This window comes from Phascolarctos cinereus, unplaced genomic scaffold (assembly GCF_003287225.1).
Source record: "Phascolarctos cinereus isolate Bilbo 61053 unplaced genomic scaffold, phaCin_HiC Scaffold_726;HRSCAF=1367, whole genome shotgun sequence".
NCBI classification, from domain to species: Eukaryota; Metazoa; Chordata; class Mammalia; order Diprotodontia; family Phascolarctidae; genus Phascolarctos; species Phascolarctos cinereus.
Genome location: NW_027556098.1, coordinates 169,983,269 through 170,055,357, shown reverse-complemented (window position 1 = coordinate 170,055,357; position 72,089 = coordinate 169,983,269).

Below are 72,089 nucleotides of genomic sequence, written 5' to 3'. Positions count from 1 at the left end.
CCATCAACCCAAAATACGTATTTTTTCCTGCCTAAACAATTAAGTAGTGATTGAATGAAAGCTTCAATTTATGAGATGCACACCAATTTCTTTGATAGTAACATGCTTATTTTTATTTTGAAAATTTGATGAAATATTTTACTAAAGTAATGATGGTGCTAGAAGCAGTACCATGAAGCACACAAAGACAGAGAATAGGTAGGTGAGTGGGGACAATAGGTTTAGTGATCTGACTGGTGGAAGGACAAACATGCCCATAGGTAATCTTTTAAAAAACCTATTACCACCCGTTCAGGATATAGAACTAAGTGGTGATTGGTAATAAGTCGACCTGAGATTCTGATAGAAAAGAACAGGAGGTTTTACTTGGCTGATACTTACTATGCCCTCTGCTGTTTAGTTTACTCACTACAAATAAAAGAGCATTGTTGTGCAGCCATGTCCACCTCTTTGTCATGCCATTTGGGGTTTTCTTGGAAAAGATACTGTAGTGGATTGCCATTTCCTTCCCCAGGTCATTTTACAGATGAGGAAACTGAGGCAAACAGGGTTAAGTGACTTGCCCAGGGTCACACAGCTAGGAAGTGACTGAGGCCAGATTTGAACTCAGGTCTTCCTGACTTTAGGCCTGATGCTCCATCTGCTGAGCCACCTAGCTGCCATAAAAGACCATAGTTAAAATATAAGCAGTCCCTAGCAAATGGCCAATGCATTACAGGTGGCCACTACCCTGTTTCCCCTTCATCCTGCTCTCAGAGTCTGATTGTCATTGCCTTGGGAGCCATTGTTGGGGGGAAAGGATCCAAACCAAAACATAAAGCTTTTAGAGAATTTATGGGTTCACAATTGGAAGACAGGAAGAAGCTGGGAAAAACAGGAATAATTTAAGGTTCTTAACCCAGGAGAGACTCCAGGCATGGTGGATCCAGCTTTGGTGGTCCTTCTACACACTAGAAAGGACAGCTAGATGATGCAGTAGATAACATGTTTGGATTAGGAGTCAGGAAGTCTTCTGAGTTCCAATCCCACCTCAGATATTTATTAGTTTGTATGACCCTGGGAAGTCACTTAACTTCTGTCTGCCTCAGTTTCCTCAACTGTAAAAAGGGGATGATAATAATAATATCTACCCTCAGGATTGTTGTGAGAATCAAATGCAATGATGTCTGTAAAAGGGTTTGCAAATCTTCAAGTACTATAAATGCTAACTACTACTATTATTACAACCACTGCTGCTGCTATTGCTGCTGCTGCTACTACCACTACTACTACAGACTGCCTCAAAAAAAATTTTTTTGTCACATGTCAGAAATGCTTCTTATTAGAGACTCATTTAAAAATGCAGATGCATTTGGTATCAGTCAGACTGATCCTATTTAAATATAAGGAGGAATAAGATTGTGGGAGTTGCCCCAGACAATCAAATGGTGCCTTCGGAAGACAAAGAGTCTCATTTTGATCTGACCCTTCTCCATGAAAAGCACTTTGATCCAGTCCTTGCTGCGGTGGACCCTAATCCTGCTTTCTGAACTGCCCATCTTGAATCTTTCTCAGCTTTGTAAACTTCAGGCCCTCATTTTCCATCCTTTGTTGCTTGATCTGTTGGATTCCTGAGAAACAATTTGGCTTACTAACTTTGCTCGATGTGTGACCTGTACTTTTGTCTGTTATTTAGCCGTTGTCATGCCAGCTGAGGAGCAAGAGACACTGCTTACCCTGGGTGGTATCACATTCTGCCTATAGCCTGCTCTTGTTCCTGATTGGGCCCCAGCTGTGGTAACCTTCCCTCAATAGCATCTAACTTCCTTGGTGTAGGACATCTGGAAGAGTTAAGAAGCTATTTGCTATGAACACATTTGTGTGAATTCCTCAATAGGATTGTTTTTCTACTAAAACCTAGCTGAGACAGCTGCACTCTGAGAATGGAGGTTTTGGTTTGGGTGAGGAATGTCGTTAGCTTGTGAACCTGAAGCAATTTGGGAGAAATAGCATCCAGGGTAAAGTATGTCAGTGTGGATCTTAGGACAGCATTCCTAAGGACACTTGGGTGTCACAAAGGATGAGTAGCAGATCGTAGGCTATACTGAGAAGAGGAGTAAAGAAAGGGAGGTGGAAGGGTGCCAATAAAAAATTCTCCTATTTCAAAAATTTGTTTAAGGTCATCCCATCATTCAAGAATGGTGAGGAAACTCTTCCTGCTTTTCCTTTTCTCTCTTATACTGTCACAGTCAACTATTCCCGGGAAACTAAATTCTAACTGATATTATTAGTTTGAGAAGTCAACTGCATTTTACCTTAATCTGAGCTTTGCAGGCTGTCCTATAATGATAAGTACCCTGGATGGATAAATAGATAACTAGATAGATAGATAGATAAATGGATAGATAGACAGACAGACAGACAGACTGCCAGGTAGCAGAGTGGTGGAGCCAAAGACATAGAGGCAAGAAAGCTTGAGTTCAAGTACTACCTCAGATGTCTAGTAATTGTGTGATCCTGGGCAAATCCCTTAAACTCTCTCAGCCTCACTTTCCTCTTATGTCAAATGAGGGTAGCACTTTCCTTGAAGAGTTGCTGTGAAGATCAAACCAGGTAATATTTGTAAAACACTTTTCAAACCTTAAAGCACTACATAAATGCTAGTTATTATTATTATTATTTAGATAGAACATTAAGTGCTAATAATGTGTCAGACAAATATTGTATAGCATTATATCTATGAGAAATGTATTCAAAATTACAATCAATTGATCAGTAAGCTTTTAGAGCATGACTCACTTGTAAATTGTAGACTGTCTCTATACATGTAAAATACATACGTTTGGGTATTTGTACAGATTAAAATCTATATTTTATGGATTTATACATATGTGCATACACATACAGATACACATATTTGAATGACAACGGAACCTCATAGGTCTTTACTAAAAAAAAAAATCCATGTTTTATACAAACTAAGTAAGTGAACAAAATATTGGAGTTTTGTTTTCAAAGACTTTGGTTAAAAGTCACTCATTACAATGTTTTTGGAATAACATTATGTTTTAGGAAGCTAGTTCCCAAGAGAGAGGACTCTGGTCTCATACTTAGAAGTATTTGGGAAAAAAAACATAGTAATGACCATTTTTCATGTGAGGTGTAGTCAGTAGGGACACGCAGCTAATATTGGGGTGGAATGTAATAATCCCTTTGGGATGAATATTGGATATGAAATGTTATTGACCTTGGAATAAGTGAATGAAGAATCCATGGATTCTAATTTGATGGGGCCAAAGCCCAATCCTCCCCTTTTTGGCTCTGTAGACTTTCACATGATAGGAGAATAAATTCAAGTAAACATGCACTGGGATGTCATTGTGCCTTTTGGTGAAGTTGAGTCAACTCAAGTCAACAAGCAATTATTAAAAATTTTCTATGTGGCAAGTGGCATCTAGGTGGCACAGTGGATACAGTGCTGGTCCTGGAGTCAGGAAGACTCGTCTTCCTGAGTTCAAATCCAGCCTCAAACATTTACTAGTTCTGTTACCCTGGGCAAGTCACTTAATCCTGATTGCTTCAGTTTCTTCATCTGTATAATGAACTGGAGAAGGAAATGACAAACCATTCCAGTATCTGCCAAGAAAACCCCAAACGGGGTCACAAAAAGTTGGGCACAACTGAAAAACAACAACAACCTGTTGCTTATAGTTTTCTTGGGGCAACTATGTGACTCAGTTGATAGGGTGCCAAGGCTGGAGTCAGAAAGACCTGTCTTCCTAAGTTCAAATCTTGCCTTAGACATTTACTATTTGCATGACCCTGGGCAAGTCACTTAATTCTTAACCGCTTAACATGAACTGGAGAAGATAATGGCAAACCTCTCCAGTTTCTTTGCCAAGAAAACCTCAAATGGGGTCATGAAGAGTTGGACAAGAAAGAAACACCTGAATAACAACAATGTACTGAGTGCTATGCTAAGCACTGGAGATAAAAAACGTCAACTAGTCTTTATTTAACAAAATAATAGCTGGCATTAATGAGTTTTTAAGGTTTGTGCAGTGATTTGTACATGTTAAATCTTTTGATCCTCCCAACAACCTTATGAAGTAAGCATAATCATTAGCCCCATTTCACAGAGACACAGAAAGGGTACATGATTTGTTCAGGGTCACACAGCTAGTGAATGTCTGAGGTCAAATTGGAACTTGGGTCTTTCTGACTCCGCTGAACCAAAACACAGATGAAAATGAAGGTCTGTGCCTGTCTTCAAAGAACTCCTAATGGAGTAAGAAAATACATAAAAGGAAGCTGAAAACAGGTATACAGCCTAAATGAATTTCTTCTGAGTTTAGGTAATTTTTCTTTTCCCACTACCTATCTTATCCGTTTGACTTCTTATAGCTATGGGGCACATTCTCCTTTCCAGCTGATGAACTAACTCAGGTGAGAGAAATGGGATGAAGGTAGGGACCTTCAGCACAGAGGAGGACTTGAGGAGCAGTCGTGATATGAATTCATGTTAGCTACTGACTTAAGCTTCTGATGTCAGGCCTTATTCTTTCCCTTTTTAAGGCTTAGCTCTTAGAAAGTCCAAAGATTTGGGAATCGAGTGGTTCACAAGGCTTCGTTATCAGTGTCTGTGAAAGAATTTTGGCTATCAAGTAACTTTATAAGTGTCATATCTGGCTGACAAGTGCCCGTGATTGGGCAAAACAGCTGGCATGGGAGAAAGACAATTTTCTCCTAGGGTTAAAGAGTCTGATTCCAAATTGAGAGCCAATCATGTGTAACCCAAAAAGCCAGGCTCAGTTCATACCTTTAGCACACCAAAATCCCAGGGGCTGAGATAAATCAGAAAACTAGTTCCTGGTGCAGAGATCCAGGTTGTGAGGTTAGTACTGAGATGTAGGACATGTTAGAAGAGTTCACCATTTAACCTGTCTCCCAAGGTTTCAGATTTCTGTGACAGCTATTCATGTTTCCTGCTCTTGTCCATCACTGAAGGAGGTTCTGGTATGGTTTAGGTTTGGGTCCTCTGTGCCTTTCCCTAACTCCGTTATGTCATATTAGACTCTGACATTAATTTTGTTCTGGGTAAAAACAAGGTACTATACCATTTTGCATATTAATGTTTTAATTTAAAAGACTCTTAACAAGTTATTCTTTTGCATTTCCAATATAAACCTAACCCCAAAATTATAAAGAACAGTTACAATGGACATTCATGTTTTGGGGGTTCAACATACCATTAACATTGAATCTTGTATAGACAACAACAGGAAAACAACAATACAAACTTCATTAATATTGAATACCACATCTCAATCACAAATGAATTGTAATTCAATAACAAGCAATTTTTTTCATCTAGCACAATTAAAACTTACAGTTTTTTTCATCAGAAAAATCAGCTGTTTAGTTCTAAAAATGTACGGTGACATGAGCAAGGACATTTTCTTTTTGTTCCTTTTGCTTCTTAGAAGCTTTAATCCTCTGGCTTTTATCTCTCAGGCAGTAACCTCTTCTGAGGGGTTAAGTATTCATTAAGATAAAATGGAGCAGAAGATTGAACACATTGCAAAGGAACACCATCCATAAACTAATTTAGACTTCAGTCACACAAAGGCCCAAACCATCTTCATTCACATGGGACCCGGCAAGAATAGATTTCAGGGTTATAATCAAGACTGAATTTGGAAGCTCAATTCTCCACTCAGTCCACTTTTCCCATATTGGTTTTATATCATGGCTGACAGCACATCTTCTAAGAAAAATTTCCTTTTTAAAAAGAAAGAAAATTAGAAGACTTTAATATTCCATTTCTTAAACATTTTGTATGAGGTGTCTATGGTAGGGAGACTGGCAAAAGTTCTTGGGGTTTGGCACTAGTGGGGCCTTTGTTTCCCAATTTCTGGTAAAATGTTTATTTGGCTCTTCGTAGAAGTCCAGTCTAGATTCTGCTAATGCTGCGCTGGATCCTAAGGGAGTTTAGAAATGTTCTTTAGAGGCATTTTGCCAGGTCTTGGTTGACTACACCATTTGGCAAGGGGCTGCAAAAATTTGGCAGCTATCTGCGTTCTAAATGCCATTCCTGCTTGTTTACCCTTAGACCAATGTTCCTTAAATTGCTTTCCAGTGTCTACATCATTCCTTGGAACCCAACCAAAACTGGTGAAGCTCTTTTAATTTTTGATTTAGAAATTATCCTTTTATATAGCACACCAATAAAGTCTGAGATAAATAAAAATCTGAGGTCTAGTGAAGCCCTAGGTAATCAAATGATTGATCACCAATTTAGAGCTAGAAGAAGATGGTCCTTGAAGGTCATCACGTTCATTTCCCTCATTTTATAGCTGAGGAAACTGAGCTACCCAGAGGTTAAGTGAATTGTCAAGGGTTACATTTTTTAAAGTGGCTTTGGTGGCATTCAAACCCAGGTCTTCCTGACTTGAGGTTTAGTACTGTATTTACTACATAACAACTCCAAAGTGTCACATTTCATTAGAGAACCAATTTCCTACTTTCTCTTCCCTACTACTCCCTTATTTCTAGCCTGAATATCAACATCTTGATTTTTTCATTCCTGTAAAAGACAATCTTTCACCCCATCCAGTTCAGGCCTACTTTTTCTTTGGGCTTATTCAACAGAAATGTCACTCCTTTTAAGAGTTAATTCTTTTGTTTGTGCCCTTGACCCTGTGCTTTACCATCTCTTCCAGAATCGTGCTCCAATTATCTTTCATTTCTCCACCATCTTTCAAAATGTCCCTTTCTGTTAGAGCCTTTCCTTTCTCTATGAACAGGCTTAGTTCTTTTCTATCCTAAAAAAATAATCTTCCTTTACCCACTAGCTGGTCGAACTCTTACTATTCTCTCTTTCTGTTTCTCTTTATCACCAGACTATTTGAAAAAGATAAACTACACTGGTTGTGTCTAGTTCTTTACCACTCACTCACTTCTTAACTCAGTTTAATTGGGGCTTCTGTTTTTACCACTTCACCAATACCACTCTTTTATTTTAAAATATTGCCAATGATCTTTTAATCAATTAATTCAATTGCTTTTGTGACCTTTCTATAGTTTTTGTCTCCTTGACTTTCCTATTTTTGTCAATGTTACCACCAACCTTTCGATTATCTACCCCAAATTGTTTTGGATATGTTCTTGATTCCTTAACCTTCTTAATACCTCACGTGATGGGTATTGGGACTGGACCTTTCATTTTATTGATACAGGGCATTCAGATAGGGAAACTTCCTCTACCAAAGCAGGTGGACACATTCTCTGCAGCACATAGTCTTTCCCACCCCACCTTTATAAGTATACTTTATTTATTTAACCTTCTTTTAAAAAAAAAGTTTTGAATTTCAATTTTTCTCCTCCCCTTCAGTCCTTTCTCTACCCATTGAGAAGACAAGTGATATTATATTAATTATACATGTGAAGTCCTGAAAAACACATTTCTATATTAGCCATATGTAACATATAGTGTTAAAGAATTGTGCAGAGCCCTGAGAGGTTCAGAGATGTGCCTATGGTAACATATCCCTTATATTTTATCACTAAGTCCTTTCATTTCTACTCCTATAATATCTTCTGTATCTGTTTCTTCACTCCCCTCCCAATGCCTTCATCACAGTTTGGGTTTTATTTGCCTAGATTATTTAAAACAGCTTCCTAACTGGATTCCACACCTCTAGCCTTCCCCCACTTCATTCCATTCTCTATATAATTCTAGGTCAGTTTCCCCAAAGCAAAGTGTGATCACATTACTCCCTTACTCCAAATCCTTCAATGATTCCAAATTATCTAAAAGATTGTCAAAGTTCTTTCACCTTTCATTCAATTCCATGATCTAACCCCCAACCTAATTTTCCAGTTCCATCTCTTGTCATTCCCCTTCTCATGTTGGATGTATCAGCTCAGTTAGACTATCTACTGCTTCATGTGTCCTCCATGACTTTTTCACCTCTCTGCTTTGGTTCACAGCATCTCTTCTCTTTGGAATGTCCATCTCACAAGCTGTGCTTGTACAATTATTACCCATATTTCATGACCTAGCTAAAATACCATTTATTCCATAAAGGAACTGATTTCTCCCTCCTCAGAAGAACCATATTACTTTTGTTAGTGCACTTTTCCATTCTACCTGCTGTTATAGCTATATGTATACATGCCTTATATCCCCCAAGCAATTATAAACACAACATCACATTCTCTTTGCCATAGGTATAGAAGATTATACATTGTAAATATGCCAAAAAAAAGCACTTGTTAAATGAATGATTGAACAAAATGCATAAATATTCCATCGGTTCCAGAGTCCCTGCTTCTGGGGAAAAAAAATAAAACTTTAGACAGTTCAACTGCCTTCTGTCCAAACTCTTTTATTATATCTTATTTGAGGATGATAAAGGAAGCACTGCCATTATTACAAGTCTCTTTCCCATTTTAACTGTGTCAGCATGCATTCCACCCCAAAAATGTTTAAATGAAAAAGGCAGTGTCCTAATATTGAATTTGAATGGAAATGATGATCATCAGTTCTAAGAAAAGAGCATTCTAAAGGTATGCTGTCAGGCCTCAAGGCCTATCCTTTGATCTTCTTTAAAAATGTTATCAAATGGAGAAAATCCTTTCCTTAGGTTTAAAAAAAATAATATTATAATACTTCCTTAAGAATCCTTTGCTCTTGAACAGTATGTTTCAGGAAAGATATCAAAGGCTTTAAAATGAACTAATGAATGTCTTATTTGCTTGAAAAAAGGTAAGATTCTTATATTTTAAAAATGATTTCCATCTTTTCCCTGAAATGATATTCTAACTTGAATATGAGCACATATTTTATTTCTAAATACACATTAAAGTAATTTTCTTTTTTCCCCTGTCTCTCTCTACCACCCTCTCCCTGAAACCAACCCTCCTAAACCCCAATCAATTCATCAAAGAAAGAACAAAGAACATCATGGTCTAAAAAAAATGAACAGAAATATTTTTTCTTACTACCCAGCTACAATACTGAAAGTGACTATGACTTGTTATTGACAAATATTCAGTTCTAGCTAAGGTGAATTTGTCCTTATCACATCAGAGATAACTATTCAGGGTCTTTCAGTGGTTCAAAGAACTCTAAATTAGGTAGCATTCTACTGATTTTCAGCTTCAAAATGCCAAACAAGAATCACAATTACGAACAGTGCCTGGATCATACAAGTGTGCTGCTGTTATAGCTATATGTATACATGCCTTATATCCCCCAAGCAATTATAAGCACAACATCACATTCTCTTTGCCATAGGTATAGAAGATTATACATTGTAAGTATGCAAAAAAAAAAGCACTTGTCTATAGATAGCAAAAAATTCTTCCTGCAGGACATGGTGGGATATGCTTGTTCTTTGATGATGAGATAGATCTCCCATCAGTAGTTTGGACAGCCTGATGCCTAAATGGAATCAGAAAGTGAAACAGTTAATACCTTATTTTGTGTTCTAGCCGTAGAATGAAAACCTAAGCTAGAATTAATTCCTTGGTTAAGTATTTAGGAGTATTGTTAACAGTGACTTTGTTAAGCAGAGCTAAACTTATTCAGGATTCCACCGATTTCCTAGGTTGAGGGGCACAGTACCTCCAATCCGGTTGCCCACAAGCCAGTTTGAAAAATCTCAAAATATATTGTGAAATAAAAATAACATACTGTGAGACTTCTACTCAACCCTCTTCCCTCACCTCTCAGGTGTGGGGTTAGAGATAAATAAGAGAGAAGAGAATAAGAACCCAAATCACTAGATAAACACTATCTGGGAAGCTACAGGATATTGAAAACATTTTTCTTTCTTTGCCTGTTATATCCCCACTCTTTAGGATGGCTATCACATTTCCTAAGATATCTTGGGGTGAGATGTATCTTTGTGGCTAGACCATGAATCCAAAACTTCGGAGGAAATTCAGAAAGGCATAAGTATGCTCTATCTGCCTTCCATATACATGCTTTTGGGTGTGAATATTTTTGAGTTGCATTAGAGGTAAATTCCTATGGAAAGAAGTTATCTGGTAGAATGTTACATTTATTCTTGGGCTAAAATTTTCCCCAAAGTAAATAGGATATATTTTATTCTGATACATTTGATAAGTAAGAGGCAGCATTGCACAATGAACAGTGAGCTAGCTCCAGAGTAAGGAGGACAAGAGTTCAAGTCTAGCCTTGGACACATACTAGCTTTATAACTCTCTGGGCAAGTCATTTAATGTCTCTCTAGGATTATAAATTGCATATCAAATGTCAATCTTTATTTGTAGAAGGAATTTCTTCTACAGTTACCTCTACCATTTAAATCACAGGGCCCATTAAAAAAAGTTGAAGGCATATATACTTTGTTTGGAGGGAGGAGGTTGCTGTGTGTATGGAGAATATGTGTGATTTGCTCTTTGCAACATGGCAAGATATGCTCTTGTCAAGATTAAAAGAACCTGATTTGTAAGACACAGATTATGTTGGAGAACCTAAACCAAGTGTTTTGGTTGTAATTCTGGTGGAGATTGCAGACAAAATACAGACAAATAACAAACCAGGTCAAGCATTTAGTGAGTACCTGCCATGCTCCAGGCACTATTAAACATTGTGAATGCAAAGAAAGGCAAAAAGTAGTCACTGCTCTCAAGGAGCTCACGATTTAATGGAAGAGATGGCAATCAAATATCAAGGCACAAACATGTATGAATAAATTATAGGAAATCTCAGAGTGAAGACTCTAGCTTTGGGAGAGATCAAGAGAGGCTTCTTGCAGAAGATGATTTTAGTTGAGACCTGAAAGAAGAACAGGAAGCCAGAAGATAGGGATGAAGAAGAAGAGGAAACCTTCCATGGGGGAAGGCCAATGAAAATGCAAGAAGGAAAATGGAATGTCTTCTGTGAAAAACAAGGAGTTCATTGTTACTGGATCTCAAGAGTATGTGGAGGGGAATAAGATATAAGACTAGAAAGATAGGAAAGAGCCAAGTTTTGAAGAACTTTAAAATGCAAACAAAATAATCCTGCTGGTAATAAGGATTAATATTAATAAAATCAGTAACTGGGGTTTATTGAATGGGTAAGAATGGTGAAATTGTCAGACCTGTGCTTGTTAATAGGCAATCTTGTTCACACTGGTATATTGTTCACATTGATAATTTTCTTCCCCAGTAGTCAAGTGGAGATTTTGAATGACCTAGTCACACCCTCTTATTTGGTCCCCCATGCTTTGCTATTATGACTAGTTAAGGTCACAGAACCATTTTATGGGCATAGAATGCAGCAAAGCTAACTGATTTAAAGGGACATCAAATCCAAGAAAGGGGCACAGTAGTATTCCATCACAATCATATACCACAAGTTGTTCAGCTGTTCACTAATTGAGGGATAGCCTTGCAATTTCCAATTCTTTGCCCCCACAAAGAGAAGTGCTATAAACATTTTAGAACATGTAGGTTCTTTTTCATTTTTTCTAATCATCTTTGGAAATAAACCTAGTAGTGGTATTGCTGGGTCAAAGGACATAGGTAGTTTGATAACTCTTTGGGCACAGTTCCAGATTGCTCTCTAAAATGGTTAGATCAGTTCACAATTCCACCAACGATGAATTACTGTCCCAATTTTTCCACATGCCCTTCAAAATGTTTTGATTTCCCCTTCAATCATTTTAGCCTGTCACTTCAGTGATATTCTTAATGTTTTCCTTGCCTCTGTTTTTTTTCCCCTTCAGTCCGTCCTACACATGCCACTAGATTAATAATCCTAAAACATTACACTAATGTATTCCTCTTCAGAAACCTGTAGTGGCTCCCCATTGCCTCTAAGTTGATGGCTCAAATTCCTTAATCTTGCATTCAATGACCTTCACGGTCTTGCATCAACTTCCAACCTTGCTTTATTTTCACCATATCCCAACTTGTACCTTATGTTCCATTTAGCTTGGTCTATTTTCCAGTACCTGAACTTGCCTTACCTCTTCTGCCTCTGTTTTCTATAATTCCCCATAGCCCAGTCAAATTCTGCACTAAAAGTCCCTTTTCTCCCATGAAAATTTCCAAAACACTTCATAGTGAGTGGAAGCTAGTTGGCTTAATGAATATAGCATTGGGCCTGGGGTCAGGAAGACCCAAGTCCAAATCCAGCCTCAGACACTTAATAGCTGTGTGACTCTGGGCATGTTATCTAACCACTGCATGTTTCCGTTTCTCAACTGTCAAACAGGGAGAACAATGGGCACTTATATCCCAGGTCGTTGTGAGGATCAAATGAGATGGTAAATCACTTATCACCTTGCACACATTAGATGCTGTATAAATGCTAGCTAGTTGTTATTAGAGTAACTACTGGTACAGTGGATAGAGTTCTAGGCCTGGAGTCAGGAAGTCAAATCTAGCCTCAAATACTATACTATATGTGTGGTCCTGAGTGAGTCATTTAACCACAATTTCCTTAGTTTCCTCAAGTATAAATGAGGAAATATTGGTACAAAGTGATTAGCACAGTGCCTGGCAAAGAGTGAGTATCATATAAATGCTTCCCCCCTTTCTTTTCCTTTCCTGTAGTGATTTAGAGAATGATTACGCATTTTCTCACGACTTGAATTTTTATAGAGGTTGCTGTTTAACTTTTATTATTAGTTCACTGTCCATTAATTTATATATATATATATATATATATATATATATATATATATATATATATATATATATATATATTTTCTCTCTTTAAGTTGCTTAAGGACAAGATTGTATCATTCATTTTCGTATCCCAAAAGCACCTTGCCCATGGTAGGGGTTCCCTACATATTTATTGACTTGAATTGATATTAGAATAATAGTCTTTGGAGAAGGAATTCACATTTTCCCTTACTACTCGCCATCCAGGGCTACTGGCGAAACATTTCAGAAGAATATGTACCTTCTTAACAGATCAATTTCAAGACATTCTGGAAGTTCAAACATTATTTCAGACTTCATTACAGAAGGAACAACATATGTGGTATGAAAGCATTGGCTAGCCTCAAATACCTGAAGAATTATAGACCCATCCCTTCTGTCTGTAACAAACAGTTGACAGCCATCAATGCAGCAAAAATTAAGTTACATATTTCAGTTAATAATATTGTGATTTAAAGGAAAAGGAGTGGAGGCCAAGATTGTAACAAAATATTGAATGATTCAGGTATTTTCAGTGACCTTCAAGAATCACAGCTCTGCTACATGGCCTGATGATGATGTTTCATGTTCTTGGATCATCAAGGTACTCAAAATGAAGATATTGCAATTCTTGCTAGCTTTATGTTAACATGGTGTCCCCTAGACTATACAACACAAAAGCAGATTTCTCCCTGATTCAGCCAAACCGTATAATAAGAATCTAACTTGCTGTTTGTTCGTTTTTTTTATCCTTTTAGCAAGAAGCTAATAGAATCCAAATATGGTTATTCCATTGGGAAGAAAAGGGATCTCCCATTTCTTTTAAACATATGACATAAAGTTCATGTATGCAAAAAGCAGAGCTTAGCTGCAAAACATATTTAAAATGGTTTACAATTTCAGCATCCCAATTAGCATGGAATTTGGACTAAGTGCATTGGCAGGCTGTGTGACTGAAGAACAAATCTCTATTACATGTCAGTCCTTAATGGTCCTTAGTCTAGTTTGTGGAGCACGAGAGAAATTGTGTGAGTGGTCCCAATAGTATGTTGCCAACTATAACACATGTGTGCGTGCATGTGTGTGTGCATGTGTGTGTGTGTGTGTATGTATGTGTATAAGTATCAGAGTTCTGGTACTAGAGTCTTTTAAATGTCTCTGATCCCAAGTATTGCCACTGATCATTTGAAAGCAAATGTATCTTATCTGAACCTTAGAAAAGTATGGGTATGAAGAAAAGATTTGAAGTGGGGTGAACAAGTGAGGCAATGCTATTGGTCTACACAGCTTAACCATTCAAATAGATAGATAAAACATTTGTCAAAAACTTACTATGTGCCAGGAACTGTGCAATTTAGAAATAAAATTAAGTCACGCATTGTAATATGTGGTCCTAGTTTGGGATAACTAATGGAATAGATACCTTGTCCAGAATAAAGCCACTTAAGTCCAGAAAGAGGTCACTTGGACCCAGCAAAGATATTTAACTCACTACTTTGTGAAAAAAACAAACAAACAAGTAACCATCATTGAGAAAATTCCCAAATTGACATACACTAGACCATTTAAAATGAGCTAAAGTTCCTCTTAAAAGTACCAGAAGTACAACAGTGGCTGATAACTTCATTTGTGACCCAATTTTATCTATGAATATTACCCAACATGATATGACTCCCTAAAGGTCAAAAAAGAAGAATCATGATCATAATACTTCCTGAGTTTCCTGAGACAGGATCCACATCTTCACAACGTTTTAGTGAAATCCCCAGAAGTTTGTCGACCATAATAACTCTTTAATCATCATCCCAGAATGTCAAGAAAGCCATTAGAAATGAGACCACAGAAAAGGATTATTTGCACAACTCCATGGAGGCTATTAGACAGTGATTACTTCTTCCAATATTGACTTTGAAGAACAAATGTGTTTCTTAAAAATAGTGATGTTTTCTCTGAGGGAGAAGGTCCAAGTAATTTTCTCAAGGCCAAGCAAGCAACCAAGAGTGGTGTTCACTAGTTTGCTTTGGAACTCGACATCCTACACCTTACCTTCATGAGTAGAAAATACTGCCTTGATTACTATGCTATAAAATATTAACACTTTCTCTTGTTTGAGAACTTAAGAAATGAAAAAGAAATGCTTTCATTTGTTCATCTATTAAATATTCAATTAACAAACTTTTATTTAGTACCTACTGTATACAGAGCCCAGGGTCATAGTTGCTAGGGGAGATGCAAGTCGCTTGTCTTTGTGGAACTACTGACATATAACATGATGGAAAATTAAAAAAAATAAAATATTATAAGTATATTAAAGTGGTATAAAAGAAAATCCTATGTGGGGTGTAAGGGAGGGGTTGTTTTAAATTGAAACGATTTTGACAGGCTTTAGGGAGCAATTGGTATTTGATTTGGGTTTTAAAGAATGAATTGCAATTCCTCCAATGAAGTGAAGAAAATTGGAGGAAAGGAGTACAGTTTGCAATAGAAAGGAATAAGGTAAATAAAGTGGTAGAAGATTGTAGAAGGCCTTCAATGCCAGGCAAAGGAATCTGAATTTTATTCATGAGATAACAGTGAGCTTACGAGAAGGGGGATGGCATGACCAGATCTATACATTCTTGCAGTAGTGAAGGATGAAGATGTGAGTTTGAGGGGTAGGAGAGAATCAGGTTGTGGAATAGATGCAGAAAGACTTGTAAGGAGACTACTGTAATAGTACAGGATTGAAACTGAGAACACACCCTTGGGTTGTGACAATAAATGTAAAGAGGAGGGAAGATGTTGGAAAGAAGCTGTGTTTGTGGAATCTCCAGTGATTCTGTGGACATTCAGCGAACTACTGATATTATGCAATGAACTCTGAGTTACCTACACTTAATTACCTATTGTGTTCATTTTGTGCCTTTTCCATTCCTACTCTTGTGCCATTGAACTTAGATGGAAAAGCCATATATCTGTGCTTACAGGACACTACAAATTTATGTTATCTAATTCTGCCTTTCAGTCTTTCCTAATTGACTGTCAGGGGGTTCTAACCTTTCTTCATGAGTAAGGACCCCTTTGGCAGTCTAGAGAAGTCTATGGATACCTTCTTAAGATAACGTTTCTTGATTCACAAAATGTATATAATTATAAATGAAAAGATTACAATTATATTGAAATATAAAATAAAAGTTCAAATATTTTTAAAATATGCAAATTTGTGCTTCACCATATATTATATACTTTATGATAAATGCTATCCAAGTTATAAACTATTTTAAAACACAAATTCATGGACTCTAGGTTAAGAACTCTTACTTTGTGACATGTCCCATAGCCTTTATTCCAAACCTCTTTTCAATGCTCCTATTCTGCTCTTTAACCACACCCATTCTGTAGAGAACTACACCTCATAAAGGCCATTTAAGGTGAGTAACATATTCTCTTCTATTCTATTCCTTAGACAATCTTGACATTTTATCTTCTTTCTTTCTTCTTAGCTCCAGTTTTTGACAGAGAGCTGGCCCTTCTGACCAAGGCCAACCCACTGTTTTGTGCTCTTGATCCTATCCCTTCCCTGTCTTCCAGCAACTTGTTCCCTGAATCAACTCTTCAGTCTTTCCCTTTCTAGTGACTTATGTATTGTTACCTATAAATAGAACCAGGTCATCCTCATCCTAAAAAAACAAAAAAGACCTTCTCTTGAACTTTCCATCCTCTCAAGTAGTTGTGTTATAATCGTTCTTCTATCCCATAATTGAACACCTAGAAAAAAATTCCTTCATGTGACTTCCCACTCACGAAAATTATGAAATCTATGATGCAACCATAGAAAGACAGATCCCTTGCTCTCAAGAAACTTATGCTTTTAGAATTGAACACAGATAAAGGTTGTTTTTGTTGTTGTCATCCATTTTTGAAGAGGACCAATGACATCATGGATGAGCACTTGTGTGTGAATTGGATCTAAGTGAGGCAGAGTTAGACAAAGTTATCAGAGTCACTCTTTTTTTCCTGAGTCATTGAAATCCAGTGGCAGGACAAAATTCAAGATGACTGGCAATGGCCCAAGGTGGCATGGATGACAATGGTGTCTTCAATGACTGACCAAGCTCTAAGCATTTTACAATGCCTAGTGATAGCTGTTTTCCTGGCCATTGGAAGAAATTGTTCTCATCCACCCAATCTGCCAGGGAAAGTCTTCACATGGTTGGGGCAAACATCTCCCTAACTCATTGATAGGCTTGAGGCCTGTCAGTTAGCCTCAAACTGATTTAGTTCATCTGCTGAGATGGCTTATTGGGTTGACACCACTGTACATGCTATAGCTTCTTGGAGCCACAGGTGAGAGAGTTGGGTGAATCAGGTTGTCACCAAAGGTGGATGAGCAGCTCTGAAATGTCTCAGCAAGCCCTCATACCAGAGATACTAGTCTTCTTGAGCACCCCATACACCCCACAAAGATAAATAAATACTACTCGAAACATAATAAGTGCTTAGGGATAAATGTATAGAGTGCTAAGAATATCCGTCTTCAAAAATGATTCTCAATACGTATCTCAGTGCAAAGAATAATTGAGTTCTGGATTATCCATTCCACTGCAGAGAAAGGAGGGAGACAGGTGTTTAAGTTGTCTAAGCATTTTATTTTACATTTTTTCCTCTACTTTTCAACCTAATACTACTTGAATCCCAAGTTCTCCTAAGATATGATATCTTTTCGCCACATAGAGCTGACAATGATTAAATGTCTAAGACTTTAGGACAGCTCATAATGATGTAGGTCCCTCTGTAGCTCTCTGAATTAATCTGAAGCAACATGAGATTTTAGACTTTTATAATAACCTTTAAAATCCCTTCATCCTCTCTCACTCTTACCTAGAGTTTGGGGGTGAAATTATTTTTGTCCTTTTAGGTAATGTTCCAAAATAGAAATGATGATTAAAGAAGAAAATATCTGGGCCATGAGAAGAGGCATTTGAGGTTAACAATGTTAGTTAGTACAGTATTTTCAATTAATTTTTAATTGATTCACAGACTAAAAAGTCAGAAGATGGATATATTTTCTAACTATGAAAATAAATAATAAAATAAAGGCAGACTGAAATACATTAGAAACTCTCTTCTTTGATGAGAAGGGACCCTGTAAGGCCACATTTTAAATAATTTAAGACATTTCATATATATCTATATAGATTAGGGTCTCATATATATATGTATATATATATATACATATATATATATCAGGATATAGATGGGTAGATAGATAGATAGATAGATAGATAGATAGATAGATAGATCAGGGTCTTGGAAAAAATTTATATATATACAAATTTTTATAAAATTTTATAAAAAAATTTATATATACACAAATTTTTATAAAATTTATTTAAAAATTTATATATATACAAATTTTTATAAAATTTTATTAAAAATTTATATATATACAAATTTTTATAAAATTTATTTAAAAATTTATATATATACAAATTTTTATAAAATTTTATTAAAAATTTATATATATACATATATATGTATATGTGTGTGTGTGTGTGTGTGTGCATATATGTATAATTTTTTCTAAGACCCTGATCTAGGAGATCTCAACTTTAGTCTTAACTTCCTGTGAATTCCAAAGAAATATTTGCTTATCCAAATTATAGCTTATCCCGAGTAAATCTTGGTTCTTCCCTTTAATTTATCAGTCAATACATGTTTATTAAGCAACTGTGGGAATACAGAGACAAAAATAAATCAATCCCTATCCTCAAGCGGGGGGGGCAGCTAGGTAGCACAGTGGATAGAGTGCTGGGACTGCAGTCAAGAAGATACCTCTTTCTGAGTTCAAATCTGGCTTCACACACTTACTAGCTGTGTGAGACTGGGCAAATAACTTAACCTTGATTACCGCACTTACTAGCTCTGTGAGCCCGGGCAAGTCACTTAAGCTCCCCCACTCCCACTCTTCTTTTCTCAGTTTCTCATCTGAAATATTACCTGGAGAAGGAAATGGCAAATCATTTTAGTAATCTTTGCCAAGAAAACCCCAAATGTGGTCACAAAAAGTTGGACGTTACTGAAAAAACTCAACAGCAACACTCTCAAGCAGCCTACATTTTATTTGGGAGGGGGGAACAATTTATATACATGTAAGGAAATTAAAAAAAAACACATACAAAACAAATATAGTTTCGAGGATGTAGGCACTTTCATCTAAAAGAATTAGGAAGAGGATCATCTAAGCAGTAGCACCTTAGCTGACCTTTCAAGGAAGCTAAAAGGTAGTGATAAGGAAGGAGAGCAACCTAAGCAGAGGGACCAGCCTGGGCAAAAACACAAAGATGGAAATGAAATATTGGTACAAGTAGAAACAGGTAAGCCAGTTTTGCTGGAGCATAGAGTAAATGGAGATCATTCTAGACTGGTAGTTAGGAATCTGATTGTAAAAGATTGTGTCTTTGTATTTTACCCTAAAATCAGTCAAGAACCCCTGAAATTTCTTAAGCACAGGAGTGACACGAGGAGAGCTATGCTCTGGGAAAGTCACTTAGGCAGCCATGTGGAGGATGGATTGGAGAGAAGAGAGTAGTAGGACTGATTAATTGGCTATTGTGATATGCCAGGCAAGAGGTGGTGAGTACATAAACCAGGGTGGTGGAGAGGAGACAGATGTGAGAGATGTTTTGGAGGTAGAATCTACAAGACTTGCTGACCAACTGGGTATGGAGGCAAGGTAGAGCTAAGATTAAGAATCAACCCTGACTAGGAAGTTAAGTCTACTCTGACTAGGAAGTTAAGGATAGTGGTGCCCTTGAGAGAAATCGGGGATTAAGAAGAGGGATTGCTTTGGGGAGAGAAGATAAGGGATTCTATTCTATTCTAATTTATAAATGAATGAAAAAAAACCTTTATTAAACACTATGTGCCAAATACTCTCCTAAGCGCTAAAAAAAAAAATCCAGTCAATAAACATTTATTGAACACCTACTATTTTGCAGGTACTGTCTACTCGGAGCACTAGCAATACACAGAAAGGCAAAATACAATCTCAGCCCTCAAAGAGCTCACAATCTATTTAAGGGAAGAAAAGAGGAGCAGCTAGGTGGCACAATGGATAGAGTGCTGTGCCTAGAGTCAGGAAGATCCCATCTTTGTGAGGTCAAATCTGGCCTCAGACACTTAGTAGCTATGTGACCCTAGGCAAATAACTTTAACCCTTTTTGCCTCAGTTTCCTTATCTGTAAAATGATCTGAAGAAGGAAATGTCAAACCACTCCATTATCTTTGCCAAGAAAACCCAAAATGGGGTCACAAAGAGTCAGACGTGACTGAAAATGACTGAATAACACCAACACACAAGAAAAAAGAAAATGAGAAGGGTAGGGTGGTGGAAGGAAGAGTACCTCTCTGGGGTGGGAAATGAAGAAATGATTGCCCTGGGTGCCCTCCTTAAATGGAAGATCTGGGAAGAGATCTGCAGTTAGAGGGAGAGAGATACTCCATAGGAATGGGTACTGAGGAGGTGTGAATTACAGAGTTGATGTGATCTTGCAGGGTGATGAGATTCTAAAGATCATGATGAAGTCTAAAAGAGTGGAGTAGAATGGGAAAGGATGACATGGCAGCTCTGAGCCCATCCTTAAAGGTGAGATAGTTCCTGATTTCAAAGAACTTTCATACTAATAGGGAGAGACAATATATAAAGTGAAGTGATAGCCAAGACAGTGTTTTGTGCTAGAAAGTAGAGATGATGAGTGAAATAATAGGGCAGCCCATTGACCTGGCATTTTCAGAAATAATGGTAGTTTTGATTTGATCTTCATCAGAAACCATCAACAAGTTGGTAGCTTTACTAAGAGAGGTAGCTAGGTGGCACAGGGGATAGGAGATGGTAGGTAGACTGCTGGGCCTGGAGTTAGGAAGAACTGAGTTCAAATCCAGCCTCCAGATTCTTACTAGCTATGCGGCCCTGGGCAAGTCACTTAACCTCTATTTGCCTCAGTGTGTTGTTGTTGAATTGTTTCAGTTGTGTCTATCTCTTCCTAACCCCATTTGGGGTTTTCTTGGCAAAGTTTTCTTGGAACGGTTTGCTATTTTCTTTTCCAGCTCATTTTACAGATGAAGAAACTGAGGGTTAAGTGACTTGCCCAGGGTCACATAGATGGTAAGTATCTGAGGCTGCATTTGAACTCAGGAAGATGAGTCTCCCTGACTACAGGCCTGACATTTTATCCCCTGCACCACTTTGCTGCCCTTGTCTTAGTTTCCTTGATTGTAAAATGGGGATAGTAACAATACCTACCTCACAGGGTTCTTGTGTTGTCATTTATAAAGCCCTTATGGAGCTCAGCAAATGCCTGGCATACAGTAGGTGCTGTATAAATGCTTATTCCCTTCCCCTCCCTTAATATTACACTAACCACTTAGGAGGTCTAACTCCTAATATGAGCATGCACTAAGACTCTGTTTTCCCCGGGGTCATAGGAAACATAACAAGCCTGTCATACACCAGGGAACATAGGCACTTGCCTGGGAAAGCTCACATGCAGTTCTCCCGGTGACAGAAGGAATAGATTGCCTCCATCTGCAGCGGTAGTGTCCTTTGTGAGGACATGGACCTACTGAACTTGGGGGAGAACAGCTTAGAATAACCCTGATATTCTGAGTAACTACATTGTAAGCTGAGCCGAAGCCAAGAGATCTGTCACAGCTATGAGTGGGAGTCATCTGGTCCTTAAGTACCAGCTTGTAGTCATCAGGTGTTGTTCTGTCTTAATGATGACCGTGTTGCTGCTATTCCAATAGTATGCACATGAGTCGGTGAGCTCATCAGTTCAGGGGTTCTTTCCAATGCCACAGATTGCAGCTCCTCCATGCCGGCACATCCTGTGTAATTCTTGTCTCTGTTCTTTCATAAGCTCATCCCACTTCACCCAATATGCTGGAGGCCTTCCTTGATTTCTCCTAACATCAGGAGGGGAACAATGGAGCATTCTGGCAGTCTCTCTTGTTTGTTCTTTGAAATTCCTTATTGGTTCTATGTTTCAGTTGTTGCTGTTCAGCTGTGTCTGTCTCTTCCTGACCCCATTTGGGGTTTTCTTGGCAAAGATACTGGGGCCATTTGCCATTTCCTTCTCCAGTTCATTTTACATAAGTGACCCTGGGCATGTCTACTTAACCCTGTTTGCCTCAGTTTCCTCATCTGTAAAATGATCTGGAGAAGGAAATGGCAAACTGCTTCAGTACCTTTGCCAAGAAAATTCCAAATGGGGTCACAAAAGAGTTGCACATGGCTGAAAAATAATTGAACAACATCGCATAAATATACTTGATTTACCATAGCTGAATACTAAGCATCCAAAAAGCAAAATGTTTGGTTAGCAGATTGAAGTCTTAGTTTATACATGCTCTCTTCTCCCTTTTTCTTTGTCCTAAAAAAGTAAGATGGGTTTTCTTTTTTTTCCATGTACTCGACAGAACCACCATAAAGCAAGGCTCATTGGAAGGAGCTTTATTAGCAAGACAGTGCTGGGACTCATCAATATGTGTTTATTTCAAGGGAAAACAGAAACTCATGTAAATTAACACACCACTGTTGACTTTGAAAATAGCATGCCATTAATTCAGAGAATATATACTTAACCTTTAACAACTTAGTAGTTTCAGAAAAGTGAAGAATGATGCTCGCTAAAATGTGTCATTATTTCTGGTAGGTATGTTTTTCAGAAACACTCAAGAAGGGCAGGTTGAAACGAGCCTGCCCATATGCCCGAGCCTAAAGGGATGTTTGGATATATTCTGAATTCAACAGGTTTCTACATGTCACCTGAAAAGCATTTGTTTGTGCAGATTTTAAAAGGCCCAGTGTGATCTCTGCCCTCCCACCTTCTTTTTTTTTTCTTTTTAGCTGAAATCAATTTTGGGAGGACTTTTATTCTGTTTTCCCTCTTCTTTGGGTTTAGACTTTATTTCAAATGGTTCTTGGCTATGTGAGAAACTATTACAATTTTGGCTTACTCTCAAACATATGAGCCCCAGGTTGGAAATAACTCCCTTGTTTCAGAAAAGTAGAAGCTATTGTTTCTAAATGACCCCTTTTTACTGAGAGAACAGAATGTAAAGAATGAGTTTCTTTCTCCTTTCATTGGTGAGTTATATGGAGACAAAACCCTGAATTCAGCATTTTCTGAATATGATTTTCAAAGAATGACACATAACATTTTAAGGGCAACTAGAGGTTTAACCTTTAGAACAAATAAAACAACATACGCAATAAGCATGTAATTTCAGATGTGAACGGCTTGGTTTCTGGCAACCCTACCAACCATTGGCTACTAGAGTTTGTGCAATTCTTCTGGCAATAAGATTTCTCTTTAAGCTGGGTTGGCTATGGTTAAAGGCTATGATCCAGTCACTCTGGAAATTTCTGGGGCATCTTCCATTACATTTTTAGAGATAGGATATTATAATTTCCTATAGTTTTATATGGTACACAATAGCCTTAGGGTACTGAGAGGTTAAGGTCTTAGGAGCAATCGAGAAGTTTCTAGCTAAGACAGGCATTTTTAGGAGGAAGGATCAGTTATAGTTTCAGAAATGGAAGGAAACCCACAGGTCATGTAGTCTAACTTCCTCAATTTAAAAAAAATGATAGATATTGTTTTTATATTACCTTTATTTTAATACATATCTAGTTCCCACCTCTGCTATCTATGCAGCTGTCCCTTGTCCAGAAGAAAAAAAAAACAGTTCACGAAAACCAATGAATAAGTAAAACAAGTGTGTTATATGTGATGTTCCACATCCATAGTCTGTAACCCAGGGGTGGGGAACCTGGGGACTTAATGCCACATGTGGCCCTCTAGGTCCTCAAGGGGGGCCCTTTGACTGAATCAAACTTCACAGAACAAAGCTCCTTAGCAAAAGGATTTGTTCTGTAAAACACCTAGGGACCTAGAAGGCTACATGTGGCCTGGAGGCACAGGTTCTCAACCATTCTGTGATAATGCCAGTGTCTAAGAACAAGGATAGCAGTAATAAGCTTTCCATATTATAGCAACAGAGGGAAACTACATGTTTGTGAAGTGCTTTGTTACAGGGCTTTCTTTTGTTTCACTGTTACATCACTTCTCAAGTGTTGCAAGAAACATTCACCAGTGTTGCTATTGACCATTTAGGAGAGGGTTGAATATATCCCTCCATTAGGTCCCAGAAAGACAATGTATGTCTAAACTATAAGCTTGTTTCTAAGTTGTATCAATAGTATTTGATGACAGAAGGTCTAGACCAGTGACTGTATTGGAGGCCTTCATTCACTTTCCTCCTCCTCAGTCCTCTTGTATAATTCTCTTCTGTTCTGATGTTTGCTAACACCTCTACCAGAAGCTAGACAGAGGTGAAAAGAGGTGAAATATTTAAGCAAAAGATTTGGTGCAGTAGGAGTTTGAAATGATTAGATGAAATGGGATTTTTAAAAGTATTATTATATTGTGGCAAAGGGTTGAAAATTGAGGGGATGTCCATCATTTGGGGAATGGCTGACCAAATTGTATATGATTGTGATGGAATGCTATCGAACTATAAGAAACAATGAGCAGGTTGCTCTCAGAAAAACGTGTACTTACTTGAACTGATGCAAAGTGAAATGAGCAGAACCACTAGAACAGTATATATGATAACAGCAATATTATTTGATAATAAACTGTGACTGACTCAGTTTTTCTCGACAATATAATGACCCAAGATAGCTCTGAAGGAGTTATAATGAAAAGTGCTATCCATCTCCAGAGAAAGAATTGATAGACTCTGAATGCAAATCAAAGCATACTTTTTCTTTTGTTTTTTTAATTCTGTTTTCTTTTATAACATGACTAACATGGAAATATGTTTTACTTGATTGCACATGTATAACCTATATCATATTGTTTGCCTTCTCAATGAAGGGGGGAGGGAGGTAAAAAAGAATTTGTAACACAAAATTTTTTTAAAAAGAATAATAAAATTGTTTTCACATGTAATTGGGGGAAAATAAAAAATCAAATCCCTAAAAGAACAAAATCATTATTACACCTGGATTTAATTATCTTTACCACTACTACACATATTTGAATTAATAAGAATGAGAATAAGAATAGCTAATGTTTATAAAACACCTAGAGTTCTGGACTTGGAGTCAGGAAGACCTGAGCTCAAATCCAGCCTCAGAAACTTTTTAGCTCCATGACTTTGGGCAAGTCACTTGCCCTCTATATGCCACTGGAGAAGGAAATAGCAAACCATTTTGTTTTCTGTGCCAAGAAAAACCCATGGACAGTATGGTCCATGGGGTCATGAATAATCTGACGTGACAATGTGCCAGACACAGTGCTAAGCTCTTTTAGCAAATATTGACTTATTTGAATTGATGATATTTGCTTATTTTTTCCTAGTTTCACCCTGATGCTATTGAAAAAGTGCTGGATTCAGAGTCAGGGCTTGGGTTCCAATCCTGTCACTTAGTACTTAGTTGACCATGGGTCCATTATGTAAGGTGTCTGAGTCTCATTTTCATCATCTCTGAAATGAAGGACTTGAGCTAGATGATTTCTAGCTCTAAATCTATGATCTATGACAAATCCAAGGTTATAATCCTTTTGACAACTGAACATTTTATTTCCATAAGATACAGTTAGATTGACCTTTTCTTCTTGTGAACCATATTGCCCCAGAAGGCTAATTGGAAGGCCCTAATTCTTAGATTCTTAATTCAAAAAATATCTCACATTGTTAGATGTTTAAATAATGAATTTTGCCCAGGGCTTGCTGATTATCTTCAGTGTCCAATGATGATACGTATTTCCCTATTTTCTTCATCTTCCAAGATGCACATTTGAACTCCTGCATCAATATCAATGGCTACATGCAAGGCCGATATGATTTTTAAGTGGTATGATCTGAAGGATGCTAGAAGGATTCCTAATAAATAATATGTCCTTTGCTTCCTTAAGGTTAAGGCATTATTGGAAAGATGCTAGATTAGCTCATTATTGCCAATGTCACTAGTGACCAAAAGGATCCTGAGACAGTTGGGCATGAGATGGTGTCCTTGCAGCACTGAAGGCCAGAATTTACATGAGGCCTGTCTTATTCCAGGTGCATCATTGTATTTGACAAATTCCACATTCAGTGGTGTATAGTAATTGTGCAAGATGATAGGAGAGATATGTTTTAATAAGGTATAGTCTTTACCCTCATAGAGTTTACAATCTAGGGAACATTATATGTTCATGGATCATTAGGAAACACCACCCTACATGAGGAAGCATAAGAAATGAGCAGACAAAGTGATGTAAAAGATGTTTGTGTAGGGAAAAATGTTTTTGCCTAATAAGGGGAGGTCAGGAAAGGCTTTTTGGATAAGGGAGCCTATAAAATGGGAGTTGAGCTTGAAAATGAAGCAGTGGGATATCAAGGATGGGGTGCCAGACTTGGTGTCAGAAGACACTTCAGTTCAATTTATGTCTCTGACTCTGATTAGTTGTGTGACCATAGACAAGCTGTTTAATCTCTGTGCATCTTACTTATCTCATCCACAGGATAATGATAATCAAAATACCTGTAGTTCTTACCTCATAGGATTATTGTGGGAAGATAATGTATGTAAAGTGCTTTGCAAATCTATAAGAGTTATATTACCATCAGATGTTATCATTAGGGGGTTTTTAAATGATAGGGAGGAATGCCCCAGGTGAACTGTGGGATGGAGGATGTTTCAGGCATACGAACAGTATGAGGAAAGATGTGGAGTCAGGAAAATCTATTTGAGGAGCAGTTTGGCTTCACAAGAGACTGTGTGGAGAGGAATTATGTATGATTAGATAGGAGGGCCTTGGTGGACACAGTCTTTGGAGGCCTTAGACTGTCAAGAGCCAACGTGAAAGTTTTCATTGCCTGGATGTGGGATATGTCCAAAGGTAGTGGGGGCAGCAACAGCACTTTACAATTTTGCTTAGGGCAAGCTCTAATAACATACACATGGATTGTAGCAAGATAAGCACAGTAAGATCTCAGAGAGGGGACAATGTTGAGCAGAGCAATGATAGCAAAGATGAGCCAAACCCAAGTGGGTCAGTGACTTTTTCCTTCATCATCAAGCTTTCAGCCTGGCACTGCCTCCCACCTCATTTCCAGGACTGACCTTTCCTTCTGCCACTGGCCCAATGGCAACTGATGAGATACTTTGGTCAGATGTCTGAAATGTGTATTCATGGCATATCTTTGGCTCAACAGTCATGTTGTTGAGTTTAATTCATATATGAACAGAGTCAAATGTAGTACAAATGAAAATGATATGTGCCCATTTATTTATTTTGAAGGCAATGGGGGTTATGTGACTTTCCCAGGGTCACACAGCTATCTAGTAAGTGTCTGTGGCCAGATTTGAATTCAGGTTCTCCTGACTCCAGGGCCAGTGCTTTAACCACTGAGCCACCTAGCTGCCCCCGATATGTGCCCATTTATTACATAATATGCTAGTAAGTTGTCAGGGTAGAAGCACTCTGAGGACTGACAATGTCAGACTATATCTGTTCAAGGGACAGACAAGGTAAATTTAGAGAAGCATCAGAAGGTGATAAAGTAGCGGTTAATTTTTTCTAAGTTAAGCAATTCAAGAAGACCATCTTCTATTACATAAAGTTGTTGTCATACATACAAATATACATACATACATCCATTTATATGTATTAGGACTGCACAACATGTGGTCCAAGGACTGCTTGTGGCCCACCAAAGGATTCTGGCGCCCACAAAAAAGGTAGAGGATGTAAAGGAAAGTGAAGATATAACAAGTGCTTTGCAGGTACCTTGCTTAACCTGCCTTCCACCAGTCACTATCGTGCCTATCATGTAACTTAGTGGGTGGATTGTCACTGCGCACGCTCTCCTGTTTGTCATGTGACACATGGCAACCAACCATCATCAGTCTGACAGGAATGATTTCATAATAAATAAAAATCTTAAAATATGGTTTATTTATAAAATAGTTTAATTATTAATTGTATCTTTACTTGGAAAGTGAACTGCTAAAAACCTACCTACAGCCCAGGGAAGTTTAGCATTTTAATTTTAGCCCCTATGTACTGCCAAATTTTGCAGGTGTGATATATATTTTACAGGAGGCATTACTTCATCAAAGTGGGTATTACACACACACACACACATATACATATATATATATATATATATATATGTATATGTGTGTGTGTATATGTGTGTGTCAGTTGTTTTCAGTTGTATCTAACTTTTCATGATCCAATTTGAGGTTTTCATGGCAAAGATATTGAAGTGATTTGTCATTTCTTTCTCCAGCTTATTTTACAAATGAGGAAACTGAGGCAAAAAGGTTTAAGTGACTTGTCCAGGGTCTTATATCAAGTAAGTGTCTGAGGTCAGATTTGAACTCAGGAAGATGAGTCTTCCTGATTGCAGACCCAGCAGTCTACCCAATGTGCCTCCTAGGTGATATATAAAATATGCATATATGTAGGGGAGAATCATCACCTCAGTTCCACCAAACTTCTTTTTATCTTTGTTTGATGGAGTCAACAGGATGGTATGAGAAGAGTTAGGCTGATACTCATAGATGTTATTTAAATTGAAAGAAATTTCTAGTACTTTCAGAGAGTTAACTGAAGCCAAGCACTTCGAACTAACAGCAGGAAAAAAATCAGCCTAAAGGATATGCTCAGTCCTTTTCCTGAGTGTTTTTGCTGGTTTTACTGTTGCCTACCACTACATCACCTCACACTCCCTATCCTTCCCTATATGTCTGACTGTGTGTGTATATATATATATGTATATATGCATGCATTATATATACATACACACATATGCATATGCACAAATTGAGGAAGTCCCACCTTCTGTAGAATGTTACTGAAGTAACAATTAAGTATGTTTGTAATCTAATATCACACGTTATTAAAAATGAAAGCAACATATTCCAGTAAATACATTCTAGTATTCTATTTAGCACCCTTTACGTATCTGGGGCCCCAGGAAGCTATGCCAGGTTTGAAGTACTTTGTGGGTTTAGTACCTACTTAAATTTGTAGTTATTATTGCACAGCTGTTTCAGTCATGTCTGACTTTCATGACCCCATTTGGGATTTTCTTGGCAAAGATGCTGGAATGGTTTGTCATTTCCTTCTCAAGCTCATTTTATAAATGGGGAACTTAGTCAAACAGGATTAAATGACTTGACCAGAGTCACATAGCTAGTAAGTGTCTGAGGCCAGATTTGAACTCAGGAAAATGGGTCTTCCTAACTCCCATCCTGGTGCTCTATCCACAGCACCATCTAGCCATAAGCATTTATCCACTGAGGTATTTATCCATACCTCAAAAGAGCTCCACCAATGTATTTACTATTACTAAGCCAAGAGAAAGGATAGTATTTCAAAGCAAGGGAAATTTAATCAAATATCATAGTTAACTGGCAAGGAAAAAAAAACCTTTCCCGTTATTTCTAAGGTAGTCTCCCACAGATTAGTATGCTGCCAGTGACTGATGCATACATATAGAGAGCATGCATGATCCAGTAGCACATTGAGGGTTACATATGTGAGGAAACTTGACCACAGAATGCATGAAGGGTCACACAAATGGAACCTGTGTAGCCTGCACCCATACATGGAAAACATATACATAAGGAAACATGTGGCTAGGGTAGATACATAGCTGAGTTAATTTGCATCTATGCTGCTGCAGAGCTGATATTATCCTGGATATTATCATGATCACATCAAATATTGTGATTTTGCTCCCTGAGGCTTGTCATGTGTCTACTAGATAGTGTACTTTTTCTCTCTGGTAGGTAACCTATTGTCTCTGTTGAGTACCTCCATTTATTTCTAGCTACACTATTTACTGCTACCAATCTTCAGGCTATCTTGTTCTCTACTACCATATGCTGGGTTCAGATTCTTGTTGTTACAATCCTTTGCAAGGGAAGGATAGGGAGTGTGAGGCGATGTAGTGGTAGGCAACAGTAAAACCAGCAAAAACACTCAGGAAAAGGACTGAGCATATCCTTTAGGCTGATTTTTTTCCTGCTGTTAGTTCGAAGTGCTTGGCTTCAGTTAACTCTCTGAAAGTACTAGAAATTTCTTTCAATTTAAATAACATCTATGAGTATCAGCCTAACTCTTCTCATACCATCCTGTTGACTCCATCAAACAAAGATAAAAAGAAGTTTGGTGGAACTGAGGTGCTGATTCTCCCCTAAGCTCCCATAATACTGAAGATGACCATCCAAATTTAATCTTGGGAAACAGAAAAGCTACAAGAAGTCAAAGGGTTATTAGCCCCTATCTTAGATCCTTTCTTCCAATTTCATCATTTTATCATACATACCTGCTAGCAATCAACCTTTCTCGTGTCCTCATCCTAGAATAGAGAAAATAACTGTTCTTTGACAGATATAAGTTGCCTTTTATCATCATCAAAAAGTATTTATTAGGTGGATCTAAAGATTTCTCAGAAGTGTCACCCATCTCCCTTCACAGATCTGGAAAGGGAAATGCCAAAAATTAAAAAAAAAAATTAAATGAGTGGAAAAGCTATGAGAACAGAATACATACAGGTGGTGAAGATCTAGAATTAAAGATTGAAATTTGGGACTCCCTAGAGCAGCACTCTCATGGTAAAATACATTGTTGACCTTCCACTTTCCTTTCTGGTCATTCTCAACTTCTGCTGGACACATCCATGTTTGAATTGCTTAGGGCCTTTAAATTATCTCCTAGTTGTCAAGTGTCTCCCAATGAAGAATCCCAAATAGGCCTAGATTTTTGAGTTCCAGGTGCATACATTAAGCCAAGACATCATTTCCCCCTTTTTGTTATGTCTATTATCTATATGCATTAGAATTAGGAGCCAGTTCAAATATCTCCTTTGACATGTATTAGCTGTGTGATCATTTGTTAGAGAAAGCCATTCTATTTCTCTGGGGCTCAGTTTCCTCATCTATAAGGTGAGGAGGGTGGGCTAGATGTCCCTTAAGGTCACCTGTAGCTCTAGATCTTTAATACTATTCTACTCCTTCCCCTAAATTCATTAGGTATATAAATGACAAAAATCTGAGTATGAGAGCAATAAAATGCATCTTGAAACAGATAAAACGGTCAATATGGTTTGCCCTAGCCAGTCTTCATTGGCAATGAAGATTTGCTAAGTACCTATTATGTGCCAAGCACTGGGCATACAAAGAAATGCAAAACAACTTCAAGGAATTCACAATCTAAGACTATATTAATTATGCAGGCAATTGTCAAGAAATGCACAGGCCTGGTATGTATATTCTGTGCAGAATGTGGAGTATATTAGAAGGAGTAGAACATGCTATAATAGTTATGCTAAGAGATACAGATATGGCTCCAAAAGCCAACAAGGATTAGGGTATGATTCCATTCCCAGGACTCTCAGTTTCGTTCAACTCTGCCTATAGGAAGGGTTGCCCTCTAGTGGACATTTCATCCTTGAAAAGACAAATGACATGGGGTGGAGGGAGAGTTGTTTTCTTCCTCTTGTTTCTGACGCTTGGAGGTGGTTGCCTGTTCTGTCAAACGATCCTCACAAGACAAGTAGAAGGTAGTTTCTATGAGGACCTTCTTTTCCCTTCCAATTCACATTGCAGAGTAAAATAGACCCTGCTTTTCCTTCAGTTTGTACCTTATGGGCATAGTAAATAGTTTTATTTCTATGTCATATTCTGCTTGTTAAATGTACATTCTATGCATTATATATAAAAAGGCCTGTAATGGTAACAGCTTTTCTGAATAAATATATTGCAGTAGGTTTTGAATAAAAGTAGGCCATTTCCTATCCCAACCCCCCCCCCCCTTTAAGTAAGTGCTAGATACAAATTTGAATATTATTTTATAGAATACTACTAGTCTTCATTTTATTGCTTTTTTATTTAGATTAATAAGAATATGACAAATGCAACTGTGAATATAGTGAATGATGAAAGGAGCTGTTCTCTGGCAAGTGATCCCCAAGCAAGATTCCACAAACAGTAAGAGATTCATTCCCATAGTCCAGCTCTTTGCCATCCCTGGGTTTCTGAGTTCACCCTTTAAGTAGCTAATATGACACTCATGCAAATCATGCTACACATTTGACATAACCAAGAGGAAATAGATACATAAAAAATGAATTCTGGCACAACCGGGGTCACTGGTGTATCATGTTCCTGAGGTTTTGGTTGCCTGGAGTTCTTCTAGAATATTCCAAACTACCTGGCTTCTGTTCACCACCTTTTTACCACTTTGATTTTGATGTGCTCATATATAACAGAGGAGTTATTTTCAATAGGAATGTGGTGACATAAGTATATATGTGAACTTCACGCTGTATTCTGTTAACCATAATCAGTTAGCAAGTATTCTTTGCTGAATGGATAGAAAATTTTTTCTGTATTATGCAGGTACCAAAATTGTACATGATATAGTTATATATTTTATTACAAATTTTATTATATGAGTATATATATAATATATATGTATGTATATAATATGTATATGTATATGTATATATGTATGTGTGTGTGTGTGTGTGTGTGTGTGTGTGTGTGTGTGTGTGTGTGTGTATATAGCACAGAAAAAGATGGAAATGCCTCTAAGTGGCTAGTCCTTTAAAGCAGAAAAAACCCACATATAAATATTCCAAAGACTGATGGTCCAAAAAGGATAATAGGTCCAGAGTTAGTAGGGACCTCAGAAACCATCCAGTCCCATCCCTTCATTTTGTATATAGGGAGACTGGGGCCCAGGAAAGTTAAGCAAATTGCCCAAGGTCACACAGGAATTAAGTTTCAGAGGTAAGATGGCAACCTAATTCCTCTAAACTAGGGCCAGTGTCCATCTCACTGTACTGAATTGCTTCATAATCTATTATTTAGTTGGCAGCAATCTCTTCTCTGCTCCTGGATTCAGGCAACAAAGCAGTCTATCAACTCTTGCAAGGTTGAGAAAATTGGCCTTTCCCAGATTCCTAGCCCAAATCAGTCACAGACCTAAGTCCTACAATAGAGCCATGGAAGAGGGTAGGCAATAGAGATTCCTAAGCCATGTTGGGGGATACATGGAACTCTTTTAGAACTAGACTTAATTTCCTGCAAGGTTTTGGTGAAGTTTATCCTTTTACCTCAAATGAAGTCATATGGTTCTGCTTCTCCTAAAGATAGAAAGAGAGAGGTTCCCCAAATTCTCTCCATCTATTTATAAATTGTTTAGAACCTTCTATCCACAGTTTTCTATGTGTCTCATCTCATACAGAGATTTGAGGCTTGAATATATCTTCCTGTCTGTCTGTCTGTCTGTCTGTCTGTCTATCTGACAACTGGAATTAAGTGACTTGCCCAGTTCACACAGCTAGTAAGTGTCTAAGGCCAAATTTGAACTCAGGTCCTCTGGACTCCAGGACTGATGCTGTATCCACTGTGCCACCTAGCTGCCCCTGAGGCTTGAATCTATTGATTGGCTGGAAAGAACACTGGAAAGGTTTAGGAGATGTAAATTTATTTCAGTCCTCTCACTGTACAGAGGAGGAAACTACATCCCAGAGAGGTTAAGTGATTTGCCCAAGGTCATATAGACTTGGGATTTGCACTGAGGCCTCTTGAATCCAGATCCTAGGCTCTTTCACTGTGTCTTGCTGCTTCCATGTATATAGCATTTTAAGATTTTTAAAAGAACCTTACATTTATTAGACTTGAACCTCACAACAAAACTGTAAGGTAGTTGCCACAGGAATTACTATCTAAATATGCCCATTTTCAGAGATGAGGAAACTGAGACTCAGAGAAATTAAGTGATTTGCCCCAAGTCATATAACTAGGAAGAATCAGAGATGTGATAAGAACATTGAATCCAGCACCCTATGACATTGCCATGTTCATTTTTATTCTACTGGGCTGATTTGTATATCATCATTGGCGGCACTATAGCTACACAGGACCTAGAACACCAAGCCAGACCACACTTCATATCACTGTTACCTATCGCAGTTCCTACCGTCTTGCCTTCTGTGTACACCTCAGCCTACCTCCACCTCTCACATTAGGAAAATTAATCAAATCACTACTATTATTACTCCTGACACACTAATCAACTGCCCTCTGGATCAACTTATCAGTTCTGAGAATTAGTCAGTCAATCTGTAAATAAATATATGTTGTTGTTGAGTCATTTTTCAGTCCTGTCGGACTCTTTGTGTTCCCATTTGGGGCTTTCTTGGCAAAGATACTGGAGTGGTTTGCCATTTCCTTCTCCACCTCATTTTACATATGAGGAAACTCAGGCAAACAAGGTTAAGTGACTTGCCCAGGGTCACATAGCTAGTAAGTGTCTGAGGCCTGATTTGAACTCATGAAGATGAGTTTTCCTGACTCCAAGTCCAGCACTAATATCCATTCTAACATTTAGCTATCACTCCAATAAACATACATTAAATGACTACAAGGTGCCATGGGGACACAGAGAAAGGCAAAAGACATTCCCTGCCCAAAAAAGTCTATGACTTTTCAAGACTGCCCATTCTACTTTTTGGTCAGCTTTAAGTGCTAGGAAGGTTTTCATTTCTTTTTTTGTGTGCATGTTTTTGTTTGTTTGTTTTTGTTTTTGTTTTCCAAATTCTAAATTTACCTCACCCACTAAGGTATTTTCACCCACTGCTCATGGTCTAATCCTCTAAGGACAAACAAATGAGGTTAATCCCTCCTCCACATGACAACTATTAAAAATGATTGAAGACAATTGGTAGAGACAACAAGCCAACAAATACACACATATGTGTACACATATATGTATGGGGTATAAGATGCAAGAACACTGGAGTAGTAGGAGAGTGCTGCTAGGTTTGTGAAAGACTTTGAATACCAAACAAAAGATTTTGTATTTGATCCTGGGGGTGATACAGAGTCACTAGAGTTTATGGAGTATATGAGTTTCATTTTGAGGGGCTGCTAGGTGGCACAGGGGATAGAGTGCCAGCCCTGAAGTCAGGAGGACCTGAGTTCAAATCTGACCTCGGATCAAACACTTGACACTTACTAGCTGTGTGACCCTGCGCAAGTCATTTAACCCCAATTGCCTAAAAAAACCCATTTTGGCAGCTGAATGGAGGACAGACTGGAGTGGAGAGAGACAGGCAGGCAGAGCAACAAATAGGCCATTGCAATTTGCAATAGTCCAGGCAAGAGGTGATGAGGGCATGTACCAGTGTGAGGGCAGTATCATGGAAGAAAAGAGGGCATACATGAGAGATGATGCAAAGATAAAATCAATGGGCTATGACAACAGAATGGATATGGAGAGTGAGAAAGTGAGGAGTCAAGGATGACAGCCTGAGGGATTGAGAGGATGGTGTTCCTCTCTACAGTAATAGTGGAGTGTGGGGTTTGAGGGAGGAACTTTGGTGCAGAAATGACAAGTTTAGTTTTGGACATATTAAGTTTAAGATGTTTAGTAGATAACTAGTTTAGGATGTCTAAAAGACTTCTGAGGTCTGCAGAGAGGTTGAGGCTGGATAGGTAGATTTGGGATTATCAGGAAAGAGATGATAAGTGAATCCACAGAAGCTGATGAAATTATCAAGTGCAGTAATACAGAAGAAGAAGAAAAGATAGTCCAGAGCCCTGTGGGACACCCATGATTAGTGGGGACATGACTTGGGTGAGGATCTAGCAAAGGAGACTGAGAAAGAGCAGTTGGATAAGTTGGAAAAGAACCAGGTGTCCTGAAAACCTACAAGGAAGAAAGTATCAAGAAGGAAAGGTGATTGACAGTGTCAAAGGCAGTAAACAGCTCAAGAAGAAAACATTTTAAGAAAAGGCCATTGAATTTGGCAATTAGGAGTTGGAGAGGAGAGAAGGATGATAAGCCAAGTACTGAACTCAGTGAGGAGGGAAGGGATATGTAGATGAGAACTACCAGGGTTTTGATGGGATGGAAGATGTGGATTGTATGGACCACAAAGGAGAAGAATTTACTGATTGATGTAGGTTGGAGGAGAATCTGAACGTGGCAATGGAGAGCAAGGAGTATTCCAATTCCCCTGACTCAACCAGTGAGCTAAGGGGAAACCTGTTCTGCAAAGGATGATTAGGGAGATTATATCATTGGAAGGGAAGAATCTAGGATTTAGTGATTGTCAGAAGAAGGTAGGAATGAAAGCAGATAACATTTTAAATGATGACAAATTTGTTGCTCTGGAACAGGCATTCCAGAAAGCATAATGGAAGGGATGGATTGGTAGATTCTTTTTGGAGGGAGGTTTGAGGATTAGATTTCAGACAGTCCAGTGATTTTTGCATTCTTCTCAATCTGTTTTCCAGTTGTTTTTGCTGTGAGATATCTTATATTTTCTTCCATTTTTCCCCCCCAGTCTTTTGCTTTTCTTTTAATATTTGTTGGTATCTTATGGAGTTATTGGCTTCTATTTGGTCTATTTTAATTTTGGGATATTTGTTGCTGGAATAAAGTTTTGAACCATTGTGCCAAGCTGCTAATTATACTTTTTTCTTCCATGCCTCCCATTTCTTTTCCATTTACTCTTCTAGAGTCATTTTACCTGTTTTTTTTAATTAACTCTTTTTATAATATTTGCTTCATCTCTTCCAGATACTGCACTTAAACTTATATCCAAGTTTTATTTTTCTTTTAGGCTTTGCTTATAGATGTTTTAGTGTCATTTTCTCACCATAATATCCCTATTTTGGTAGGATTCTTTTTTATGTTTGCTCTTTATTCCAGTTTACCTCATGATCTTGGAATTCATGTTTAGACTGTCCTCTTCACACTTCTGGAGGGATTGTCTGAGATGAGCTTTTTTCCATTTTGGGTCCCTTTTCTGCTTTTTTGGTGGTATTGAGTTTTGTTATTCCAGTATCTCAGCAACAGCTCAGGCTTGGGATTTACAAGCTTTTAGTACTGCCAAATTGGTCTGATGCAGGCCAAAGCCTCATCACTCCCTTGCTAGTGTGAGCTTTGTAAGTTCCTGACCCTGGATGTGAACAGCACACCTGTGTGCTTGTCTGTAGGTGAAGTTCCAGTAGACTGGTGCTGGGCTCAGTCACCATCTGCCATCTGGAAAGCTCTTCTAGTTAAAATTGACAGACAGAATCCCCCTTTGTCTAGCTTTCCTCCTCTGGTTATTCTGCTATAAGCTTCAGACTAGGGTAGAGGTTAGAAGTGAGAACTCTTCCTTCCCCAGGTCAGAGACACAGAGCAGCTGCTTGCTTCTAAACTTGATCCTGACTCAACACATAGCCTAGGATACATGGTTACACAGCATCTTGTAATGCTACACCTCAGTCCACCCTGAATTTCTGACCCACAGTGGGTAGCGAATAGTGGAGCTGTCAGTTGGCACTTGTATTATGTCTACTTCACAAGGCCATGCCACTCTTTGTGTGTCTGGGACCACTTCTTGCCTTGATACATAGATTTAGCATTCTTTTAGACTCTGTGCTATAATGTTCAGTATGTCTGTTTCTGACTAGATTTCAACTATAGTATCTGAGGACCTCTCTGCCTTTCTATGCCAAAGTGGGGTAGAAATATGACTCACTGTGATTTTTTCTTGGCTTTCAAAATTAGGACTAGGTCTGGTGCATTTTCTAGATCTTCATGGAGAAATTGTGGGAGAGATCAGCTGTTTTTACACTACTTTACCATCTTACCCCCCTTTTCCATTCCAACCAATACATAACAGTTCCTGTTCTAGCTTGCAGAGAGACCTACCATCCGCAGCCAGTAGTACAAGGTGAATTTAAAGACCCCAGACTCTGAGTGTAGAATATCCTTGGGCAATATGCAGAAAGGGACTAATGCATGTGAGGTGCTTTGATCTTCTCAAAGGAAAAACTATGCTATCTGAATTTGTCTGGCATTATGACTATGGGGCAGAAAAGGTGTTAAGATAAAGGAATTTATAAGAAGACCTCATTTCTCACTATGGCTAGAAGGTGTGGATCAGTACTACGGTGATGGTAAGATTGCTTTTCTCCTTTCCTATGGACAAACATGAGAATGCAATCCCACTGACCTTATAAGTAGTAAGATTAAAGCTAAAGTTGCACTTATGTAGACATGGGCATTACATCCATCCTGGAGCTTCATTTTCATAGAGAATATTTATTTGGGCATGCTAAAAATTGCATTCTCATAATTGACAGAGACGTGCCAGCTAAAAAGTTAACACTTTCTATTTTTGAAGTTCTTTACAATGTTTTGCTGTGTTCCCTTTGTGTATTGGGAGGTTGATTTGATATTCCTGTCATCACCATCTCAATTTTCAGCCAAGGAAAACAGAAAGGTTAAGTGACTATTCAAAGGCAAGAGGAGCAGTCTCACTTATTCCCATTCCTTCCTGTATTTGGTTCATTTGCCATGGCAGAAGTTTTCTTTTCTCAGTCAGCATCACCTGTGCACTGGCCTCAGAATATTTTGAAGGGCTTCATGCTTTGCTGGACAGGATCATGCTATGATTTCAAATAGTCCAATTACCATTACCTACTAGAGAAATCTATTTATTTGCTGGCAGACACTATCTATTTAAGAATCACATGCAATTTACCTTTCGTCATTCTTCAAATTGGGTTGGAAAATTTACATAAATACTTGCAGATTGATGGACTAGAGAGGAATATGAAAAAAGAATATCTCAGATATTGTCACAATTCAGCAAGCAACTATAAACTCCTAAATATACTGCAAGTGAAATCAGAAGGCACCTTAGAAGTCAACCTCATTGTAAAGATCAGGAAACTAAATCCATGGGAAGTTAAATGACAATGAGTGACAGAGATATTCGCACTCAAGTGCTCTGGCACCAAATTCGGTGGTCTTTCCACGATACTAATTGCATGCTTACTTTTTCAGGCAAGTTGTTACTCACACAAAGACATGGTTTTGATACCACGGTTGCTAGGGAATAGGACAGTGGATGTCAATGAATCTGGTTTTAGTGGAGCTTGGAGTAGGAATGAACAGGTGCTACATACTTCTATAAGGAGAAAGAGGAAAGACAATTCGGTGGGAAACTGGCCACCTGTGGTACTATGAAACTAGATGATGCTGGATACATATAACACAAGCACTTTCAATTTGGCTACTGTTCCTTCTTGGGTCTTCCTTTCATCATGGCCAAAAAAGATAAAGTCCAAGAAAGATAAAATCCTTCAGGTGGTCTTGTTTGTGGAAAACATTGTGCTTGTTCAAAAGCAGGCCCACCCAGTGGGTCCACCCCAAGCTTCCATGTGCTTGACAGGAGTGCCAACTGAGCATGCTGTAAAGGGAGGGGATAGGGGTATGCCATTCTCGTCCTTCTCCATCCTCTATCCTCTATCCTTTTGGAACTTGCTCAGTCAGAATTTCATGGAAGCCTTGTTTACAAACATTCTTAGTAGAAAGGGATGGGGTTCAAGAGAGCACTATATCATATTGTTGGTTTCAAAGTAATCTTTCTGTGTTTGTCACTGTTCAGATATTAGGAAAAAGCAGGATAGTAAATGCTGGGAACTTAATTACCAATCAATGAGGAAGATTCTTTTTTTTTTTCTTAACCTGATTATAACTGTCACTGAGAGGTGGAAGAATGATTTTTTTGAAGTGCTCCATCATTCATAAATGTGAAAAAAAAGTATGGTCAACTGTAGAGTTTAGGTATACAACTTTTTAAAGTTGTTAAAGTTTTAAGCCACTAGATAAACATTCATCAGAACAGTTGACATTTATATAATACTTTATGTTGTATAGGTTGTGGGTGGGAGTGTTGAAAGTTTCTCATTTTCTTATTAAACCTTGTTTTCTGAGTGTTTTAGTAGATCAAAACACTGATATTAGTTACATATACATTCATTTGAGGACCAGATCAATTTAAAACTGTGGAAAAGTGCTAGATTTGGAGTCAGGAAACCAATATTTGAATCTCAGCTAAGACTCTCAGTAGCTGTTTGACTTTGGGTAAGTCATTTCTTCTTTCTGAGCCTCAGTTTCTTTCCCCATAAAAGGAGCAAAGTAATACTTGAACTACACATCTCACACAGGATTATTGTTGAGAAAACATTTTGTAAATTATAAAGTATTACAGAAAGGAGCTATTACTGTTATTTTCTTAATCCATCCATCTTTCCTGTGTAAATAATTAAACTGAGCTCTTTTGACTGATTACAGATTGGTCAGTTAACAAACTTTTATTAAACATTTGCTATCATGATGAAATTGGAGGTGAGGAGATACTGGGAAGGAGCATGAAGCTATTTTTTTCTGTGAAATACGAGTCATGGTTCTCAACTAAAATGGTTACAGGTGACATGGAAGGCTTGAAGAAGGCATACAAGGTTCGGAATATGCTCTGTGATGAATGGGATATAATTAAGGAGATTTGCAGTGTTTCAGAGAATGCTGCAAGTAATACAGCCCCTGGCCCCCAGAACATCTGGAAGATTGTCATATAAGAAAAATCCCATTTCTATTTGGACTCTACACTTTGTACATTTTCCATAGTGATGGATGACATCATTGGAAAGTACATATCTTTGTTTATTCTTCATTTGATATAAATAATTAAAGATTTGTTGAAAAAAGTTATCTGTCCTTTCATCTTCAAGGAAACTTTCATGATTTTGAATGTTTTTCTGTTCATACTTTGATATACAATTGTATTGGCAACCTATGGGAGTCAGTCCACCAATACAAAAGTTGGAGATATTGCAAATGAAGCCACCCAGAACAGAGCTAGAAGAAAAGAGTGGACTGGATTACCTTTGGAAAATTGTGTGTTTAATGATCCAGAGTTTCTCCATGAAGAAAGACTCATCCTTTAAATACTATTATTCTTCTAGTGATGTTCTAATCCTTTAAGTCATAGACTATCACAGTGTCTGAAGAATTGTTATCCCAGAATCAATGGTGAGGTTTGTGGTGGGTGTAAGTAGACTGCAATATATAACTCATAAAAACGCAGCTGGGTGTTATAGTGAGTAAGAGTACTGGACTTGGACTTAGGAAGACTTGAATTCAAATCTCACCTCAGACATTTATCAGCTGTGTCACTCTGAGCAAGTCACATAACCTCTCAGACTCAGTCTTACCATCTCTAAAATGGGGATAATAAAAATATCTGCCTTATGGGTTTGTTTTGAGATCAAATGAGATAAAGTGAATAATGCTTTTCAAACCTTAAAGTGTTAGATAACTGTTATTAATTTGTCAGGGAGAGTATTAAAAAGGATATCAGAATCGTATATGATGGAAAAGGGAGGTGGTTTTCATGGGCTCCACTGGTATTCATGCAATATCAAGAGACTTAGAGAAAAGCCCCTACTAATTTGGTTGGGCACCTTGTGGAAGATTTCAGATAACTAGGAAGGAATCTCTTAGGACGAAAAGGCATGAGTGGGTTGTAATCTGCATCATGAAAGTACCCACATTGATGAATTCAGAGATTCATCCAAGTGTCAAAATATTTTTAAGTAATTTCAAAAACTAGCTGACTGATGTTCCTTTAGGAGCCCAACAACTTAATTCCTGACCTCAGTTCATTTGTATCTTAGTGGTTCCTTCAGCCCAAGCATGGGCCTCTCCTTCCTCTCTATGATCCCTTATTGTGCGGAATAAAGATGTTTACACAGTGATGCTAATAAAGGGGTCTGACAGGCTGCACTGAATTCAGGACCTAATTTTTACAATGACAATAAAGAAAATGGTAATGAAGCATTAAGATATTATTCTTAGCTATTAAATTCTAAGTACCTTGAAGGTCATAAATTGTCCTTTTAATCATCAAAACAATATGAGTTTAAATTTTAATTGTGTCGTAAGTACCTCTGAGTGCCTCTTGAGTCTTTCCTCTCCCTATGCCTTTAGAGTACCTGCATCTGAACTGGATTTTCATCACTTACTAGTTATTCAGATGGTAGTCATGACTTTCCATGGGTTAGATTTTGATTATTTCAAGTTGAAACATTATTTAGATGGAATTAACCTTTTTAAATTGTCCTATAATAACTCAAGGGTTCTTAACATGTGTGTGTGTGTGTGTGTGTGTGTGTGTGTGTGTGTGTGTGTGTGTGTGATGTACCCCTTTGGCAGTGTAGTGAAGCCTATCATACTCTTCTATGAATAATGTTTTTAAATACATAAAATAAATAAAATTAAAAAGAAAACCAATTCTATTGAAATATAGCTATCAAGTCATTTTAAAAAATCACAGACTCCAGGTTAAGAACTCCTATAATCTCATTTAAATGACTTGGACATGTTTCACTTCATGGACAGCTATCACATACGTTTCACATGTCTGCCTACTCATTTGTACGTGTACCTTTTAACATGGAGAAAATAATATACATTTGCCACAACTTAACTAGGCTAGAAGTCAAAGAATGGAATTGGAATCTGTGTTGGGCACACAACCTGTGCTATGTGGGGAAAAAGATCATTGGCTTGAAATAATTTTTTGCCTAACTGCTTTATCAAGAGAATTAGGAATTCGACAACAGTGGCCCCAAAAGCATGGAGGAAGAAGGTTGCTGCTACAGTTGCTTTTACTATTCACGATCCTCCAAAGCTTGCCTGGATGGAGGATTATAGCCTTTTATGACTGGGAAGGCCTTTCTAGGTCATTCAGGTCAGTTCCCTTGTTTGAGAGATGAGAAAACTGAGATCCTTAGAATTAAAGCAACTTGACCAAAGTCGACAGATAGCAAGTGACAGAGCCAGGCTTAGTTGTCAAGCATCTGACTAAGTCCAGTTCCCTTTCTATCACAGACTGTTGGAGAGCTATCTCCCAGCTACCTTGATTGCATCTCAAAAGACACTGGCCAAGAAAAAGATTTTACAATTCACATTCTTGTAAATACTTGAAAAAAATACAACAGAAAACATAATGTTCCTTATACATTACTGTTTTTTAACTTCAAGCTTCGTTTCTTCATTTAGTAAGGTTTTAATAACGCTTTTAGTCACATGCGCCACACCCTGAAGTCATTTTCGGAAAGATGAATTAGGTAGTACTTTTTTCTTATGTAACCAATTTCAGTTATGATTCAAATAGTGTTCTAATGACTATGGATACCTAGTCTGCTTTTCTTTTTTTAAAATTTTTTTTCTTTATTTCTTTATTTTTTATTTTTTTAGGACTGCTTTTCTTAAAGAGGAAATGGCCTTTAATATCTTGATGTTTCCATAGATTCATGGTTTCATAAATGTGGACAAGCTTTCTATAGTGCAGATCATAACTTATCTTTATCTTCTCATCTTTCTTTGTCCTTGTACATAAAAGATTTACTGCCTTCCTTTGCTTAAAAAATAAAGTGTAGATTACTATAGCATATTGGTTTTATTGTTCTTTCTGGTCTTATAAATCCATAGCAGTTAATATCTTTAAATCTCACTTTCTTTATTGATAAAAAGAGTATAATAATACCTGTAGTACTTGTAGCATAAGATTGTTGTGAGGATAAGTGAGATAAGGTGTGTAAAGTTCTTTGAGCATCTTACGGTATTATGTCAATGTTGACTATTCTTTTTATGTCTTACAAGGTCAGTTTTCTTGTTCAGAAGTATATCTATTGCCAGAGCTCCAAAGTATACTGTTTTTAAAAAAGATTGATTATTCAGAAATATTCCATGAATGGTAGCTCAAAAAGTTTTTTTCTTTCTTTCGTGGAGGCCTCCTAACATGACAGTCTTATAAAATTTTACTTCAGAGTTAGTTTCATATCCAACTTTTTGGTTGATTTGTCAAATGTACTTGAAGTGTTTTTTTCTTTTTAACTGAATTCCTTTTTTGGTCCCTTCTATTTTTTTTTTAATTTGAGATGACATTTTATTTATCTAAAGATCTATTCAGTCCTTTGTTTTTTAAATTAATTTATTCTAAACTTAAATATTAAAACTTCAATACACCATAAAAAAAGAAAAAGAAATATATTATAAAATTCAATATTAAAACAAATACAAAATAAGAAACGGAAAAAAAAAACATTGCTATGTGCACAGCAGAATGTAAGAGGATTGAAAATATACAGTTATAAATTTCCATTTCAAGAAAGCCTATATGATGAATACCATACACTGTGTTCAGAGCTGTCCATCTTTTTTTTTTTTTTAAGGCAATTGAGGTTAAGTGACTTGCCCAGGGTCACAGCTAGTAAGTGTCAAATGTTTGGTCTGAGGCCAGATTTGAACTCAGGTCCTACTGACTTCAGGGCTGGTGCTCTATCCACTGCTCTACCTAACTGCCCCTCCCCCATCTTTTCTTTACTTCCTTGTAAGTTTTCTTTTGTTATTTTCTGGGCACTATTTACTTAGTCCTTTCTTTTTACCCCCTTCCCCTTCTCCCCCAAGAAGACTACATTTAAGTGCACACATACATATACACACATATTCACAAACACACATACACTCATACATACATACACTTACATACATATACTTAGATATCTATAGTCATACTCCTATATAAATATATATCTATATATCTATAGATATATATCTATAGATATATCTATATCTATCTATCTATCTATCTATCTATCTATCTATCTATCTATCTATGTAAGACCAAACTATACTTGCTTGTCCTATGTTTCTCTGGGGGGGGGAGGATAACATCTTCTTTCAGAAAGCCAAGTCTTTCTATATTTTTCTAAGTCTACCAACTCATCATTTTCTACACCACGATATTCCAACTTTATTTAAATAGTCTAAACAATATTCATTAATATGGCTGATATATAGCATAGTTTCCCTATTTTCTCTTTTGATTAAATCTATTTTAGCTTTAACTTTGAGATCATGATTCCTATCCCTTGCTTGTATTTTCCTAATAGATTCTACTGCTGATCTTTATTTTATGTTTGTGTATATCTCTTATTTCCTATCCCTCTTGACTCCTCTACTTTGCCTCTACCCACTACTTTGCCCTCCTACCCCTCCTCCAAAGATCTCTTCCTTATCCTCCCATACACATTAATCTAAATGCCTGTCTATACCCCTTCTATCCTATTCCCTCACCCTCTCATTTTTTCCCTCTAAAAGTCCTCGCTTATCCTCTCCACCCTCCCTATCCCCTTTGTCTTCTTTCTTTCTAAATTTTATATGTATTGTTCCTCTTTAACCCATTCCCAGTGAGAGTAGTTTTCCAGAACTACCAGCCCTCCTTCTCCATCTAATTGTTCTGTATCAATTCTTCCTCTCACACTTCATTTGTAATAGAGATATACCCTTTTCGCCTTTTCCTAGCTGGTATTATTTTTTAGAATCACATAATACTCAGCTCTACTCCAATCTTTCTTTTGAATTACCAGTTACCAACCACAATCTTAGATACAGAGTTTACATTTCTTCTAATAAAAAGTAAACAGTCTGTCCTTATTGAGTTCCTTGTAATTAGTCTTTGATCTTTGCTTTATAATTCTCTTGGGTCTTGTATGTCAGATTTTCTATTAAGTTCAAGTTTTGTTTTGTTTTTGTTTTTGTCTTTTTTTTTCAATAAAATCCTGAAAGTCTGGAAATTCATTGAATATCCATTTTTTTTTTCACTCAGGATTATGCTTAATTTTGCCTGCTATGATATTTTTGGTCAGAACCCCAATTCTTTTCCTCTTTGATGTATGGTGTTCCAAGACCTGTGGTCTTTTAGTGTAGCCACTACTAGGTCTCATATGATTCTAATTGTGTCTCTGCCATATTTTAATTGTTTTTTTTTGTTGCTCATAATATTTCCTCCTCAAGCTGAGGATTTTAGAAGTTAGCTATGATATTCCTGTAGTTTTCCTCATAGGATCTCTTTCAGGTGGTGGTCAGTGTATTTTTTCTATTTCTACTTCCCCTTCTTGTTCGAACACTTGAAGATAATTTTCCTTAATTTTTCTTGTATTATTGCATCAAGATTCTTTTTTGATCGTAGCTTTCAGGTGATCCAATTATTCTTATGTTTTCTCATCTTGATCTATTCTCCAGATCATTTTTAATGAGATGTTTCACATTCTCTTCTGTTTTTCATTTTTTATATTTTGTTTTATTATTTCTTAGTCTCTTATAATTTCACTGGCTTCCCTTGCCCAGTTCTAATTTTCGAGTTGTTTTCTTCCTTAAGATTCTGAATCTCCCTTTGCAGTTGATTAACTTTCTTTTCATAATCTTGTTTTTCTTGGATTGTTCTTTTTTGCGAAATTTTTTCCTCAATCTCTGTCATTTGATTTTTGAAGTCTGTTCTTAAGTTCTTCTATGAATTATTTTTTGGGGGCAGTTGGCCATTTGATGTTACTCTTTGAGGCAGGAGAGACTTTTTTTTTGCTTCAGTATCCTTGTTTGAATCTTTTCTATTCCCATAGTAACATTCTATGTTTAGGTTCTTTCTGCTTTGCCTGCTCATAAAAAAAAATACTTATAGCTGCTTGTTGTAATCACCTCTAGTCCTGGGGCACAGGAGATGGTGCTTCTGGCCTCAGGTCCTCCTACAGCTCTCCTCTCTGGCTTGGAACTGAAACCAAGAATCCACTCTCCTGTAAGTGCCCACAGCCAGCAGTGTCACCATCCCACTACTTGTGCACTTAACGGGGAAGTTCTGGTACCTTCTTGCTTAGGGCCGTATCTCAGCAGCACAGCTGGGCCTGAAGTTCCCTGTCAACAGCGGTTCCCTCAATCTTTCCCTACGCAGATGCCCAACTCCTTACACTGTCCAGGAAGTGAAAATTCCTGTGGCTGGGTGTGAGAGTACCTCCCAACCCAGCTAGCAGGGCTACCTGCTTGCTGTTTCAACAAAATTAGCCTGGTGGGTGTTTGCACTTCACAAGGACAAACCCTGGGATTTTTCTTCTGTCCTTCTCCTGTTGTCCCAGGGGGACCACTTTTATGCCTCAACTCTTATTTATTTTTACCACTCTATGTTGGCCTTGAGATGCTATTTTGTCTTGTCTATAGGGGAAATATGGAGAGCTTGGAATTTTATGACCTGCTCTGTCATCTTCTCAGAATCATCTCGTCGGACCTTTGTTAAGTACAATATTTGTGTGTGTGTGTGTGTGTGTGTGTGTGTGTGAGAGAGAGAGAGAGAGAGACAGTTAATAAGAAACTTTTAATTACTTTTTTATTGCTTTTTTTGTTTCAACATTCACTTTTTTTACTTTATTTTTTGTATTTATCTATTTTTAGTTTCAACGTTCACTTCCACAAGATTTTGAGTTCCAAAGTTCCTCTTCATCTCGTCCCTCCTCTCACCCCAAGATGGCATGCATTCTGAATACTCCTTCACCTAATCTGCCCTCCCTTTTATCTCCCCCCTTCTCTTATTCACTTCCCCTTCTATTTTCCTGTAGTGCAGGATAGATTTCTATACCCTGTTGCCAGTATATATTATTTCCCATTTGCACGTGAAAACAATTTTTAACATTTGTTTTTAAAACTTTGGGTTCCAAATTTTCTCCCTTCCTCCCTCCCCACCCACCCTCATTGAGAAGGCAAGCAACTCGATATAGATTACACATGTGTAGTCACAACATTGACTTTCATAAGATTTTGAGTTCCACATTTCTGTCCCTCCCTCCCTTCCTTCCCCCTCCCTAAGACAGCAAGCATATCTACAATCATATCAATCATATTTCCACATTAGTCATGTTGTGAAAGAAGAATCACACAGCTTTCTGCTTCCTTTTAATCTTTGTTGCATTGGTTTTGTTTTTGCAGAAACTTTTTAATTTAATATAATCAAAATTATCCATTTTGCATTTCATAATGTTTTCTATGTCTTGTTTGGTCACAAATTCTTCTTTTCTCCATAAATCTTATAGCTAGACTATTCTTTGCTCTCCTAATTTGCTGATGGTATCACCCTTTTTGTCTAAATCATGTACACATTTTGACTTTATCCTGGTATGTGGTGTGAGATGTTAGTCTATGCCTAGTTTCTGTCATACCATTCTCCAGTTTTCTTAGAAGTTTTTGTCAAATTATGAGTTCTTATCCCAGAAGCTGAAATCTTTGGGTTTATGAAACAGTAGATTACTATAGTCATTTACTATTGTGTCTTGTGTACCTTACTTATTCCACTAATTCACCAATCTATTTCTTAACCAAATAGTTTTGATGACTGCCTCTTTGTAATATAGTTTTAGATCTGGTATGGATAGGCCACCTTCATTTGCATTTTTTCATTAATCCCCTTGATATTCTTGACCTTTTGTTCTTCCATATGAATTTTGTTATTATTTTTTTCTAGCTCTATAAAATAATTTGTGGTAGTTTAAATGGTATGGAATGAATAAATTAATTTAGATAGAAATATTATTTTTAAAAATTATTTTAGCTTGGCCTGCCCATGAGCAACTGTTATTTTTCTAATTGTTTGGATCTGACTTTATTTGTGTGAAATGTGTTTCGTAATTGTGTTCATATAGTTCCCAGGTTTGTCTTGGCAGGTAGACTCCCAAATATTCTATATTGTCTATAGTTGTTTTAAATGGAATTTCTATTTCTATCTCTTGCTGCTGGGTGTTGTTGGTGAAATGTAGAAATGCTGATGATTTATGTGGGTTCATTTTATATCCTGCAATTTTAAAAAAGCTGTTAATTTTTTCAGGTAGTTTTTTAGTTGATTCTCTAGTAATCTCTAAGAATACCATCATATCATCTACAAAGACTGATGGTTGTGTTTCCTCATTGCTAATTCTAATTCCTTCAATTTCTTTTTCTTATTGCTAAAGCTAACATTTCTAGGACTATGTTGAATGATAGTGGTGATAATGGGCATACTTGCTCCACACCTGATCTTATTGGGAAAGCTTCTATTCCCCATTACATATAATGTTTGCTGGTGGTTTTAGATAGATACTACTTATAATTTTAAGGAAAATTAAATTTATTCCTATCATCTCTAGTGTTTTTTTTTAAAATAGGAATGGGTGCTGATTTTTGTCAAAAAGTTTTTCTGCATCTATTGAGATAATCATGTGATTTCTGTTATTTTTATTATAGATACAGTCAATTATGCTGATCGTTTTCCTAACATTGAACCAGCCCTCCATTCCTGGTATATATCCTATGTGGTCATAGTATATTATCTTGATGATAAAGTGCTGTGATCTCTTTGCTAATATTTTATTTAAAAATTTGCATCAACATTCTTTAGGGAAATTGGTCTATAATTTTCTTTCTCTTTTTTTGGCTCTTCTGGTTTAGGTATCATCATCATATTTGTGTCATAAAAAGAATTTGGCAGGACTCCTTCTTTGCCTATTTTTCCAAATACTTTATACAGTATTGGAATTAATTGTTCTTTAAATGTTTGGTAGAATTCACTTGTAGATGCATCTGGCCCTGGAGATTTTTTCTTAGGGAGTTCATTGATGGCTTATTCAACTTTTTTTTTTCTGAAATGGGGTTAAGTATTTTATTTCCTCTTCTGTTTTTCTGGGCAATTTATATTTTTGCAAATATTCATCCATTTCACTTATACTGTCAGATTTATTGGAATACAGTTGGGAAAAATAGCTTCTAATTATTGCTTTAATTTTCTCTTCATTGGTGGTGCATTCACCATTTTCATTTTTGATTTTGGTAATTTGTTTTTCTTCTTTTTTTTTAAATTAAATTTGCCAAAGGCTTATCTATTTTGTTGGTGTTTCCATAAAACCAGTTCTTAGTTTAACTTATTATTATTCATTATAATTGTTTTCTTTGAATTTTATTAAACTCTCCTTTGATTTTCAGAATTTCTAATTTGATATTTAATTGGAGATTTTTAATTTATTACTTTTCTAGCTTTTTTAGAGGCAGGCACATTCATTGGACTGTTTTTTCTCTATTTTTATTTATGTTCCTGGTTCTTGAACATGAAGTCTGTTCCACTGATCTTTTTTTTTTTTTCAGCTAGTATGAAGTAATTTTGGTGATTCCTAATTCACATTATATTTTGAAGTATTTCTCATTCATGCTGTGCACCTGGTATTTTTCATTCCTCTTCCCACCCACTATTTCCATTGAGATCCTAAGTCTTTGTTTCTATAAATCAGGTTTTTTTGGTCATAATTTTATCTCATTTTAGAAAGTATTCTATTGGTACCTCATTTAGTATAAAACTAAATCAATAAATTAATCTAGGTTATACATACACACACACACACACACACACACACACACACACAATATTGATACATCCCAACCATGAGCATCAGCTATCTACCCAGGCATATCTTCCTTTATTTTTAAAGAGGGTTTTGTAGATTTATTTATATAAGATCTATACATCTATTGGCAGGCTACCTCTCAAATTTTTTATGTATTTTGTAGTTTTTTAAATGAATTTTTTATAACTTTGTTCTGGTTTGTGTAGTATAGAAATTATAGTTTAATATTGTATCATGCAAACTTTATTGAAGATATTAATATCTTCATTGATTCTCTGGGGTTTCCTAAGTGTACCAATGTGCTGTCTCTGAATAGGGCAATCTTCCTCACTGTAGGAACAGAGTAGGAAAAAAGTACTCTCAGTGCAATACTTGTCTATCTACCCCTGAGAGAAGAAGTATAAAAACTCTCCCTGCCCCAGAGGCCTTTGGGTTCATTAAGTGGAGGACTGGCATTCTGAATGCCACTTCCTATCCCCAGACTGAAAAGGCCCATCATTGAGTATATAAATGGGAAACTATGACTCTGATGAACTGCATGGTTTATGGAGATGCCCATATCAGAATCCACAAAGTGTGTTCTCACTAACAAATGGTGTTCCTTTCCATCTTTGCAACAAACTTTGCTTTCCTTCATAACTGAAAGGCTGTCATATTGTTACTTGAACTCTCAATTCAAATCCATTGCCTATTGGCTATTTCATCAGATTACTACAAATTTATGTAGTAAAAGAGAAGAAACAGACCCATAAACAGGAAATTCACTTAAACCACATCTCATGAGTGAATATGTATGAGTGTGTATGTGTGTGTGTGTGTGTGTGTGTGTGTGTGTGTGTGTGTGTGGTATGTAGGTTTGGTGGGTGGAGGGAGGTTGAAGGTCAAAGGTAAGGCCACTTCTGTGTGTATTACGATAGACTACCTCATGGGAGTTTAGAAGACTGAAGAAATAGAAGTCTAGGATGTTTAAAAGGGGTGTGGTTTAGGGAGTAAAATAGGATTATGAGACAAGTACTGAACTTACTAGAGAGGAGAATAATTCACCTGGTGATACACATATGATAGAAACAAGGATTTGAATAGGATGGGATATACTTAAAAGAAGGAGAAACTTGTATTAAATGATGATGGGTGAGGGAAGGTCTGAAAGTGAAAGCACAAAGCAATGATTATCCCAATTCTTTCAGGTCCTGTGCATTCAGACTTACAAAATATGCCAAGATATCTAGTATTTTCAAAAGAAAACTTGATTTAATTGAGCCCTAAAAGATGGAATGAATGTCTGTGTGACCCTGGGTAAGTCACTTAATTCCAATTACCTAAAAAAAAAGATGGAATGAATGTGAGAGGAAGACATATAGAATAAAGGTGGGTTATTTAATAATAATGCATAGTCCAAGAAGGCACAGACAAATGATATGGTAGAGAAGGAAAGAAACTAGATTGAGTGTTCTGTATGCATATTTGGGGGAATAAGGGAGTGAACAGTACATGCCATCATTAATGATTCCCCCACGCCCACCCCATCTTACATTCATTCCCCTGTTGATCCTGCTTTGAATTTAGACACTTGCCTGGCTTGCAAGCATATTTGGGTTAGTTTGCTGTAGCTAGAAAGGGAGCTGGGGAGAGGGGAGTGATGTTTGTGATACTGAGGGAAAGGGAATGGGAGTGGGCTAGACAGGGAGTTGGTGCTAATTGAGGGTGTGGTGGGAAGTATGTTTCAACAGACATCAACAACTGGGAAAAAGCCCCAGCAGCCATGGGCTAATTCTGGCTCAGTGTTCTGTGTATACACACACACACATATGTATATATGCATATGCACACATGTATATATACATATACACACATGTAATACATACACATGCACACATGTTTCTAATACACATACATATATACATAAGTACATACACAGTTTGTCTAAAAAATCTTAGTGCAGTTTTATGTTTTAATAGCTCAAAATTATTATATATAATATATACATACACATATATACACATGTATATATACATATATACACATATATATACATATATACACATACTATGTATGTGTGTGTGTATATACACACATATTATAAATGTAAAATACCTATATATAGTATTCCAAAAGTCTTACACAGATATACACACACGTATATTCATATGTTTTATATATATATATATATATATATACAATAAATATACACATGTCAAACTATATATGCATATATGTATATATCATACGTATAGGTTTGTGTGTATTTATGTATGTGTACAAATATGTGTGCATGTATTTGTGTATATACATGCTAGATATAGTATGTATGTGGCTTTTGAAATATGCATGTATATAAAATATATATATGTATATGTGTATATATATATACATATCTAATTAATCTCATAGTTGTAGTTGTTTATTGATCTAGAGAATATATGATTTTTAAAAAATCAATAACTGTAAATTTAGTAAGGCCCTTTTATTCAATAAGCATTTGTTAAGCACCTATTATCTGCAAGGCATTGTACTAGTCACAGTCTTTTAAATTAATTCATATTTTTAAAATCATTATACAGGTATCATTATATGGTAGAGAACTAGCCTCAAAGCCAGGAAGACCTGGGTTCAAGTGCTGCCTTTGATATATATTGGGTAGGCAACATTGGGCAAGACACTTATTAACCTCTTATAACTTGTCAGTTCTCTTAGACTATAAATTTCAGAGAAGTTGTTGACTTGCCTTGGTAGAGAGGATTCCTTCCCCTGAGATTTTTCCATACAAGTGAAGTCAAAGGTCTATTCTCTATCCTCAAATCAGATTTTTTTTAAAAAAATAGCAACACATACATGTGTAAGACATATTATTTATTCAAGTTACAGTCTCCTTATTCTTACCCTTATGTTTGCTTCTAGGTTGTATGGAGTCATGCTGCATATTTTGTTGGAGCTAAATAAAGATCAAAATGATAATGCTTGGTGTGCATATGGATTCTTAGACCCCTTGCCTTCACACTCACAATCCCTAGGCATCCATGGCTCACAGATTGGGAACCAATGAATTAGATTGTTATAACATTTCTTCCGTGTACTTGGTTTATATTTACTCATATGCCTTCCAATGATTCCAGAACTATTCTCTTGATTATAACTTTAGATTAAATCAGAGAGCCAGAGTCTGTTTACCCAGCAACACGGTTGGCAGAGACCCAAAAATATTGGTCATGCTGATCACCCAGCTGTTTAGACCTGTTCTGTCAATGTGTGTGTGTAAGCACAATAGCCACCAGTTCCCTCTTTCTCTCTTTTCTGCTCCTCTTTCTCCTTCTTCCTTTCCCTCTCCTCCTTCCTCATGCTCTCCCTGCCCTCTTTTTCTCCATCTTCCTCTCCCACTCCCTCTTTTCTCTCACTTTTTTCTTTAAAAAAACAGGAAAGTTGTGGCTCCATGGTAAAGGATATTTTAGCACACCTCCTTTTCCCAGCAACCTCTATGCTTGCTCAGCAAGTCATTTAATCTCTCTATATATTTCTGTCTCACTTTCTAGAAAACAGACCACAATCTTTTTCTTCTCAGATGAGATACTTCAAAAATTAACAGAACAATAACTATAAAGATTGTTGTTTGTCTGCTAAGTATTAGGTAAATTTTGAGTCCCAAATCACTGTTATTATTGTTATTAGCATCTGAGGAAAAAAAACCTCTCCAATTTAACTACTTTAAGGGTTTGTTAGAACTAGGCCCTTCAAACTGTCCAATCTGTCAATAGCCAGTTACATGCCCTGCAAAATATCACTCCTCTCTCCTGTTATGCATCTCCTCTGCACAGTGATTAAGCTAGGTTAAATCATAATTATTGGGCTTTCTGGCAATGAGGTCATCTATTCTGTCCTGATTATGTTGCCCCTATTAATAACCTCCATCACAAAAGGAGGATTTGGGGCAACAGCATTCATGTGGCTGCTTTTTTTTCCTGGTCTATTATGGAAGCTTCATTCCTATTGGACTTGGTATCTGTGTGTAAGGATGAATTCTCAGAAATCATTAATAAAGTAATTAAAAATAATACTTCTGCCGTTTCCGTGATCTCAGATTACACCAAGTGCAGTAATTACTGTTAGTGATATGCAACATTCCCAGGGCTATTAAGAAGATTTTTATGGCCTTTTCCCCCATTTTTCTATTTTTTTCCCTAAAAAATCTCTGTACATAAAAGGTTATAAAAGAAATGTGTGCTAACCATACCAAATCCTATGCTTTATCACTTTTGGATGTTCAGAGAAATGCACAGCTGTGGAATTTAGAGGTTTTTCTCGTTAATAGATTCCTAGTTTTTTTCCTTCACTCTTGTTGACACCTCTAGGCAAGTTTGCTTGCCTGTAAAATGTCATGGGGGACAAACTGCAGGGAGGGAATGGCAGAACAATTACTATTACATATCCTTTGCCATTGGTGTGGGCTGGCATGGGCTGGGTTCAAAATCTGGCTAATGGAATAAGTGTAATCATATAGGCCCCAGACCCTTTGAGAGTCATCTTTCCCTCTACATTCCACTAAGATGTCAGTATCTGGCCCAGTTCCTCTTGTGCCCTCCTTGGATCAAGCTAATATGCATGGTTATTTGTCTTCAGGTGCCTCAGATATGAAAATACTATGCACATAACTGGGGCTGCTCCAGGGTGCCTGGTAGATTTTTGAGCCTGATCGATTTAAAGTCAAAAGACCTGGGCTTAGATCTCATGTCTTCCCTTTGTCTGTGACTGTGGACAGTTCACTTAACCTTACTGGGCCTCAGATTTCTCATCTGATGGACTCAAATTAAAGGACCTTTAAACCTATGGTCTCCTTTGTTCACTGGATAGTCAATCAATGTTTCACTAGCCCTAAATGTTAGTGGGTTGTTTATTTTTAATTAAAAATAATTTTTTTCTTTTGTTGGTTTGTAGCTATTTTCTGGGCATGGAGCCTGGTTTGGCTCAATGTTTGTTTATCATGTGCAGCCTTCCTGGATCCTGTTCTTAGGAGGTATGTGCTTTGTAAGTAAATAAAATTCAATCAGCAATTGGATTATATATGAATCTTAAAGAAAGAGGATCAGGTTCTTTTTTTGGTCTGCACCTCCTCAATGCTGCAGCTAGGCAGCATTGTAGATAGAGTGTAGGTCCTCAAGGCCACATGTGGCCTTCTAGGTCCTTGGGTGTGGTCTTTTGACTGAGTCCAAGTTTTACAAAATTTACAAAATTACAAAATTTAAGGGGATTTGTTCTGTGAAGTTTGGATTCAGTCAAAGGGCCACAGGTAGCCTCGAGGGTGCAGGTTCACCACTCCCAGACTGTAGGACATGGACTCAGGAAGAACTGAATTAGAATCTTTTCTCAGACCCCTTATTAGCTGTGTGATCATGGACAAGTCACAACCTCTCTGTGCTTCAGCTTCCTCAGCTATGAAATGTGGATAATAATAGCATCTCCCTCACAGGATTATTATGAAGATCAAATGAGAAAACACATATAGAGTGCTTTGTAAACCTTATATATATGTAAATGCTAGCTATGATGAGGATGGAAATAATGCAGATTTTGATAGCTGTGACAACCCCTACTTACACTCCTTTCTCTCTTGGCTTTACCATATTGTGCTGGCTCTACTCTAGCCTCTCCAACTATTCCTTCTCTGTCTTCTTTTCTGGGCTTTCATTTGTCTCCTGGCTTCTTAATGTTGGTATTTTCTAAGGGCTTTTTCTTGGCCTAATTCTCATCTCTCTCTCTCTGTTTCTCTGTCTCTCTGTCTTTGTCTCTGCCACTCTCTCTCTCTCTCTCTCTCTCTCTCTCTCTCTCTCTCTCTCTCTCTCTCTGTGTCTCTCTGTCTGTATCTCTCTCTGTCTCTCTCTCTGTGTCTCTCTCTGTCTTTCTGTCTCTCTCTCCACTCTCTTTGGTAATTTTTTTTGTGGTTTATGATTCCAGATACCACAGTTATGCAGATGACTTCCAAGTCTACTCACTCTGTTTTGCATCTGCTGCCCTGCCCAGTTTCAGCTCCACAGAACAAGTTGCTCCTTCCAGGACAGGTTTGTCACTTCTAATGTCACCTCAAGCCCTGATTGATATCACCTTCCTCAGCTTCTTCTCTGTCTGATTGGAAGGCCGGAGGGCAGAGTACCAAACTCCTTTCAGTGCCTTCCTTTATAGGGAGCAGGAAACTAGGCTCTGGGATCACTTCACTCTGGGTATGGGAATAAGCTGTCCCCAAAATGGGTACCCCTTGCTGCCCTCCTTACTTTTCTGCCTCCTTTTATGTATTATCTCTCTCTTTAGATCATAATCTCTTTGGTGGCAGAGGCTGTCTTTTTATTAATTGTATCTCCAACACAGCATAATTCTAGCACATAGTAGGTGCTTAATAAATGTATGTTGGATCATTAAATGTAGATTTAAGCATAGAGCTCTTGCCCCACACCTTAAACATCTTAAAGGACATCTTTGCTTGGATATCTCACAAGTCCCTTAAACTGAACTTGTCCCAAATCTAAATCAAGTCAAGTCAAATCAGGAAGCATTTATTAAGCATTTACTGTGTGACAGGAATTATGCTGAGTGTTAGAAATACAAATATAAGTAAAGAGAAGGATAATTCCTGCATTCAAGGAACTTAAATTCTAATGGGCCAAAGGAAACATGTAAAAGAAAGATAAAAAGGTGTGGATATATAACCTATATCAAATTACTTACTGTCTTATGTGAAGTAGGTAAGAAAAGTAGGGAGAAAATTTGGAACTCAAAAATTTTAAAAAATGAATGTTAAAATTTGTCTTTACATGTAATTGGAAAAAATAAAATAGTATTTAAAAAGAAAAAAAGAAGGTGTGAGGAAGGAACCCACATTGGGGCATGGTAATAAAGTCTGGAGAGTCAGAAGAACTAGGAGAGGAAAGAAGGATGCCTATCCTGGGCTCTTCTTCCAAATGGAGGTTACACGAGGAACTTACCACGGAGCAGGGGGCTTCAGGGGCAAAGAGATGTTCCAGAGTGGCCACAGGATGTAGGGAACTTCCAGGGTGAGAAGGCAGCCAAGAAATTGTGATAAAATTTAGAGAGTCAGAAGCTGAGCTGGGGGAAGAATCTAAAGGTAGTGTCTGGCAAGGGATGTAGTGATAGGACAAAGGATACCTGAAGTCTCTCTTTCTTGTAGTTTCACTGTTGGTTTAGTTAGAACCATTATTCACTTAGTCTTTCATTTTTGAAAATTTGAGTTAATATAGGGGAAGCTGAACATAGGATCATAGAATTTAAATGGAGTTGAATGGAATTTTAGAGATCATACAGTCCATTCAATTCATTTTACCAATGAGGAAATTGAGGTTCAGCGTTTTGCCATTCACTTATCTTTCACATCCAACATGGTGCAGTGGAATGAGTATTGAATATAAAGTCTTAGAGCCTGAGTTTGAGGTCTGGGTCTGTCACTTTTTACTCATGTCACTTTAAGTAAATCATTTAATCTTCCTTGGTACATCAGTCTTCCCATTTGTACATGAAATGTTTTGGACAAGATGATGTCTAAGGTACTTTAGTGCTCTAAATAGATGATTCTATGATCCATCTCTTACATCTGTGCTGTCTATTGTTATTGCCACTACTCTAGGAATACCCTCATTGCATCCATCTCAACTATTGCAGCAATCTCCAAACGGATCTTCTATGTATATTCTCACCCCTCTAATCCATCCATGATACCATTACTAGAATCATCTTTCTTTTGAATAGATGTTATCATGATACTTATCTGGATACAAATCTTCAGTGTTCCCTATTACTGAGTAACATTCAACTCCTTTCCTTTCATTCAAGACTTTTGGCATTATGACCTCATCTTACATTTCCAGCCTTACTTACCCACTCCATGCTTCCTGTGCTCTAGTCATTGACTTCTCTTCCCCCCTTCCCACACCCCTTATCATGCCCTGAGCTTTTCAGTCATTGCGTCTTTGCTCACACTGTCCTCTATGCCTAGAATGTTTTCCTTCACTCATCTTCATCCATGAAATCCCTGCCCTTTCTTTAAACCCCATTTCAAATACCATGAAGTTTTATCTGATCTCATTTGTTGATAACTATCTTCCTTCTTACACTTTATATAACAGTTTATGTTGTACATTCTAATTCAAATGTCATATAATATTGCATATTAGACATGCCTAGTTTTATTCCTTACTCTTTCTAGACCTTAAGTAACAAGAGTACAAAAACTGTTATCTTACATACGCTTCATATTCCTTCCTTCCACCCCTGGGTTCTAATACAGTCCTCTGGACAGAACAGATGCTTAATAAATGCTAAATGAATGAATGAGTAAATGAATGGATTGTCTACCTTTGTAACAAGGAAACTATTTTGTCTATTTCACTGAAGAGGGGCAAGATTTTCCCAGCTATATATCTCTTCCATTGTATGTGGGTGAATGTGTGAAGTTTAAGGAGAGAAAGAGGAGGAAAGAAGAAGTATAAAGGTATTCCTTTTGAGTCAATGGTCTCTCAGCATATGGAGAAGCATATGGAGGCAACAAGCTGGGAGAATATCTGGCTCAGAATTATATCCTATATGCAAAGAAGTTGACTTTTCATTAAAATGTGTTTATTTTAATACATACGATGTTTCACTAGAATTGTATTAGCTCTTTGTGGCTCTACAACTTCACAAAAAACATTTTTTTTAAGCTTGTGAGTATTGGGTGCTGGTAGTAGGGAATTAGCTCCTTATTGGGGAGGACAAAGTTAATATCTCACCAGATTTGCTTTGGAAAACATGCTTTCTTTTGATTCATCCTTCACTAATAAGACTGAAAATGGGATAACAATTTCCATCTTGGGAATGTGATTTAGGCACCTTATATAGTATGTTGATTTGAATAAAAGCTGACAATTTTAATAAATTATTCCCCGTATTTTGCATTTCATGTTAATCAAAAGAATTTACCTCCATGGGTGGCAAGTACCATGTAGTTATATAAAAGTCATTGATTTAGTGCTGGACCATTTTACTTTAAATTCTATCTATCTATCTATCTATCTATCTATCTATCTATCTATCTATCTATCTATCTATCTGTCTGTCTGTCTGTCTGTCTGTCTGTCTGTCTGTCTGTCTGTCTGCCTGTCTGTCCATCCATCTATCTTCTTCCTATCTAATGAAATAATATAGTATAACACTTTGAAAACTTCACAGTAGTATTTAAATCCATCTAGTCTTTTTCTTTTTTTCTCTTTTCCTCCCTTCCTTTCTTTCCTTTCTTCCTTATCTTCCTTCCTTCTTTACTTCTTTCCATCATTCCTTCCCTCTCTCCCTCCCTTCTTCTGTTTTTTTCCAATGTTTCTCTCTCTCTTTCTCTCTCTCTCTCTCCCTCTCCCCCCCCCTTTCTCTCCACCCCTTTGGGTTCATCTCCCCTTGTACCAGGGGTGTGGCCTTGAGATCATAGGTGGCCTTCTAGGTCCTTGGCTGTAGCCTTTCGACTGAGTCCAAGTTTTACAAAACTAATCATTTTATTAAGGGGATTTGTTCTGTGAAGTTTGGATTTAGTCAAAGGGCTGCACTTGAGGAACTAAAAGGCCATATGTGGCCTTGAGGCTGCAGCTTCTCCATCCCTGCTTGTACTAACACTGGTATGTTGAGTCCTCAGAGGGACAGTTGCTACTACTCTCAGAGTTTTAGGGGTAAGCTTGTGAGTGACTATCTTCTAAAGCTATAGATTATGAGCCTTTATAAGCACTTTCCTCTAACAATCATCTCATAGACTTACTTCTTTAGCAAAGGTATTTACTCAAATGGCATAGTAAAAATAATAGTTGCAAAGCATTTTCACCCCAGATCTAGGGCAGTATCTTCTATAAATGTATTCAGAGTGTATCTAACCCTCCTATGTTGCAAGTAAGTCCTCACCTGGAAGTTCACTTTCCTAATAAAATCATGGATCTAGTCCTTATTCTTATTATTTTTACAGAATAATCTCAGAGTTTGAAGAGACCCCAGAGATAATTTAGTCCAATCTATAACTTATCAAGATTCTGCCATCAAATAACCATCTATTTTTCACTTGATAAGTGTGTTGTTTCATGCAAATCCTGCACCTGACCTCACTAGAGCGGCCTGAATCAAGTGTGGCCCAGAATATAAGGTAAATAAAATGAATAAATATTTTACTAATACATTAGCCTCCATTGTTTAATTTCAGAAACAATAATAGATGATGTAATTAATTCATCTTAGGGTAAGAAATGAATTTGTTCTAGTTACATCTTTTGGTAATTCTTTAAGTATATTTTCAGGAAAAAAATCACAAACCACCAACAATAACCCCTCACCCCCATATTTAATTCAAGAGAAAATACGTTCACATTAAATGGTGAGCCATGTAGAATCTTATAATGCTTTCCTAGAAGCTAAGTCTCTTTTGTTTTATGACTGGAAGAACAAGGTTTGGGTTAGCAGTTTCTAATAGGATTTCAAGCTTTTTGCTTTGGTGCTGGGATCATACCTTCTTGAAATTTGAGGAAGTGGAATCTGTTTCCCTTTTTGGTGCCCATGTCCTGGATGTAATAAAGTAGTTGTTTTAGCCCTGGGGTGTATTGAATAATACTACATTTCTGTTTGTTCTGATTTACACCTTCATTGGAATCCATAGGTTCTAAAACATGATGAAGGCTTAGCCATTGCTAAGAAGAGGTAAGAAAGAGAAATGGAAACTTGTTTTCATGTCAAAACACCATTATTTATTATAAGGTAAAGAAAAATTGAACATTGAAATTTCAAGACAAAACCAGATTCTAAAAAACTAGCAAAGAGACCATGGGGAAAAGTCACATTGCAGAGTATAGTTTTAAACGATATCTTGTGAACTTCTAGCTTTGAAAATCTCTGTGTATATAGATATAAATACATATGTGTATGTATATATATACATATGTAATATATGTACATATGTGTATATATGCATATGTGTGTGTATCCAAAGAATTTTATTAGCGTCCAAATTTTCTGTCTCTACCTTCCTAAAGTCAGATTTTACAGAATTAAGGAATTGATTTAGAGACTATCATTTGAAGCAGAATTTCCTCTGTAATATACCCAAAGTAGTTATGAAACCTTTGCTTAAAGACTTCTAGCAAAAGCCAATCTATTACCTTCCAATGGGGATCCCTAAGAAGTCTTACATCAAGCATAATTTTGCCTCTTTGCAACTAATACTTCCTGCTCCTCCATCCTCGAAGGCCAAGCAGAACAAGCTTAATCCCTTTTTGATATTTTAAAAACACCTTAAGATAAGTAAGTATCAAGTCCTGTTCCCATCAAGTCTTATCTTTTCCAGGCTCAACATCCCTACTTCTGTCACTCCTCAAATGAAATGATTCTAAGTCTTGTCACAATTTTGGTCAGCCATTCCTGGACCCTCTTCAGGTTATAATTGTCTTTCCTATAATGTGGCTTCCAGATTGGAACACAATAGTTCAGACATCATCTGCCAAAGACAGAATACAGTGAGACTGTCATTTGTCTCATCCTCTCTCTCTTGGTGCAGTCTAAGATCACATTCACTTTCTGGGCTGCCGAGTGTCATTGATCAATTCAACAAGCATTTATTAAGTGTCTTCTACTTGTAAGGCATTGTGCTAGATGTTGGTTATGTAAAGATGAAAAAGCAACAATCAAGGACCTTGCATTCCTCTGGGGATTTCAACACATAAGCAGTAGAACAAGATAACTTAAGAAGGAAGAGAACAAACAGTAACAGCTGGGTGAGATTATGAAAACTTTCTGTAAAAGATATCACCTTAGCCAAACCTTTAAGGATGCCAAATATACTAAGAGGTGGATGTGAGAAAAGAGTGTGCAAAAGTATTGAGGAGTGAGATGAAATATTGAGTTGGGTGGAAGGAACAGCTAGTTTTGCTGGAATATAGTATGTGAAATGAAGTAATTAAGAAGTAGGGAAGAGTGGGCTGGGTCCAGGTGTTAAGACCTTTAAATTTCAAAGTGAATAGTTCATATTTTTCCTAGGCTTAATAAGGAATTACTGAAGATCTGAAAGTATGAGAATGACATGGTCAGACTTATGCATAAGGGAGGATATTTTGGCATCAGGGTGAATGGTGGAGGAAGGATTGAAGAAAGGATATTGCAAGTGGGGAGAACAATTTGGAGCTATTCCACAAACCAGGCAGGAAGTGATGAATATCTGAACTAGGATGATACAGTGGGGGTGGAATGAAGGTTATACGTGTGCAAGATATTGTTGATTTAGAAATGATAATAGTTGGCAACTAATTGGATATGGGTGGTAAGGAAGAGAGTTGAAAATGACCAAAATGCTGAACTTGAATTACTGGAAGGGTGATCACACCCTCAACAGAAACAGAGAAGTATGAAGGAGATATGGATTTCAGGGAAGATAATGAATGCCATTTTGGCCATGTTTACAGAGCATCTAGATGGAATTGTTCAATTGGCAGTCAACAATGCAGGGCTATAATATGGGAGTGCAATTAAAGGTTCAATATATAGATTTGGGAGTCATTGAACAGGGTGATAAATGAATCCTTGGCACTAAGAAGGCCATTGAGAGAATGGGTAGGAAAGGATGATATGAGAGCTCAGTACAGAAGCTTGGAGGATACCCATGGTTGGAGGCAGGATATGGATCCTGCAAAGGAGACTAAAGAGTGGTCCAATAGAACCAGGAGAGGTTCTTACGGAGCTCACAATCAACTGAAACCATCACATTGTTTTTAGACTAGTTGCAGTTTAGCCAGGTCTGTCCCATTTTACGTTAGTGAAGTTGATCTTTTCAGCCCAAGGGTAAAACTTCATACTTTTCTCAACTAAACTTCACCTTATTAAATTCATCCTCATAGTCTTCTCTCTCCCTTCTCTCTCTCTCTCTCTCTCTCTCTCTCTCTCTCTCTCTCTCTCTCTCTCTCTCTCTCTCCATATGTATGTCTATATGTATATAGACATACATATATATGTATATATATATACACACACATATATGTGTATATATATATATATATATTTCTGACTGTCATACATGTTAACTATCTTTCCCAGTTTTGTGTCATCTGCAAATACTATAGACATCATCTCTGGCTTTATCCAAGGCATTGATAGAAATGTTAAGCATCACAGGACCAAAAATAAGGCATTGTACTGAAGATTTACTTCTAATTTGATATCCAACCACTATTTTTTTTATCTAGTTACTCAACCAATTGTGATCCCACCTTCCTGCACCATCATCTAATCTATATCTGGCTATCTTTTTCCTCTCACAAGAATAGCATGAGAGCCTTTATCAAATGTTTTGCCAAAAATCTCATTTATGTACAATAAGCCCATAATCAAATTGAGGAATCTTGTCAGAAAGAGAACTAAAGTTGGTTTGGTATGAAGGTAGTTTGTTATTGATGAAAACATGCTGGTTCTTTGTGATCTTTGTGTTCTTTTGCCTTTAATAATACATTCTAGATTTTTTCCAGGAATCAAAGTCAAGCCCATTGGCCTTTAGTTTGTAAATTCCAATCTCTGAAATAGAATTCTTCCTTATCACTGCCTCTTAGAATTCCTCTCTTCCTTCTAGGCTCAGCTCAGCTCTAAATTTATTATGTCATTATCCACATTGCTTTGCTTGTCTATGGCTCTCTATTACAAGCAAGACAATGTGGAGCTCCACTTTTCATTTTTAAAATGCTTTGTCAAGGTCTTTTTTATTATCCATTTTTACATCATTATCACTGCCTTCTCCCTAAAGCATCCCCTTATCCTCCTCCTCCTCCTCTTCCTCCTCCTCCTCCTCCTCCTCCATGAAAGTGATTACTGTTTCCTCAAATTTTCGTATGATACTGTTTTTGAATTCTCATTTTTTCAATCACATTTTATCTTGCATTAGAATTGTTTCTCCTATTTTATATGTAAGTATCTTGAGGTCCGGGACTTTGTCTTTTTTTTTTTTTTAATGTTTGTATCCCAAGGTCCTTGAACTTAATTGTTCATTGCTTAATCAATGTTTGATCAATGATGACTGATGGAATTAATCACTACATCAAAGAACTGGATCCATCTTTAACTGAATTTTCATAATCTTGTTGCTTGTGGCAAGAAGTGATTAAATGGCATGTGCCATGGTTGGTTGGTTGGTTGGTTGGGTGGTTGTCCTTCATTTTCAAAGAGAAGCAATGACTTCATCAAGTGATGGCTTGACTTGTGTATAAATTGGATTTAAGTGAGGCAGAGTTGTCAAAGCTCTCAGCCTCTTTCTTACACTTTTTTTGGGGGGGTAGTGATAACGATGTAAAAATGGAGAGTAAAAAAAAATCATTGAAGTCCAATGGCAAGTCAAAAGTCAAGACAACTGGCAATGACCCAGGATACAGTGAATGACCTTGGTGTCTTTGATGTCCAACCAAACTCTAAGCGCTATATAGCATCTGCTTCAACTGTCTTCATGGCCATGGAACAAATTGCTCACATCTGCCCATTCTGTTAGGGTGGTGGTGGGGAAATCTACACGTGCTTTAAGTAGACATCTCCCTAACTCACTGATGGGTTTTAGGCCTGTTAGTTACCTTTAATCTGGTTTAGCCCATTTGCCAAGATGGTTTTACTGGGATAGGGATACTGCAAATGCTATAGCTTCTTGGAGCATAGATGAGAGGTGAGTAACCAGTTGGACACCAAATGTGGATAAACAGCTTTGAAAAGGGCTTGTCAAGCCCTCACAGAAGAGGTGCTAGTCTTCTCTGAATACAACATATATCTGTAAGTGATATCTGAGACCCAGGTCTTCATGGCTCCAAGTCTAATGCTTTAGTCACTATGCTTTGATGATATCCATACTATGTCATGAATTATTAGGAAGCCTAGAGTATGTTTAATGGATCCCCTGCAGAGGATTAGGAAGAGGATATACACAGAAGTCTCATGGGATGGGTAGATTTAGATGGGTGAGGATCATTGCTGTGGGCATTTCACTGAATGAATTCACACATGAAAACATAAATGTGCAGGACTATTGCATGGCTAAAGATTTTATTAATAATTGGCCAGTTGATAGATTTTCCCTATATTTTGGTCTTCTTGTCCTTATAATGTTTACATAGCCTGTTGCCAAGATTCTACTTGGAGACATTTCTTCATGTTATTACTGGCCAGCAATTCTATTTAGTCTTTGCAAACTCAAATTCCCAGCCATGCCATAGGGAGGCATTAGAATAGGACTTTACAGAGGGGAAAGAAGGTGATTGAGAAGAACATAGGATAACTTATAGAGAGATGTTGTGCTTCAATGATATCCATACAATATCATGAATTGTTATAATGCCTAGAGTATGTTGAATGGATCCTCTGCCAAGGACTTGTAAGAGAATATGAGTAAGAGTCTGTCAAGATGGGTAGATTTAGATGAATGGGGCTCTTTAATGTTGGAGAGAATTCCCATTCTGATGAGATCACAGATACACCAAAGTATATAGTTGTAATGTATATGCATATATACATATAGATATGATAATATATCATATATATAATTATGTATATAATTATTTAAGTGTAGCAGACATTAAGCACATATGCAACATATTTTGGGATGAGTTGGTAAAGGCTACTCTGTAAGTCATGAACCTGAGACTGAGTTCTCCACGGATACCTAAAAGTTGTCTGGGAAATTCAGGAATGTTCTTTATGAAATGGATCCATTGGGCTCATCATCATACAGGCTTCATTGGATTCATCCTCTGCTACAAAAGATTACTTGTGGAAATAGAGAGTTATATGGTATGCATGAAACTGCAAATTTGCTACACCTAGCTTGCTCTTTTAAATGTATTGTTATTATATTAATTTATAATGTATTACCTTTAACATGAAAATACCCATATTGCCTTGCTTATCTGTGGCCCCCTAAGACAAGCAAGGCAATATATTTCTCCTCTTTATATTTAAAAATGTTTTATTGAGGTCCTTTTCTTTCCTATTTTCCTTTTTTTTCATCTATCACTGCCCCCCTCAATTTTCTCCCACTATCTCTAATCCAGTTTTCCTACTCCCCCCCAAATAAAAGTCTTTCCTTAAAATTATAGTCAAGCAAAGCATATTTGTGTTGTAGTAGTTATGTCTGAAAATGGATATTTCACTTAAGGTCCATTTCTCTATCAAAAGACAGGAAGCATGTTTCATCATTAGTCTTCTAGAGTCATAATAGGCCTTAATAATTGCATTAATCAGAGTTCTTAAGTCTTCCAAAGTTGTTTTCCTTTACAATATTATGGTAATTGTATAAATGATTCTATTGGTTCTGCTTATTTCTTTGTGCATCAGTTAAGTCTTTTAAGATTTTCCCTGAATTTATCCCTTTCATCACTTCTTATGATACAATACTAATCCACTGCATTCATATGCCCTAATTTGTTTAGCCACATCCCCAGTTGATGAGTACCAACTTTGTTCTTTGCTGCAACAAAAAGTGTTGCTACAAATATATTTGTCCATATCGGTCCTTACTTTCTGTCCTTGATCTACTTAGCACACATGCATAATAGTCACTGAGTTAAAGTGCATGAACAGTTTAGTCACTTCTTGGGTATAGTTTCTAACTTATTTCCGGAGTGATTGGAACCAATTCACAGCTCCACCAACAATTCATTAGTGTGCTTGTCATTCCATAGGCCCTCCAAGAGTGTCATTTTCCTTATTTGTCAGCTTTGACACTGTATTGGGTATGAGGTACAACCTCAGAGTTATTTTAATTTGTAGTTCTCTTTCCTCTATATTCTCTTACACATTCTCCAGGGGAGAACCACCTAACATACAAGATGGTTTCTAGAATTCATGACATTGAATATCTATATCACTTCCCCTTTCCCATTATCCTGGATAGAAATGGACAAAATAGAGTGTGTATTGATTACAAAGATACTTTCTTGTAATAGTATACAATCTTTAGTTTCTCCACCACTCATGTACATGGTTACAGTTATGCCTTATTCATTACACAACATATCTCTTTGAAAAATGGGGCTTTAAGGAAGGTTCATTGAACTTTTAAAAACATTTTTGGTAACTATATAACAATACAATTGTTTCCTTTCTGATCCTGTCTATTTTATTTTATGCATTGAAAAACATGAAGGGATCCATAGGTTTCACCAGATTGTCAAAGGGGTCCATAACACAAAAAGAGTTAATAATTGCTCATCTAAAAGAATTCCTATTTACTTACATCATATCATTAAAATCACCATGCCATTTTGGTAAAGGGATCTCCTCTTTCTAAAAAAAAGATGGAATTAAAAACCATCTCTAGCTATCTCCATGATGCCAAAACAATTGGTCAATTCAGTGGAAAATGTAGTCAATCAACTAATTTTTTTAATCTTCTTGTCAACAACCAACCAGTTGAATTGATTTTTTTTGGACAAGAACAAATTGGACAAGAATGAAGTTGCATTTACTCTAATTTCTCCCAGCTCATCTATGTGACCTAGCAGGTGGTCAGGACCCATGAATCGTCAAGAAGACATAAGAGTCTTAATTGGCAACAAATTGGAATAAAGAGAACTTGCTTGTGTGTATGTGTATATGTCTGTGTATGCCTACCATATGTACAGAAATTTAAAAAAAAAGTGTAAGGTTTTCTGGACCAATAAGCTATTGCTCCTTCTCTATAAATGTTTCTTTTGCTATGTAATGCAGTCAATAAAAATTATTTCTTATTGCCTGGTTCTATTGAATTTCAGTGTTCTAGCTCTGTAAAAATAAAATTGCATACTTCTTCCAAAACAATATTTTCCATAATAACCATCCTTTTAAAAACAGAGAAGAAGTAGCTTTATAAAGCTAGAAATAAGTATCCTATAGCCAAATGCAAATGCATAAAACAAAACTATGTGCTTTAAAAACTAAACTACTTTTGTGTATGATTCCTGACAACTGAATCACCCTGTAAATTTTATCTAAATACCAAACAGTAGGAACTGCATATAATACATCCCCCATACTATGAATAAAAGGAAAGTAAATCACATTGTTACATTCTGTGCAATTGATGTCTTGGCATGATAGGAGGGTTTTTATTTTTTTAAAAGTCCTTTGTGGCAGTGTATTAATATGTTCATTTTTTTTCAGGGCTGCCAAAGTGCCTTCAGACTGATGAGCCCATTTTTAACTATATATTGGATACTGGAAGAGAATTTTGTCAGGAACAGACTAACATATTAAAGTATGAGGAAGGAGAAGAATTTACATTCTGAGATATGTGACCCAGGAAAAACAGTAATTGCTGAAGAAAGTGGGGGGAAGAAAAAGGTGCCCAAACTCATCCGTGTAAATGAATATTTCTTAATATGGAGGAATTAAACAGAAGGTAAGTTACTAACAGAAGGAGAGTCTGGTAATTTAGAAAGATCAATGCCAATTATTCTTCTCCCTTCTTCCAGGTAGGGTGGGCTTGGTGGTATAGCAGGTGCTGCTCTTAAAAGTATTATCCAAAGATGTTCTTGATGCACTCTTTCTAACTTGGAAGTATTATTTAGATTAATATCACCCATTTACATATGAGTTCAATGCATTTCAATTTAATTCAACTTTGTTAAGCATCTAAGGTATGTATGGTAGGGTATTATGGAATTTGCAATATAAAGGAAGGGAGAAATATAGATACGAATAATTATGATACAAGGAAGAGTAAGAAAAATGCAAAAGAGGGGACTATAAAAAAGTATAATGAGATATTTGAGGGAAAAAAAGGTCTTTGTTATCTGAAGTAGTGGTAGTAGATCATTCAAAGCTCACTTTAGCTGGGCCTTGAAGGAAAGAAGGAATTCCTCTGGGTATATCTTTCAAATACCTATTAGTGTACAAATTCCCACCCCTTGCCTACCCCCACAATTAGAATGTAAGCTCCTTGAGGGCAGGAACCTTTTTCGTTTTTTTCCTTTGTATCCTTAACCCTTAACATTTAGCACAGTGCCTGACACAAAGTAAACAATAAATGCTTGCTGATTGATTGATTGCTCAGACTGTAAGGGGATGTATGTAACAAATGAGATGAGGTGGGATGTAATGTTCTACTCCAGATACAATGAAGCATGAGCATGGACATGAGCAAAGTCATGGAAGCTGCAAAGGTAATGTTTAGAATAGTGTGTAGTATGATTTGTCTTGAATATAAAGCATGTGAAAAGAAGTAGTTTGAGAGTAAGACATAAAGCTAAGCAGAATCTAGATTATTGAAGGAGTTGATAGGCAGAATTAAGGCTTTATATTTGATTTATTAGGCAGTGGGGAACCGGTTAAGGTATTTTGAGTACAGAAATGCCATGACCCACAGTTTATGAACAGGATACACAATAGTATGTGGGAAGCCAGATGGCATAGTAGATAGAATGCCAGGTTTGGAGTCAGGAAGACCTGAGTTCAAATATAGCCTCAGTCACTTAATAGCTGGGTGACTCTGGGCAAGTCACTTTACCCTATTTGCCTCAGTTTCCTCATCTGTAAAATAGGGATAAGAATAGTACCTAGCTAGTACCTAGATGTGAGGACTAAATAAGATAATAATTTTAAAGTGCTTAGCACAGTGTCTGGCACATTGTAAGCACCATATAAATGTTAACTACTATTATGTTAAGGACAAAGATACAAGAAAACATGATCCCCACCTTCTAGTAACTTATAGAACAGTAGAGGGAATGGCAAGTATATTAGTAATTATAATACAAGTTAGACTATAATAAGTGCACAGGGAAGATTTAGAGTGCTATGAAAGACTCAAGAATAAAAGGAGATTCTATATGCTTGACAGAACCCAAGAAAGCTTCATGGAGGAAGTGGCACTTTTGTTAGATCTTAAAGGAAGTGAAGGACTTAATTAGCTAGAAATGTTGAGTGAATCTAAGGTCTAAGAAACAGTGTGCATACAAACAGGCAGAAGGAAGAAAGTGAGATGAAAGCAGTGAATAGTAAGTAGTCCAGTTTGGAAAGAAAAAAATTATTCAACAAGTATTTACTAAGTCTGTACTGTATGCCAGTAATATAATATTAACTACTACTGGCTAACATTTAACAGTGGCAGGCACTGTGCTAAGCACTTTATAAATATTTACAACATCCCTAGGAGGCAGATATTATTATTATCCCCATTTAACAAGTGAGGAAACTGAGGTTAAGTGAGTTACCCAGGGTCACAAAGCTAGGAAATGTTTCTGCCAGATTCAGTTTCAGGTCTTCCTGCCTCCAGAAGATAACTAAAATTATCTTGTTACTTTGGGCACTCGTAGTGCTCCCCAAACCCACTATGCTCAGATGGGGTGGACCTTTGACATTCATAGCCAAGGGAATTTGAGGCAAATAAAGGTCCACTCCTTCCTCCAGCTCTTTCCACAACTGCCTGTTGATGAGGCCTGTGGACCCCTCTGACAGAGGAAATTTTAGGTACCCTACCTCAGAGTAAATCCCTTATATCTTCAATGAAACCTCCTTGTCAAAACAAGTTGAAGCCTGGGAATAGGACATAAGTGTGAAACAGGGTGGTAGAATTTGTCCTTTGTGTAAATAAAAGCAAAAGTCTCACATATTATCTGAGTAACACAGAGCATCAATGGGTGAAAAAAGCTAAGTAAAAAAAAAGTATAAAAATGGAAAAAAAGACTAGGTAGAAGAAATGAAATAATAATCCAAGAATAAAATAATAAAACAAAACCCACCCTTTATTAGAAAATCATTCTTTGGGTGGCAGGATATTTCAGAAGAACGCCTTTGAAAGGTAGGACAGGACTCTGAGGTAATAAATGATCAGTATGGCAAAAGAAAAATTAACCGGTTTTTAGTTTCTCTTTCCTTCTGAATTGTGGGAGAGCAAGGATAATATGTTGGAGGGAATGGGAAGGTAACTCACAGAAAGCAGAATGGGAGTTGAATAGATCCAGCAGAAAGGAAATAATCTGATAGCTCAGGAGCTAACATATGGTAAGTGTTTAATAAGTGCTGAGTGATTGTTAATGTACATACAAAACTTTGTTATTATGAACTTTCTATATAAGATGACCTATGCTTAGTATTACTCTCTACTCTGACAAAAACAGGGCTATTTGCTCTCCCCACAGTTATCCCACAATTCCTTCTTCCGCTTCTTCAATCACACTGCAAATGTGTTCTTCTCCAATCTCTGCCTGTTAAAATTTTATCCATCCTCTGAGAAGTCTTTCCCTTATCCCCTAAGATAAAAGAAATCTTTCCTTCCTTAGAATTTGCTTAATATTTTGCACTGATTTTACTGCATTTTTTTTTGTTCTAGTTTTTATTTATATTTGTGTGTGGGCTCTATCACTGAAATGGGAACATCTCCATCATTGGCGTCCATTGAAAATGGGAACCTTAAAACACAAACGTGAAAATGAGAGATGTACAGCTGGTTAAGAGGACAGCTTTTGAAACAGGAATGAGTCTTCTGTACTAGGAATTGAGATGTAGAATTAGTAGGATCTGAACTAGGGACAGAATATATCTAGTAAGGACCAGGGATTCCATTCTTTCCCTAATTGTCCTCTAATTGTTAGTTTTCTCTGATTCTTAAAATCATCTTGCACATATTTATTTGCATAACTATTCCACTATCCCAGTGAAATGCAAATGCTACAAGCTTAGCAACTCCACCTCCACACATACATTTTTGAAATCCAGCATCTAGACTAGTGTCTGTACAGGTAGCAGTAGCTTAATGATGGGTGTATGGAGTGTTAAGGGAATAGGGCCACTCATCCATCTTTGGTGTCTACCCATCATTCAACTCTCACCCGTGGCTCCAAGAAGCTATAGTATGTAGAGAGGCCACACCCTGGTTAGCTGTCTCTGTGAATGTAGCTGACAAGCTTTAAACCCATTGACCAGTTTAAACCCATTGCCTACCCCCAGGATGTGAAGACTTCTCCAGGCAGAGTAGGTGGATGAGAATGATTTGTTCTAACAAGTGCTGTAGAGCAGATCTTGTTAAGACATGGAAGACACCAAGGCCATCCACTGCACCCTGAGGCTTGGCTATCACAAGTTGTTTTGACTTTTGTCTTCCCACTGGACTTCAACTACTCTGGAAGAGAGAGTGAGGCTGAGGATTTGTGCAACTCCACCTCACTTTAATCCAGTTCATGCGTAAGTCGAGACATTATGTATTTGTGATGTCATTTGTCTTCTTTGAAAAGGAAAGACTAATAACAACTTAATGAACACTTGTTAAATGAATCAAGAAATACTTTTGGATCCAATC